The sequence below is a fragment of the Oryctolagus cuniculus genome, chromosome 7 (assembly GCF_051225735.1).
Source record: "Oryctolagus cuniculus isolate XC-2025 breed Fujian yellow rabbit chromosome 7, ASM5122573v1, whole genome shotgun sequence".
Lineage (NCBI taxonomy): Eukaryota > Metazoa > Chordata > Mammalia > Lagomorpha > Leporidae > Oryctolagus > Oryctolagus cuniculus.
The window spans coordinates 41055465-41127553 of NC_142873.1; the positions used below are offsets into that span (position 1 = coordinate 41055465).

Consider the following 72089-nt stretch of genomic DNA (forward strand, 5'->3'; position numbering starts at 1 on the left):
TGGAATCTGTTCTCTTAATATTAATATCACATTAACATGAGAATGACGTTTGTGCTGTAGTAATTCGAATGCATTTGCTGTGACCTAGAGAAGCTAACGTATTAGTAAATTCTTTTAAAAATAATCCTGAAGAGTTTGATGATAAATCTATGCTGATCAAAGATTCCTGACTTCAACTTGGGTAGTGGTAGTGTTTTTTCACATGGATCATCTTATATACATAAAATGTTTATAGAGAAATATAGAAATGATTCTCCACAGGAAGGTTCTAATCTCAAATAAAAGGAGAACAAAAAAAATCCCTTATAAAGGCAAAGATATTTCAACATGCAAGTTGAGAAACTGAATCAGAACCAGAAAATGACCATTAACATTTCTCACAGATGGAGTCTGACAGTGGCTGCCTCTTGTCTTCAGGAAGGGGGTTGCACAGAAGGGTAAATTTTCTGACTCTTTTGCATGGACTCAGAGAGCTAGGACACTTCTTTGACCATCTCAGTCACTTTCACCTCATTGAATACATGTTGTCCACATATGGATATTTAAATTGCCAGCAATTAGAGCAATGGAATGGCATTTCATTTATTCTGGAACCGAGTGATCTTTTCTTTCTTTTTCTTTTTTTAGATTTATTTATTTATTTGATGGTCCAGGTACAGAGAAGCAGAGGGTAGAGGCAGAGAAAGTGAGAGAGGTCTTCCATCCAACTGGTTCACTGCACAAATGGATGCAACGACTGGAACTGGGGCAATCTGTAGCCAGGAGCCCAGAGCTCCTTCTGGGTCTCCCACGCGGTGGCAGGGGCCCAAGTATTTGGGCCATATTCTGCTTTCCCAGGCCATAGCAGAGAGCTGGATCGGAAGTAGATCAGACAGGACTTGAACTTGTACCCATATGGGATGCCAGCATTGCAGGCGACAGCTTTACCCAATACAACACTGTGCCAGCCCTGAGTCATTTCTTCTAAGATCTATTTAACCTTGTTAGATACTCTCAGAAAAGATGTCTTACATCTTTGAACCTCTACATTTTTTAAAAGATTTATTTATTTTATTTGAAAGAGTTACACAGAGAGAGGAGAGGAGAGAGAGAGAGAGAGAGAGAGAGAAAGAGAGTTCTTCCATCTGTTGGTTCACTCCCCAATTGGCTGCAACAGCTGGAGCTGCGACGATCCTAAGCCAGGGGCCAGGAGCTTCTTCTGGGTCTCCCACACAGGTACAGGGGCCTGAGCACTTGGGCCATCTTCCACTGCCTTCCTAGGCCACAGCAGAAAGCTGTATTGGAACTGGAACAGCTGGGGCTCAAACTGGAGCCCATATAGGATGCCAGCACTGCAGGCAGTGGCTTTACCCACTAAGCCACAGCCCCAGCCCCTGAACCTCTACACTTTGTGTGTAAAATGTTCTTATGTTACAGTACAGTTGGACAACTACATGAGGAAATACATGAAAACACATACAATTTGCCTGCCACGTAGTAGTTCAAAATTGACTCTAATTAAAAGGATTTGAAATCCAGCTCATTGCTCTTCGAATGGCTGATTTGAATTCTGCATTTCTCAGAGTATAAATCATTGGGTTGAATAGTGGCGTGAGAATGGTGTAAGACACAGATATTAGAGTGTCTTGGCTTGAAGAGTAATTGGACTTGGGTCTCAAGTATATAAAAGAGGCACAACCGTAGTGAACAGTTACCACAATGAGATGGGAGGCACAGGTGGAGAAGGCCTTGTATCGTCCAACAGAGGAAGGGATCTTCAGGATGGCAGAGATGATGCGGACATAGGAGATCAGGATTAGTAACAGTGGAATAACCAAGACAAACACACCAAGCATGAATATGACCAACTGGCTGAGGTGGGAATGGTGAGATGCCAGCTTGAGGACAGGGGAGATGTCACAGAAGAAGTGATGTAATTTATTGGAAGAGTGGAAGGGCAAGTGAAATACCAAAGAGGTGGTGACCACGGAGACAGTGAAGCCACAGGCACAGGCAGCAGCCACTAGGCCCACACACACCCCGGGCCCCATGAGCACTGTGTAGCGCAGTGGATTGCAAATGGCCACATAGCGATCATAACCCATGGCCGCCAGCAGGAAGGAGTGAGAGCAGCCGAGGAAGAGGAAGGTAAACATCTGGATGGCACAGCCCAGGAAGGAGATGGTCTTCTTCTGGGCCAGCAGGTCGACCAGCATCTTGGGTACAATGACGAAGGTGTAGCAAGTCTCAGAGCAGGAGAGGACAGCAAGGAAGAAGTACATGGGGGTATGGAGGGCTCTGTCCAGCACGATGGTGGAAATGATGATGGCGTTAGTGCCCAGAGTGAACAGGTAGACGACCAGGAAGACAAGAAAGAGCAGCTGCTGCAGCCCAGCCAGAGAGGAGAAGCCGAGGAAGACAAACTCTCTCACCACAGTCTCATTGACCCATTCCATGGAGAGCACTTCTATACAGGAGAGTCATGGACAGAGGTGGAGGCCAATATCCAGTAAGGCAAACAGCATGGAGGGAAACATATGGGAAACAGCATGGAGTTGGTCAATGTTCAGACACTTGGATAGATTCCTTCATTCCCTCTTTGGAAAGTCTGCCAAAATAAGAATTAATGTTAAACATGCAATAGATAACTGAAAAGTGGTTGGGAGCCTTTTTCTAATGTAAAGAACATATTATCCTCTAATCAATGATTCAGGAATTGTCTAATAATTTTTCCTCTTATTTCTCATATACCTGGTTGTTTTTCTTGCCAGCAAAATTCCAAAAGAACTAGCTCTTCAAAACTGGAATATATTTTGAAAATCAGTTATCTGAACTTGACTAGAATGTGTAATCAAAGAGTGAATACTGGGGGTGGCACTGTGGCATGGTGGTTAGGGCCACTGCCTGCAGTGCCGGCATCCCATATGGGCTCCAGTTTGAGTCCCGGTTGATCCACTTCCAATCCAGCTCTCTGCTGTGGCCTGGGAAAATGGTACAAGATGCCCCACGTCCTTGGGCCCCTGCACCGATGTCGGATCCGGGAGGAAGTTCCTGGCTCCTGGCTTTGTATGGGCACAGTTCCAGCTGTTCTTGCCATCTGGGGGAGTAAACCAGCAGATGTAAGAGTCCCCCTTCTCACTTTCTCTGCCTCTCTGTAGCTCTTTCAAATAAATAAATAATAAATCTTTAAAAAAAGAATGAATACTATTCAGTTTCAAACAGGTACACTATCATTTATACAACCATAAAATGTAAGGGAAGAGGAAGGATTAGATAGAGTGAATATGAAGAGGATCTTGTGTTTACCAAGGACTTACAATATGTTGAGATATATAGTAAGGGCATCATATACAATTTACGTCATTTACTCATTACAACAATTTTATGTCAGTACTCAAAATAATTATAAAATCACCTTTAGACATGATTTATGATAGACTGAGAAGATACCAATTTATACTACCAGAGACTCTAACAGCTACAACATTGACCCAAGCATGAAACAGAAATAATGCTACTTATTTTTCTGGTAGAGAATTGTCTTCCCTGTAGTAGACTGAGAATTGTTAAGTTCTTGCAACATACATTACTTTTCTTTTTGTGAGGTGCTTCAGAGAAACTGGAGGAATTAGAATTTTGCAGAAATGGCTCCAATTTTGCCAAGAGAGTGAGAGAGGAGGGACCAGCTGGGCAGTTTGACAGGTTCTGATCCCGCTAGAAACCACAGACTTTTTCTTTTATACAATGATAGGTTAGTAAGATTACTTTTAGACATTCTGCTACTAAAAATACTTGAAAGCTACAAGAAAATATTATTTTTAAAATCATATATAGGTCTTAGATAATTTTTTCATGTGTGCATTTTTCCACTGCCCATTTTAGTAAAGAAAGTGTTATCTGGACACAAAATCAAGCAGTGGCATCAACTGCCTGTATCCAGTCTTTACTTGTTTACCTCTGAAAGTTGAATACTTAGTGTTGAGGAGTTATTCAGAACTGTGCCCAAATACTTTTTTTTCTACAATTGTCTAGTCAATATCAATATTTTCTTTCCTAGACCCTAAGTAAAATTACTGAACATTTCTGGTATCCCAATAAATGGGACATAAAACTAAAAAGGAAAACGGTTCTAAAATTAATAAATAAACTGCATCTAAGAATATATCCCTGTAATTTATTATTATTGCTGCCAACTATTATGATTACCTATTATTACTGATATTTATATTGAAAACATAAATATATGTGAATATATAGAAATAAAAGCATTCTTATGTGTCTTGGAAAATATGTCATAAAAATTATGCATAGATTTCAAAACTTTATTGCAATAAAATTAGCTTAAAATTTAAATAAAGGTTTCTACAAATATTTAAGTACTCTGGCATATTTCCATTATTTGTATATCTGTATTTAGATAGTTATGTTACCTTTATTACAAAAAGCTAGTTTCCTACATTATAACAGTTCCTAGACCACTGAATTTCTATTTCAAATCACCAAGGAAAATCTGAATTTATTGTTAGTGCTCAGCATCTTCTCATTGTATCCTCCCAAGAATTCTAACTGAATATTCGTATCACTCATCTATATCTAACCTCAATGTGCCCTCATTCCACAGAAAATGGCATAAAAAGTAGGCCCCCAAAGCCAGAATTTCTGACTCTGAAAAAACACTTATGTCCCCTAATAACAAAGAAAACTGAATATGCGGCCGGCGCCGTGGCTCAATAGGCTAATCCTCCACCTTGCGGCGCCGGCACACCGGGTTCTAGTCCCGGTCAGGGCGCCGGATTCTGTCCCGGTTGCCCCTCTTCCAGGCCAGCTCTCTGCTATGGCCAGGGAGTGCAGTGGAGGATGGCCCAGGTGCTTGGGCCCTGCACCCCATGGGAGACCAGGAAAAGCACCTGGCTCCTGGCTCCTGCCATCGGATCAGCGCGGTGCGCCGGCTGCAGCGGCGGCCATTGGAGGGTGAACCAACGGCAAAGGAAGACCTTTCTCTCTCTGTCTCTCTCTCTCACTGTCCACTCTGCCTGTCAAAAAAAAAAAAAAAAAAAAAAAAAGAAAACTGAATATGATTATTTGTCATTTAGAACCATGTAGGTAACTGATTTTAGTCAGTGGGTTTTAACAACGAATAATGTAACCTGAAAGTCCAGTTTAGGTGTGTGATCAGTGTATCTGCCGTTTCTGTGATATACAGAGAACAGCTTCACAGTCACTGTAAGGGGGGAGCCCTCAGCTCCTCAAGACGGTATCAGGGACTGTTGTGGTGTTTTACCATCACTGTATGACAAAAATCGATAAGAACAGAAAAATTAAAGCTATTTTCCCGGGGCTGGCGCTGTGGCAGAGCGGGTAAAGCCACAGCCTGCAGTGCTGGCATCCCATATGGGTGCCAGTTTGATTCCCAGCTGCTCCACTTCAGATCTCTGTTATGGTTTGGGAAAACAGTAGAAGATGGCCCAAGTCCTTGGGCCCCTGCACCTAAGTGGGAGACCTGGAAGAAGCTCCTGGCTCCTGGCTTCGGTCAGCCCAGATCCGGCCATTGTGGCCATTTCGGGAGTGAACCAGTGGATAGAAGACTTCTCTCTCTCTCTCTCTCTCTCTCTCTCTCTCTCTCTCTCCCTTCCTGCCTCTGCCTCTCTGTAACTCTGACTTTCAAGTAAAATGAATAAATGTTTGGGAAAAAAAACTGTCTTCCAACATCCATGGAGTATTAAATGAGAGTGAAAGATCCCTCATTATGAAATTTTTTTAAAATCTAGCATTTTTTTTAGATCTAATTTGGGAGAGGTACTTAAGGGGATAGGCTAAGAAATAATTGAAATTAAGTGTTGGGATCCATGAAAGCAAAGACTCCTTCAACAATACCTTACAGAAGAAATTTGGATCTGGGGTGTTGGTTGAGTACTCTGGCCTCTAAGAGCCTGACTAGGAGTCAAAGATTCCCTAGATGTTATCTAAACTGCCCTTCTTATGATATTCTAGATTCTATGTGTCGAATTCATATTATGAATACTGGAGATGATACTTCTGTGTCCTGCACATCTAACTCCTCAGTGGATTCACGGCAACTGTGATTTTTATACAAGGTGATCTAAATAGCAACTCAATCCTTGACTTTACTGATTGCTCAAAAAGGGGAAATATCCAAGTTTACCTATTTCAAACTTTTGAGAACTTCTAATGTTTCTCTCACAGAAATTATCAACAAATTAGTTGAGAGAGAGCATGGAGAGACTCTCAGCTAGTAAAGAAGTAGAAGTTTTACTTTCTAGATGCACATAAAAATCATGAATTTCTCCAAATTGCCTTATCATAATGGAGTTGTAATACCAGTTGTGAATAATAATGAAAACATACATCTAAGAGTACACAGCAGAGATAAATGGAGGGTTCATTTAATCTATGAGGTAATGAATCTTACAGAAAACAGAATCCAGCTGAGAGCAAGAGGGCTTGCTATGACCAAGAAAATTTTCTCTGAGAACTATGCAGATCATTCCCGATCACTCCTAGTAGGTGGAGTGAAAAGTAGCCCCTTCGTTCTCCTTCTAAAACTTACCATAAATGCTACTAATGGTCCCCATGGTGGTGGTGGGGGTGTGTGATGAAGTAAGATGACCTTATGTACCACCCCTGAGGCAGACCCGTGCAATAAAGACTAATCCAATGCTCCCACCTTCAGAAAGTACCTACATTGTACCTCCCTTCCACTTCAGAAAGAGGCAGTCATTTGGGCTCAGGAATGTCTTCACAAGTAGAATCTAAGCCATAGGACAAAGTCTGGGAACATAACAGCAGAAGAGAGGGAACATGCCTTGAGGCAAAAAAAAAAAAAAATCTCTCATCTGCGTTATGAGAACTCATTTCTATCCATCAAGCCTCTTGGCTCCAGTATAGGTCATTATCTTTAGAGATTCTAGTGGCCGACAATAGGATGTGGTTATTAGAAGCTTGTGGTGTGTTCTCTGGTCTCCTGAGACTAAATACACTGCCCTGGAGAGATTGTCTTAAGGTTAATTAGAAGTCAAGTTTATTTTGGAAAAATAAAGTCAACAATTTCTCCACGGTGAACTTAGTTGAGAAGCCAGGGGACTAGAAGCCATGAACATAATTAGCCCACTTATGCATTGGAACTAGAGTCTACTGTTGCGAATCTGAAGGAGAATCCAGAGGCCTATTCCAGTCCAAGTAGGAGAGTAATTCCACAGACCAAGAGGAAAACTGTCACTGAATTTTGTCCACTGACTTTAATGTTTGAAAGAATCATACGAGAACTTAATTGCAATTTTATCTTCCCAGGTTCCTGGTCCCAGAAATTACAATTAAAAATATTTAAATGTTCCACATATACCTAATATTTAACAGTATTCCAAGTCAGGTTGAAAACGATCATTACCTTACCTGTTATAGAGGCCGGTGTTGTGGTACAGTGGGAACCAATTTGAATCCTGCCTCTCCACTTTCCATCTAACTCCCTGCCGATGTGACTTCGAAAGCAGTGGAAGATGGCCCGAGTACTTGGCCCCTTGCTCTTCTGGGAGACCCAGAAGAAGCTCCTGGCTCCTGGCTTTGGATCAGCCCAGGTCCAGCCCTTGCAGCCAACTGGAGAGTGAATCAGAGGATGGAATATTTCTCTCTGTCTCTCCCTCTCTCTGTAACTCTGCCATTGAAATAAATAAATCTTTAAAATGGTACTTGTTACATATGCCTTTTACTTGAATAACTAAATAGTACATAGTTATATATTTCTTCTAATCTATAAGGTCTGATCTATAAAGTCAGTATAATTCCATTCAAAGCTCTGCATTAATTATGCAGTTCATCTGACAAATGGATTTTTTAAATGAGCATAGATGAAGTACATAATTTTGAAAAAGGAAAAGTCATATATGGCTTCACTTTTCCCAGTAATAAAATGCATTAGTAATAAAAGATTGCATGTTTGTGTAACAGGAAGAAATACAGTAAGAAGAAGTAAAAATGAAAACTTATGGATTGTTCTCTGTGTATTTGAGAACTTTAACTTCCACAGAAGTAACCTCACAAGTCATTGAGAAAATATCGCTTATTTCTTAATTAAGACTAGGAAACCTGACATCTTCTGTGTATCACATCACTCAAAGGAGGAGGCCTAGCAGAGTAATTGCATGCATTACTAAGCAATTCTTTATAGCAAACCTCTGTGACAATACCTGAAGGAATCCCATATGTCTCTCCAAAGCAGTATATGCTTTGAACCATCAATCAATGCATTGTTTCCATTTTCTAATAACACCAATATTTACATTTGGTAGTCAATGTTGGAAAACTAAAAATGGTACTTTCTTTTATTTTCCCTAGTAACATGAACATGTACTTAAACTTTGTTTCTTTGAGGAGTTATTTTTAAAGGAATGTTGCTTCTACCAAAAAAAAAAAAAAAAAAAAAACACAGAAATGAACATTTTAACTGGCACCTGGCCACGTCATTGTGCTTTGTTTCCTTAGTTCAGTAATCAACGGACAAAAATGAATTTATTGTACTAGCTAGAATGATTGGTCTTATTTTTAAGGAAAAATAGGTTGCTGCTATACTACCAATGCAGAGAGAAGTATGTCTGAAATCAAGTTTGTGCTAGGGCATGTTTTATTACTTTGTATTCAAAGTCATAATTTAATAGAAGTTTAAAACAACTCAATATAGGCAATGACATTAGTGGCTCAAACTCTTTGGAAGTGTTGAGGTGTTAGCTGAATTCAAAGGAATATTGAATGGCTGGAAAAAATCTTCATAAATATCAGCAACAGTTGTGTGATTAAGGACAGAAATAATTGCAGTAGCTGTGTTTTATTTTCTTGCTAAATTTTTTTTGTGTTTGTATATATTACCTACACCCCTGCCTTCTCTTAACCTACTATCTAATAGAAGGTGTGATGTTGCAGCAACCAACAATATCTCATATTAGTAGAGCCAAGTTTTCTATTTTGATGTCATTCAATTTAGAACTTGACCTGGGTGTTCTGTCTCCTTTCTAATAAACTTCTTTACTTCAAATTGCAAATATTTTCTCCTAGGTTTTCTTATAAAATTGTATTGTTTTGTTACTTTTGATTTAAATATTGTATAAGAGATATAGCTGGGTAATTTGTGAATGAAGAATCAAAGTAAATATTTTACACATATATTTAATATCTCCAGCATGGTATGATTAATACACATTCTTATTGAAAAATGCCTTGACAATTTTGTTGAAAATCAATTGTCCATTTATGCATTGGCCTACTTTAATTTTACATTGTATTCATTGATTCATGTGTCTAACTTTACAACCGGTATATGTTCAGTATAATTCTGTATGTTTTGAAGTCTGTTTTCCTCTGTCCAAATTGTGTTAGTCTATTTTAAATGTCATGAATTTATTTTTTTTCAATGAAAAGATAAGTTTATTTTGGAGTAAAAACATTTGAGATCCATGCAATTTTTATTATATGCATTTTGAACTTTTTTCCCCAAAGAAAGTTTTTATTTAATGAATACAAATTTTATGCATTTCATAAGTATAACTTTAGGAATATAAAGATTCTTCCCACCATACCCACCTTCCCACCAAACTCCCACTCCTTCTCCCCTCTCTTCCATTTCCAGTCCCATTCTCCATTAAGATCCATTTTCAATCAACTTTATACACAGAAGACCAACTCTATGTTAAGTAAAGAGTTCAACAATTTGCACACACACAAAAAGCCTGTTTTCTGAGCAGTCGCAATAAGGGCTGTACAAAGTCATTGCATCTTGAAGTTAATTTCACTTTTTTTTTTACAAACTTAATCAATTTTAAAGAAGCATCCAAGAATGGTAGATATTTTGAGAGCACTTAGAACTATAACTTGTGAGGCAGAATACATTAATACACTTAATACATTAAAAGAAAGTCCTTGAGAACGAGTTTTATCAGTAATTAAGGAAGCACCTAAGAAAACAAGCATTGAACGCTTAGGCATAACTAAAACTTAAGAGAAATAAGAATATCTTCCACTTAATACATTAAAATGAAAATAAATCTTGGAGAATTAGTTTTACAGTTAACTCTCATAATAAAACTCATTGAAGACAGAGGCCCTGCATCTTCCACTTAATACATTAAAATGAAAATAAATCTTGGAGAATTAGTTTTACAGTTAACTCTCATAATAAAACCCATTGAAGACAGAGAGAGGTCCTGCATGGGAAGTTGGTGCACAGTGACACAGTGACTCCTATTGTTAATTTAACAATTAACACTCTTATGTAAGATGTCAGTGATCATCTGAGGCTCTTGACATGAGCTGCCTAGGCTATGGAAGACTTTTGAATCCATAAACTCCTTCAGTATTTAGATAAGGCCATAATAATGTGGAAGTTCTCTCCTCCCTTAAGAGAAAACTACATCTTTCTTTGATGACCATTTCTTTCCACTAGGGTCTCACCCACCAAGGTCCCTCATGTAGCACATTTTTTGCCACATTGTCTTGACCTTCTATGCCCAAAATGCTCTCGTGGGCTTTTCAGCCAGACTAAAATGCCTTAAGAACTGATTCTGAGGTCAGAGATGTCACTAGTTTCTAAGTGTTTTTTCTCTATTCTCTGTGCTTTAAATTTCCATATGAATTTTATATCAGCTTCTCAATTTCTGCAATTAGTTATGTTTAACTGTAGATCAAAGTGGGCATAATTGTCATGTTAACAATTTGGGTCTTTCAATTAACAAATATGATATTCTTCAATATTTTTAGTCTCCTTGGTTTACTGATCTTTTTCAGTTTTTATTGTACCTCATCAGAAACTATTCTAATATTTTTCAACTTTTTCTCCTGAATATCTGCATAGAGATAGCTTTAATACTTATTGTTCCACCAATTACTAGTACTCTATTTTTAAAGACCCTCATCATTTTGTGCTTTGTTTTGGAAAATTTTTTTGCTTTATTCAAGTTCATTTGCCATTTTTTTCCAATGTGTCATCTAAATTTATCAATAATATAAATCCCTACATTTTATTTCTAGAAATTTCATTTTGTTTTCTTTTGATTATTCTTTTTATATGTATATAACACTATATTATTTTAGCTGACAATTTTCCTTCTTGATAGAAAAGTGTTATCCTTTCAATACTTTTTAATAATTTTTAATGTATTTAATTTATTTCAATGGCAGAACAATAGAGAGAGGAAGAGAGAGAGAAAACTTCCATCTAATAGATAGCCAGGTCAGCCAAGCTGAAGCCAGGAGCCCATTGCATGGCAGGGACCTGCATACATCAGACATTTATCATTACCTAACAGGCTATACAAAAACAGGAAATTGTACATAACTCAGACCTGAAACTGGATGCCAGGCACTCTGACATGGGATTCCAGCATCCCAAGTTGTAAGCTAACCTGCTGTGCCACAACACCCATCCCCTTTTTAGGCTTAATATGCATTTTACTTACAATATACTGTACATGCTTAAAATGCACAATGCATGTGATACATGTGAAACTATTGCTACAATGAAAACATTGACATATTCCTTTTCACTCATAGAACCTGTGCAAGTTACTCCTATTTCTATCCCAGCTCACAGGCAACTTGCTTTTTGCCATTATAGTTCAATATGAAATCTTCTAAAATTGTATATAAGTGTAATAATACAGTATCATTTATTTTTGTCTGATATTGTTCCCCCAATAAAATAATTTTAAATTGTAACTAAATATTTTGTGCATTAATTTTTATTGCTCAATAATCTCAACATATGGAAAACAAATTTTGTTTCCTTTTACTATTTAAGAAATTTGAGCTGTTACACACAACATTGCCATAAACGTTGATGTATAGTGATTTCTGTGGACATGTTTTTCCTTACTCTGGGATAAACAAATAGGTATGAAAAGATTTTGTCACTTGCTTGGTGCATGCTTAGCTTATTGGAAACTATCAAAATGTTTTCCAAAGTGGTTACATTCCTGCCAGTATTTTCTACAGATTCCAACCTTTTTTTGCTTTGATTTCAATCAATTTTTGCTTTGATTGCCTGTACCTCTGGGATCTTTTCCAAGAACTCTTTGCCTATGCCAATGTCTTGCAGCATTTTCCTAATGTACTCTAGTAATCTGAAAGTATTGGGTTGTAGAATTAGGTCTTTGATACGTTTTGAGTGGAATGTTGTATAAGGTGTTAAGTATGGCTCTTGTTTCATACTTCTGCATGTGAAGATACAATTTTCCCAGCCCAATTTGTTGGAGAGATTGTCTTTGCTCCAGGGATTGATTTTAGCTCCTTTGTCAAAGATAAGGTAGTTGTAGATGCATGGATTGATTTCTAGAATTTCTATTCTGATCCATTGGTCTATATATGTGTTTTTGTGCCAGTATCATGCTTTTTTGATTACAATTGCTCTGTAGTATGTCTTGAGATCTAGTAGTATGTCTTGAGATCTGGTACTGTGACACCTCCAGCTTTGTTTTTATTGTTTAAGAAAGCTTAAGCTATTCAGGGTCTCTTGTGTTTCCATATGAATTTTAGCATCATTTTTTCTAGACCTGAGAACAATGTTGTTGGTATTTTAATTGGAATCACATTGAAGCTATAAATTGCTTTTGGTAGAATAGATATTTTGATGATATTGATTCTTCCAATCCATGAACATGAAAGATTTTTCCACTTTTTCATGTCTTCTATTTCTTTCTTTAATATTTTGTAATTTTCATCATAGAAATCTTTGATGTCCTTGGTTTAATTTATTCCAAGATATTATTTTTGTAGCTATTGTGAATGGGATTTATCTTATAAGTTCTTTCTGAACTATTGCATTTTCTGTATGCAAAGGCTATTGATTTTTATGTGTTGATTTTATATCCTGCTATTTTACCAAACTCTTTTATGAGTTCCAATAGTCACTTAGTAGAGTATTTTGGATCCCCTATATGTAGAATTATGTCATTAGCAAATAGGGATAGTTTGACTACCTCCTTCCCAATTTCTATCCATCTGATTTCTTTATCTTGTGTAATGGCTTTGGCTAAAACTTCCAGGACTGTATTTAATAGCAATGGTGAGCATGGGCATATTTATCTGGTTCCAGTTCTTAGAGGGAATTCTACCAAATTTTCTCCATTCAATACAATGGTGCCTTGGTTGTACTGAGGAATGTACCTTCTGTACCCAATTTGCTTAAGGCTTTCATCATGAAAGGATATTATAGCTTATCTATTGAGATAATCATATGGGTTTTGTTCTTCAGTTTGTTAATGTGATGTATCACATTTATTGATTTGCAGATGATGAACCATCCTTGCATAAAAGGGATAAATCCCATTTGGTCTAGGTAGGTGATCTTTATTAACTGCTGTTGGATTCAACTGGCTAGTATTTATTGAGGATCTTTACACCTCTGTTCATCAGGGAAATTGGTCTATATTTCTCTTTCTCTGTGGTTTCTTTTCTGGTTTAGGAACTAAGACAATGCTGGCTTCATAAAAGGAGTTTGGGTTGATACCCTCCCTTTAAATTGTTTTGAATAGCTTACAAAGAAATGGAATTATTTCTTTAAATGTCTGGTAGAATTCAGCAGTGAAGCCATCAGGACCTGCACTTTTCTTTTTTGGGGGGAGACATTATTACTGATTAAACCCATTGTGATTATTGATTTCTTTATTTGTTCTATGTCTTCATGAATCAATTTTGGCAGATTATACATGCCCAGGAATCTATCCATTTCTTCTAGGTTTCCTGATTTGTTGGCATACAGCTCTTTGAAGTAATTTCTAATGATTCTTTCTTATTTCTGTGGTATCTGTTGTTACATTTCCTTTTAAATCTCTTATTTTATTGATTTAGGTCTTTTCCATCTTTTGTTTTTGGTTAGTTGGGTCAATGATATATCAATTTATTTTTTCAAAAAAATAGCTCTGCATTTCACTGATCATTTATATTATGTTTTAGGTTTCAATTTTTTTATTCCCTAATTTTAATTATTTTTATCTTCCTACGAATTTTGGGTTAGATTTGTTATTGTTCTTCTAGATCCTTGAGGTACTTTGATAGCTCCTTTATTTGATGCCTTTCTAAGTTCTTTATGTAGGCACCAATTGCTATAAACTTCCCTCTTAACACTGCTTTTGCTGCATCCCTATATTTTGATATGTTGTATTGTCATCTTTATTCATTTCCAGAATTTTTTTAATTTCTCTTTTGATTGCTTCAGTGACCTACTGTTCATTCAGCAGTATATTGTTCAGTCTCCATGTGTTTGCATATGTTCTAGAGATTATTAAGTTGTTGATTTCCAACTTCAATTCATTGTGATCAGAGAAAATTCATGGTATGGTTTTGATTATTTTATTTGCTGAGATTTATATTGCAGCCTAGTGTATGGTATATCCTAAAGAAAATTCCATGTGTATTCTGCAATTGTGGATGAAATGTTCTATAGATATTGGTTAGGTCCCTTTGGTGTATAGTTTTGCTTAGCTCTGTTGTTCCTTTGCTGAAATTTTTGTATGATTCATCTATCTATTGATGAAATTGGGATGTTGAAGTCCCCTGTTATTATTTTATTAGAATCTATGTCTTGGGGCCAGCTCTGTAGCACAGTGGGTTAAAGCCCTGGCCTGAAGTGCCAGCATTCCATATGGGCACTGGTTCGAGACCCAGCTGCTCCACTTCCTGTCCAGCTCTCTGCTATGGCCTAGGAAAGCAGTAGAAGATGGCCCGAGTCCTTGGGCCCTTGCACCCACTTGGGAGACCTAGAAGAAGCTCCTGGCTCCTGGCTCCTGGCTTCGGATTGGTACAGCTCCGACCGTTGTGGCCACCTGGGGAGTGAACCAGTGGATGGAAGACCTCTCTCTCTCTTTCTCTCTCTCTCTCTCTTTGTGTAACTCTGACTTTCAAGTAAATGAATAAATCTTTTTTTAAAAAAGAGTCTATGTCTTCCTTGAGATCAGTTAACTTTTTTTAAATATCCAAGTGCCCTGTAATTGGGTGCATATACATTTATATAGTCTCATCTTCCTGTTGAATTGATCCTTTATTTATTATATTGTGTCCTGATTCATCCTTTAACAGTTTTTGTATTAAAGTTTATTTTGGCAGATATTAGGATGGCTACATCTGCTCTTTTTGGTTTTCCATTAACATGGATTATCTTTTTCCATCCTTTTACTTTCTGTGTAAAGTAAAAGGTGTGTTTCTTGTAGGCAGTAAATAGATGACTCTTGTTTTTAATCAATTTTTCCAGTCTGTATCTTTTAACTGGAAAGTTGAGGCCATTTACATTCAAGGCTACTTTTTATAAGTTGAGACTTGGCCCTGCTATTTTTCCTTAAATATTCCTATTGTTTACTCTACATTTCCTTTGTACTTTTACTGGGAGATTTTCTGCCTTCACATTCTCTCATAATAATGACCATATTTTTGTGTTTCTCTGTGTAGTACATCCTTAAGCACCTCCAGTACGGCTGGATGAGTGGTGATAAATTCTTTCAATTTCTGTCCATTATTGAAGGACTTTATTTCACCTTTATTCATAAATGATAGCTTTGCAGAGTACTGTTCCGTGTTTATTGGCTGTGTGTGTGTGTGTGTGTGTGTGAGATTGTGCTTCTGAGAGAGATAAAATGAACTAATATATAAATTTTGGGTGATTATTCTTCTTATAATTGACTTGTGAGAGCTCTTTATATTCTCAATAAAATAAGTCAGGCCTTTTATATGTATTGCAAATATTTTCTCTCAATGTGTGATCTGTCTGATATTTTCTTAATGATTTATTTGTAAAAGTGAAGTTTTTAAATTTTGATAATATCTAATTTATTGGCTTTATTTCTTTTTTCTCTTCTGTGTATCTTATGTATTCTTCTAAGAAATCAAACTCTAATGTCACAATATTTTCTCATAAAAGTTTCATTGCTTTAATTTTTATACTTTGATATATGATCCATTGTGAGTTAATTTCTTACACATTATATTACAGAAGAGTTATTCTTTATTTACTTACATAGGACAAATACTTAGTCTGGCATGATTCATTGGAGAGATTTTTCTTGTTTCATGATATTGCTTTGCACCTTTGTTAAAATTCAGTGGGCCATGTACAAGTTTGTATATATAGTTTAAAATTTGCCTTCAAGTCCTTTAAAATAAGAGTGTCATTTAATGAGAGTTATTACTAACAAATTTTTGGAATCTTATCTGACTCTCCTATATATTCTATTTTTTTAAAGATTAATTTATTCATTTGAAAGGCAGAGTTACAGAGAGGCAGAGGCAGAGAGAGAGAGAGAGAGAAGTCTTCCATGCACTGGTTCACTCCCCAGATGGCCACAACGGCTGAAGCTGTGCCAATCTGAAGCCAGGAGACAGAATCCAGGAGCTTCTTCTAGGTCTCCCAAGTAGGTGCAGGGGCCCAAGGATTTGGTCCATCATCTATTGCTTTCCCAGGCCACAGCAGGGAGCTGTATCAGAATTGGAGCATCCAGATCTTAAACCGGTGCCAATATGGATGCTGGCACTGTAGACAGCAGCTTAACCCACTACACCACAGTGCCAGCCCCGATTGTCCTATATTTTCTATGATGTTTTTCAACCCTAGTAAGCAGGGACTTAAACCATTTCATGATCATGTGTGAGTTCTACGAAGTATATAAGTGAGAGTTTTCCAACAGATTCTTCTGTAGTCCTTTAAAAATTTCAACTTATGTATAAGTATTTTTTTAAAAAAAAGATTTATGTGTTTATTCAAAATTCTGAGTTACAGAAAGAGAAAGGGGTGGGGGACAAACAGAGAGAGACAGATCTTCCCCCTGCTGCTTCACTCCCCAAATGGACATAATGGCCAGGGCTGGGTAAGGCTGAAGCTGAGACCCAAGAGTTTCTTCTAGGTCTCCCAAGTGAGTGCAGAAGCCCAAGCACTTGAGCCATCTTCTGTTGTTTTTCCAGACATATTAGTCAGGAGCTGGATCAGAAATGGTGTAGCAGGGACACAAACAGGTGCCCATACGGCATGCTGGTATCACAAGCTGAGGATTTACATGCTACACCACAACTCCAGCAGCCCATCAATATTTTTTTAAATGTATCATAGAATTGTGTCACAGATGAAGTGTTAACCCTCTGTGCAACAATGCCAGCCTCATGTCTAAGCATCATAACTTTCAGTTCCGCATGTAAATATACTCATATGCGTGTATTTGAAACTCTTTATTTAACTGGACCCTCCTCTCTGGCATGTGGTTCCACAAATTATAGTGTTTTCAGTCTCTTTGCATTCCAGTTTAACTTTCCTCAGCTCAGAAAAACCACTGTGCTCTCCTTAAGGTCCTTCAGTAAAATGGAGATAATATTGTCTGAGCTGATAAGGTTATCAGAAACAATATATGAACTAATAAATGGATAGTGATGGCTGCCTAACATGTGTTCAGAAGCTGCAATACTGGAGTCAATAGGTAATATTCAAATTATAGTATAAAAGATAGATAGGAAGGTTTCCATCATAGTTGTTACATTGTCTGCCCTATAAAATGGCCAATCAATTTAAATGATTATTACTTTAAATATCTTTCCTGTCTTCTCAGAAATTAAACTATCACTGGAATGAAGATACCATGATATGCTATGAGACTTTATTTGTACCAATGTATACCACATATTTATTAGTTGATAAACATAATTCTTGGAATTAAAATTTAAAACACAAGAATTATTGGTTTTCATCTTTTTCTAATAGAACACAAATCCTGAATGTTTCAGGAAAGGAAAGGTTGTTAGATGGCAGAGGCACAAAGAGAATTTGAGAAGGAGACCCATCAATTGATACTAGATTTGAGAACTATGCCCCCTCTAACTAATGTTCTAGTGCTCTGTGCTTGTCCCTTTCTTAGTCTTCTTTCTCTCTCATAAGCCTCCATTTGTTTCCCCATCCCCCTTTACAAATACTAAGCTCTTTTTTGAAAGAAGTCAGCAATTTTAAACCTGCTGACCTGAAAGTAAATCATATAAACTGATTGTAAATGATTCCAGACCTCACATCAAATGCTTATTCAGAGGATACTGGTAGAATTCAACACCGTATATCTTCACTTGCACCTCAGGATAATCAAGTGCATGTATGCCATAAACCATCACTGGCTGGGACTGTTCCATTCTCATCTTTGGGTCACGTTTCCACCAACAAATTCACAAGAGCACATAGAACACTTTAGATATTCAAAACATATTGACTAAGTTAATGAGTTGATGAATGTGTAAAAGAAATTCTGCACAGATGATTGTATTTGAAGAGATTAATCCAGCACACAAAGAAAGTAGAAAAAGAATTTGTGCTTTCTTAGCAGGTGTGCTTAAGTTAAATGCTTAAAATGGGAGAGTCATGGAAAAGAAATGCTTGGCTAATTCAACTAATGAACTTTAAGAAAGAAGAAGAAACTATGAAATTTGTCAAGGATGCCCTTTATTTAATTGCCTAAATCAGTCAATCTATATGTAGAATATATAGTCATTGGTTGAGACTAGTGATTCATTACTTCATTCAGAAAATGAAAGCTTGATCCAAAATGAAAGACCCCTGCAAAAAAGTTAATGTGTTCAATGATTAACTCAGATCAAGCAAACAAAGAGTTTTATTCAATTCCTTTTTTTTTCCTGGTGGCGGGGGAGGGGCATGGAACACACATGTTTTCATTTCTAGACTCCAATGCCCCAATCCTCTGTAGTGCTCTGACTATATAAGCTCAGAGATTTTGCTGCTGTATCCATCATCAGCGACCAAGAGCTGCTAACATCCAGGATGTTCATTTAGTAAGGCAGAGCTGTTCATTTATAAAGGCTTATGGCCCTTGGACTTTCTCTAACAATAACTGGGAGAAAAATGCTGTCTGGCATTTTTCAAAAAGTTGCCTACTGCTCTCTCCTTTTTAGACTTTGATTATATACTGCTGAAAGGATCTGAGATTGTGCAAATCTCTGCTTATGAATGTAAGTATCTCCTTTGTACTAAATTGTAGGACCACTCTTTATCAGTAATAACATCACCAATAATCCTCCCCTAAAACACTTTGAGTACCTAAAAAGGATTAAGAGGCATAAGAAATGGTGGGACCCGTACACAGGTAAAGGACCTCAGGTGAAAGACAGGGACAGAGACCAAATGGAGAGTGCACAGATCCTGCTGAACGAAGCCCTGCTTTGTGAGCGTGGGAGAGAGAGTAGAGTTAGGAAAGGATCAGAAAAGTGCAAATCCACAAAATATTTCTAACATAGACCTAAACTAAGAGCTGGAAAGAAACTGCCTGAATAGAAGTATAGACATGTATCTTAGCGAAAGGAAAAGCATATGAAAGATTAAATGTAGAAGAACAGAAGAGAAGTGTGGTTGGAAGGAGGGAGTAGAAATCCTGCATGAGCATCATACTACAGAACATTAATATATTTTCTAAATCACTGGAGCACAAACACGCAAGGAAAAGAAAATATTAAAAAATAGGACCCAAGCCAGCGCCGCAGCTCAATAGGCTAATCCTCCGCCTTGCGGCACTGGCACACCGGGTTCTAGTCCCAGTTGGGGTGCCGGATTCTGTCCCAGTTGCCCCTCTTCCAGGCCAGCTCTCTGCTGTGGCCAGGGAGTACAGTGAAGGATGGCCCAAGTGCTTGGGCCCTGCACCCCATGGGAGACCAGGATAAGTACCTGGCTCCTGCCATCGGATCAGCGCAGTGCGCTGGCCGCAGCGTGCCCGCCACGGTGGCCATTAGAGGGTGAACCAATGGCAAAGGAAGATCTTTCTCTCTGTCTCTCTCTCTCTCACTGTCCATTCTGCCTGTCAAAAAAAAAAAAAAATAGGACCCAAGCAATTCAGAAGACAAAGCCCTGGATGGGGGAGTTAGATAGGTTTGGTATACAGTCTTGCCTTTCCTGTTAAATAACCGTGCAAACTAGGTCTTCACATGTTACTTCTCAGAGCCTCAGTTTCTTTCTTGAAATTAGATGCTAATAGTTAACATTTATTGAAAGCTCACCATGAATCTAGAGCTTTTCTATAACACTTGATGCTGATTCTTTTTGATTGGTTAACTATTGCCATTGTAATTTCAGAGAAGAAATATGAGAAACAAAGTAATTTCCCCAAGATCATAAAGTACCACCACTGTGGTCTTTACCAGAGCGTGCATCCTTTCCAATATCCCTCTGCACCATTCTAATACAGAATCAACTGATAGAGAGGACAATGTGAAGATAATCAGCTACAGAGGGAAGTCTCTCAAGAGATAAATGTAAGTTGTGGTTTTGTAGATAAATTTAATTGTGAAGGATTAATAGCAAAGAGGAAGGAAATGCACTGATGTATGTAGCAGCAGAAAGAGAAGTTGGTCAGGTGTGACGGTTGCAGACCAGTCAGCTTGTCTGCAATGAAGGGGCATATTTAACATCTAATACTCAGGAATAAAATATCTAAAATAATAATCAGCACAGACACAATTACAGAAATAATGCAATGAGAAATCATGGAAATAACTACAAATGTTAGTCAGGAGGAAAATAAAAAAGAGCGCAATTGTTTTACTACCACTTATAAGAGAAATTAATCTTTTTGTGAGTATTTCAGGAGGACAAATCAAGAACATTAATTGGATAATTCAAGGATGCATGGCTTCTCTCAGAATAAAAAGGTTCTAGCCAAATAAACTGTCTAGCAACAGGACAGACAGTTTTGCAAGACAATGGGCTCTTTATAACTTGTCCTTGACTATGAAGATTGGATGGTACTTTTCAGATATCTGTAAAGTAGTTTACTGATTTGGGTATGAATTGAGCTAGAAGATTCTTGATATTTTGCTCAATGTAAAGATTGCTTGACTAAGACTAAGACTGGTATAAAGGTTCTAGCATTACCTGATGTATGAGTCAAGCTAAAGCCATTCTCACAGAGAAAGGTGACAGCTGTTCTGAGAACATAATGTAGGCAGCAGAGATCGAAGAGGGAGTTTGATGCTGGAGATCTCAGTGCCAGCCTCATGATGCTGTGAGAATAATTTAAGCTTTGATTAGGAACTTCATCCCAGATTATCACATATTCATGCGAAGTGAAATCCCAAAATGCGAGCCATCTCAAAGGCTTCATAGTTTATCACCTCTAAACAGAATTTGAACACTTTTAAGCAGATGAAAATAATTACAACTGAGTATGAATATGCAGTATTTTGGTGAGGTATACAGGGAAATTATAGATCTCATTTTCATTTGTTTTCAGTTATGTTAATAAAAAATTTCATAAGGTGACTTTGAAGGTAAACAATTTCTTCTTTAAAAGATTTATTTATTTATTTTAAAGGCAGAGTTAGAGAAACAAAGGGAGAGACAGAGATCTTCCATCCACTGATTCACTCCCCAAACAGCCGCAAAGATTGAGGCGGGGTGAGGCTGAATCCAGGGGCCAGGAACTCTGGATTTTCCATATAGGTAGCAGTGGCCCACTTATTTGGGACATCTTCGTTAGCAGGAAACTGGATTGGAATTGGAGCAGCAGAGACTTAAACTGGTGTTCATAATGGATGCTCATTAAGCATTGCAGGCAGCAGCTTAACCTACCGTGCCAGAATCCCAGCCCTGAAGATCCTCCACTTCTAAAGACTGTCACGTTTGGGCATTAAGCAATGGTTTAGTCTTTTTAAGCCTTGAGTTCATCTTCCATACAGTGGCAGGATCAGATCAGTTCTTTTTTTGAAGATTATTTATTTATTTGAAAATACAAGTTACACAGAGATAGAGAGATGGAAAGAGAAAAGAGAAAGAGGAAAGGAGAGAGAGAGAGAGAGAGAGAGAATCTTCTACCCACTGGTTCACGACCCTGATGGCCGCAATGGCCAGGGCTGGCCAGGCTGAAGCCAGGAACCAAGAGATTCTTCTGGGTCTTCTATGTGGTTACCAGGGACCCACGTACTTGGGCCATTTTCCACTGCTTTCTAAGGCCATTGTTGGATTATAAGTGGAGCAGCAGGACTCAAAACAGCATTCATACAAAATGCTGGTGTCACAGGCGGCAGCTTTAATTTCAAAGCCACAAAGCCAGCCTCAAGGAATAGATGAGTTCTAAATCACTTTATTGTTTAAAGCAGTATGACCCTTCTATGTACATAAGAATGCAAAGAACAGAAACAAGTTATCACAATGGATATTAATCTCCACACCTATTTTGAACAGTGTTTTATTTCTGTCACTGCTTATGTCTTCTGGTTTTCTCCCATTCCCTATGTGCTTCTCTTGTTGGTTACTCATTGTAACACAATAATCTTATCAGATTTATACAAAATCATAAATTTGGTTTCTTTTGGAAATTTCAATAGTGTGAAATTCTTTTTGTTACCGTTTCAGGTCGTCTGAGTCTGATCTCCTTTGACCCATGAAGAGACAGAACCACAGTGTGATCACTGAGTTCATATTGATAGGCTTCTCAAACTTGGGGGATCTACAGATCTTTCTCTTCTTTATCTTCCTGCTAGTCTACCTGACCACTCTGACGGCCAATGCCACCATCATGTCTGTCATTCGTTTGGACAGGGCTTTGCACACCCCTATGTACTTCTTCCTGTTTATCCTCTCTTGCTCAGAAACCTGCTACACTTTGGTTATTGTGCCCAAAATGCTAACCAACCTGCTTTCCACAATTCCAAGTATTTCTTTCTCTGGATGTGTGGCCCAGCTGTATTTCTTTGTAGGTTTAGCTTGTACCAACTGCTTTCTCATTGCTGTGATGGGTTACGACCGCTATGTTGCCATCTGCAACCCTCTCAACTACACGATCATTGTCAGCAAAGCCACCTGCATACAGTTGGTTTTAGCCTCCGGTTTGTGTGGTTTCCTGATCTCTGTGGTTGTCAACATTCTAGTGTTCAGTGTGCCCTTCTGTGCCTCCAATCGGATTAACCACTTTTTCTGTGATATTTCCCCTGTCATAAAACTGGGATGCACTGATACCAACCTGAAGGAGATGGCAATCTTCTTCCTCAGCATTCTGGTGTTGCTGGTTCCCTTTGTCTTGATCTTCATCTCCTATGTCTTCATTGTTTCCACCATCCTCAAGATCTCCTCAGTGGAGGGACAGCGCAAAGCCTTCGCCACCTGTGCCTCCCACCTCACGGTGGTCATTGTTCACTATGGCTGTGCTTCCTTCATCTACTTGAGGCCCACATCCCTGTACTCCTCTGACAATGACCTGCTTGTGGCAGTGACCTACACTGTGATCACCCCACTGCTTAACCCACTTGTCTACACACTGAGAAATAAGGAAGTGAAGACAGCGCTGAGAAAGGTTCTGAGCAGATACTCATTTCCCAAAATGGTATAATGAGCTGATACAGTAGAAAATGCAAAAATATGCTGGAACGAACCAATTCCATGAACATATCCGCCATTTTTTCTAGGACTCTCTGATGAAAAAAGAAATGATAATTCAGGTAAACATGATTCTCTTTATAGAAAATTTCTTCTTGATGTTGAACCTATATCCAGTGTAGAAATCATACCAGCTGATACCACACACTATCAGGAGAACATGGAAAATTTTAAGGACTCAAGCCATGTGATTTTCAAGCATTGCAAATGTCTGTTTTCTCAGTTCAACACTGTAAGTGCTACATTATCATTTTGAGAATATGCAGATCATCAATATCTTCCTTAAAGAGTGGAGAATGTTGTTTAGGTCTCTAAATGCTTACATATGCATTTGAAAGTTCAAAAATATTAGTATAAGTTATTTCTAATATAAAAGAACATGAATTCTCTTATTGAAAAACATTGTTGCTAGACTAAAATTGTAAGAGGTTGATGACAGAGTAAAAAACACAGATTTTGAAGTCACAAAGAGCTGGTTGGAAACCTGAATAGGTCACTTTTCAGTTAAGTGTCTTGGGTCATTTTTAGCTTCTCTTAATGCCAGTGATTCCTACATAGCATGGGACTTTTGATAACTTCCTCTGGGGGTTGCGGGCCACTGTAAAAATTAATTGTAAATTAATACATGTAAAGCACATACGTAATTGTCTAATAGAAGGCAGTGAATAAAATAGTTCATTCCCACCTTTCCTTCATTTTCCTGTCTTCATTACATAATATAGAATTGGACTTAAAGTCAGATTGAGTATGAAAGTAAATTGACCATACAAGAGCCCTGAATTATTTATACATTTGCTACCAACTGAAGATCATTAAACAAAGTACTTTAAAGAGTCTAATGATAGTGAAGCATATTTCTTTCTTTTCTTCCTGTCTCAGAATAAGAACTGGCTGAATTTTAGTTAACTTGCATAAGTCCTGATTGTACATACTTCGACTTATGTTAAAATGTGTTTCAATAAAACAAATGAATTGTATGATGCTAGTATAATAAATTTTCACATATTAGTCTTTCACTTGAGCAATAGTCAGTTAAATAACCCTATTAGAAAGAAGCATAGCCTGGATTTAAAAATAAGTTTCCTAACATACTTGTGTAAGCATGAACCAATAACTTAACTCTATTTATTGAGAATGACTAGAATAGGTTTGTTTTAAGAATTAAATTCAGAAATGCCTTATAGTATTCAGGAAAATTATTTTGAATCATGATATGCAGTTGATAAATTTTAAGAATTAATATATTGTCATATATACAAGTTGAGGTATTAAAGAGGAGACTAGAAAGTAGATTATAAAGGAAGGAAACCAGAAAAAAACAACTAAATTGTGAGCATACACGAAACCCCAAAAATGAGAAGAGTAAAAGAGTGATTCTTAGTCAAATGTAATTTATGCCAACAATGAATTTTTTCAAATATCTAGAGTTTCTGTTTCTTACATATTGCTCTCATTGGCTCGACAATGACTGTGCCCAAAATACTTTGGTTGTGAAGTTCAACAGAATACAATGTTAAAAGTACTGTCAAAACATCTCTTTGCTAGATGACTGAGAGCACGCAAGTTTATTTTATATATATTTTTTTCTAATCCAGGTGTTAAGATAGAGTTGACACCAGCCACTGATGAGAGGAATTTGGGAGTTCCTGGGATTCTCTTGCACTGTATAAAAAACTGAGCTGAAAAGAGTGAGAGGTAACTTCCAGCTTTACTCTGTGCAAACTTGAAATTCCCAGGACAGCACTTCTCCCTGACTCTACTTCATACACACACATACATACACACACATGCACACACATTTGTTGTAAAACGTACTGCTCTCTGGTCTACATGACACACATACTTCTCTGGCTGTTGCAGAGTGAATAGTGTGTATATATTTAGCTTAGATCCAGAATCTCTAGATAAGTTGCCAATCTTTCCAGAGACTTCCAGAGACTGGCACAGAATGTACACTTTGGGTTGGCAGTGATGGTGATGGTGATATCAATGAAAAGCTCTACCTGGCATATCTTCTAATTTATCTGTAGATGCACATATCATAATTATCAAGGTCTTCAGTGGTGCCTTTAAAATTTATTTAACTAAATATTGATTAGAACACACTGTATCTATCAATTCAGAATGTGTTTTCTACTTGCATGCACTTTTCTAACAGATAATTATCTGACATCTATCACTCCCCAGGCATATGACAGGAAATAATGCAGAGACGGGAAATGCACTACAGATAAATGAAGAAAAATATCAATGCAGGGTGATGAGTAATTAATTGGGATACATTGACTTTACATAGCAAAAGTGCCCAATGAAGTATTAGAGAAATCAAGACTTCCTCAATAAGTAATATTTAAATTCAAATCTGAAATATAAGTGACAATTAAAAAAGTAAAGAGGAGAAAAGTGTTTTGAGAATGTGCACAAGCTCAGGGAAAGAGTACATAGCTTAGATGTGTAAATTTAAGTGTCTCATGTGCCTGAACTATACCTTGAGAGTAACAAACAGAAGTTGCTGTAGATTAGAAAAATGTAATCATACTGGGAAGAGTCTCGTAGGTTAAAGCAGACAAATTGAATCTAATGGCATGAACAAGCAGGGTTTATACAACTAATACTTGATTTAACATTATCTACATTTCAAAATTCCTATGTTTATAACAATAAATCTGAGAGAAAGAGAGGACAGACAGTATGTATTGTAGTTTATCAATTCTATATATGCACATATAGAATATAATCATCTTGACACATGCAGGAAAAATTCTGCGATGTTTAACACAGAAATATAATTTAAGAATACATAAAAACCAAACTAGTGGGATCTTTCTAATTTGAATCAGTAAATTTTAAAACTTATGAAAAAGTTATACTTAATAATGAAATAGAAGGAATTTCGCATGGATACCAGAAATGAAAAAATTCTCACTACTTCTACTTCTTGGATGTGCTAGAATTCTTGGCAAACATACAAAATAGTAGTTTAAAGTTTAAATTTAGTTTAAACTAAATTGTAGTCATTGAAAATATTATTTAAACCACAGAAATTATAATAATATTATTGTTAATTTTTTCCTTTACTGTGAAAAACCTTTCAGTTTGATGTCGACCCATTCATTTTTGTTTTCTTGCCTGTGCTTTTGTTGCCATATCCAAAAAATGATTAACAAGACCAATGCTTTTTCCCAGTGTTTTCTTCTAGAAATTTTGTGTTTTCAGACCTTATGTTTAAGTCTACAGTGCATTTTAGTTGATTTTTAGGTATAATGTAAGATGAAGATCTAGGTTGTTTTATTTTTTGCATGCAGAGATCCAGTTTTCCCAGCACCATTCAAGGAATTCACACTTTTCATTTTGTATTCTTGCAATATTGTCAAAGATCACTTAACCATATGTGGATATATTTTTGTGGTTTCTACTCCATTCCATTGGGCTATACATGTGTTTTTATGACAGTACCACATGATTTTGAGTCTTACAGTTTTGTAATATAATTTGAGATCAGGAATTGTCATTTTTCTACCTTTGCTCTCTTAATCAAGACAGCTTTAGCAGTTTTCAGTCTTTTGCAGATTCATACAAAATTTGGTATTTTATGTTCTGTTTTTGAGGAAAATATCACTGGAGTTTTGATGGAATTTTATTGAACCTTTAGAACAATTTGAGTAGTATGGGCATCTTGACAATATTGATTCTTTCAACTCATGAGCACAGAATATGTTTCTAGGTAATTTTTGTCTTCCATCTCTTTCATTAAAGTGTTAGTTTCCTGTGCTCAGTTCTTCAATAAAATTAGTTAATTTTTCCCCAAAATTTTATTTTTTTGATGGGATTACAAATGGGATTATTTTCTGAATGTTTGAAGATAATTTTGTTCTTAGTGTATAGTAACTTATCCATTTTTTATTTTGATGTTTTATGTAAATTTATTTATTAGTTATGATTTTTTTGTAGGAATCTTTAGGATTTTCTATAATGTCTTGTCATTTTCAAACAGGGAAAATTCCATTTCTTCATTTAAAACTTGGATACCTTTTAAAAACTTTTTTATTTCAGAATAGTTTTCAATTTAGAAAATAAAACTTGAGCTGGCATTGTGCGTTAGCTGGTAAAGCTGCCACCTGCAATACTGGCATCCCGTATGGGCACCAGTTTGAGTTCTGGTTGTTTTGCTTCCCATCCAGCTCCCTGCTAATGGCCTAGAAAAAGCAGTGGAAGATGGACAAAATTCTTTGGGCCCTGAGTTTCGATGTGGAAGACCTGGATGAAGCTCCTGGCCATTGCTTTTGGCCTAGCCTAGCCTTAACTGTTGTGGCCATCTGGAGAGTGAACCAGTGGCTGGAAAATCTCTCTCTCTCTCTCTCTCTCTCTCTGTCTCTCTAACTCTATCAAATAAATGAATAAATCTTAAAAAAATTGGTAAGTAGTACAAAGAGTTACCAAATACCATACAGATTCCCCTATAATTAACATCTTATATTCATATTTTGTCACAACCAATAACCTACACCCAGCTTCCCTTATTATTACCGTTTCATATGAGTATGATATATTTGTCACAATTAAAGAACCAGCTAATCCTACTATTTTTTACCTAAACTCTCTTTATCCCTTCACGCCTCTCAGCCTTTGGTATCAAACTTATGTGTTCAGATTGAAATTTGTTTGGATAACTTTCACTTTCTTTTCTTGCTTTATTGTTCTGGCTAGAAGTTCTCAAATTATGTTAAGTAGAAGTCTTGAAAGTGTACATACTTGCATGTTCTTAAGCTAAGAGGAAACACTTTTAGCTTTTCACTAGATAATATAATAGTTGTGGACTCGCCATGTATGGTTTTATTATAATGAGATATATTTCTTATACATCTAATTTGTTGAAGACAAAAAAATTTGAAAAATGAAAAGACAATAGGAGATAACATTTGTAAACCATATATCTAATAAAGGGTTCAAATTGCAAATGTATAAGGAACTAAAATATTTCAATGGGAAAAAATCAAATAACCTAATGCTAAAATGGTGAAAGTACAGGGATAGACATTTTTCCAGATAATACATATAAATGGCCAATGAACATATGAAAATGTGCTTAAGATCACTTATCATAAGATATGCACATGAAAATCACTATGAAATGTCACTTCACCCCTTTAGATGGGTGTTATCAAAAAGTGAAAAGATAACAAGTGTAACAAGATAGAGGAAAAGCGAACCCTTGTATAGCATTGGTTAGAATGCCACTATAGAAATAATATGAAGGTGCCTCAAATATTAAAAATTGCACTGACTTAGTACGTACACATCAGGTATATATCCAAAGGAAATAGATTCACTATCTATATGAGATACCTAAAATCTCATGTTCTTTCAGCATAATTTGTATTAGCCAAAACATGAAAAAATCAAAATGTCAATAAATAGAATAATGACTGTGCTAGTGTTTTGGTATAGTAGATTAAGCTTCCAGCTGCAGCACCAGTATCCCATATGGGCATCAGTTCATGTCCCAGCTGCTCCCCTTCCAATCCAGCTCTCTTGGCTTATGGCCTGATAAAGTAGTGAAGATGAAGTGCTTGGACTGCTGCATCTACATGGGAGACCCAGAAAAAGTCCTGGCTTCTGGCTTTAGATCATCTAAGCTCTGGCAGTGGCAGCCATTTGGAGTGAACCAACAGATGGAAGAGCACTCTCTCTATCCCACTCTCTGTAAATCTGCCTCTCAAATAAATAAATAAATCTTTAAAAAATAAATAAATAAATCTTTTTTAAAGAAGGAAATCTTTTAGTTTTAACTGAGTGCATTTGATAGATATGCCTGAGATGGTGGGGAAAGCAGAAGTTGTTAATTATAATAATGTATATTGATAGTGATGTTTCTAATTGTTTTAAACACCATTGAGAGATTAGGTAAGATGATGAGAGAAAAAAAACTGTCATTCTAGTTGGTCTTGTTAGTTTGAAAAAGACCAAAATGTAAATTAATGCTATAACTAGTACTGAAACAGTATTTGACACTTTGTGTTTCTGTGTGGGTGCAAACTGTTGAAATCTTTACTTAATATATACTAAATCAATCTTCTATATATAAAGATAATTGAAAATGTATCTTGATGTGAATGGAATGGGAGAGGGAGCGGGAGATGGGAGGGTTGTGGGTGGGAGGGAAGTTATGGGGGGGGGAAATGCCATTGTAATCCATAAGCTGTACTTTGGAAATTTATATTTATTAAAGAAAAGTTTAAAAAAGAAAGTTAAAAAAAGAAAAAAAAAAGAAGGAAATCTTGCCACTTTCAACAATATAGAGAATCTTGGAGAGCATTACGCAAAGTGAAATAAGCCAGGCACATTAAGACAAATTCAGCATGATCTCATGTATGTGTGGGATCTAAAAACACTTGAACTCATTGAAACAGAGAGCAGAAAGATGGTTGTCAGATATTAGTGGGTGGGGGAAGATGGGGACAGTTGGTTGAAGGATTTGGATGTTCGGTTAACTGTGGATACAAAGATAAACTCTGGATACCTATTGTATAGGATTATGCCCATAGTCGATGAAGTATTATACACTTGAGAGTTACTAAGAGGATGAGTATTTTCACTCCACATACATGCAAAAACATGACTAAGTGAAAAGATAAATATGTTAATTAGATTGATGGCAGCAACAATTTCTGGTATGTGTATATATATATATATCTCAATATCACATTATATATCATGTATATAAAAGTTTTATTTATCAAACCTCAAAAAAGCTGGAAAAACAAATAAATAATAGAGAGACAAAAATAGAAATTGCATAAAATATATGAGTAAACATAAAAATCACAAAATGAAATGTATTTACAAAATTTCCTTATATAAAACAATAATATAAAATAAATTATTTCATCAGAGAAAACAAGGAAGTAAATATGTCCATTTATATATTTATATGTTTATTTGTTTAATAACATGTAAATTAGATATTCACTATTTTTAGAGGATAAAATATTTGAAAGACTTGTAAGAAAGAAGAAATTCAACTGATGGATAAACTCAAAGTGCTCAGCCTCATTAGTGTTGCCTGAGGCAGATATATTTACACATGCATACCAGACTGTCTCAAATGGAAATGGTTACAGTATCAAATATTACTGTATATGTCAAGTATTGTAAGTCTCCCATTCAGTGCTTACAAGAGTATAAAATGGCACAACCACTTCAAAAGACTATTTGACAGGGTATACTGTAGTAGAACATGAATATACTTTTATTGGCCTTTTGTGGTAAAACAGGCCACTTCTAAGTGTGATGAGTTAAAATCCTTGCTTATGAAAACAAAGCTATATCAAATTAAGAAGCTTCTGCTAAGAAAATGAAATAATTTATAGAAAATGGAACAGTTAATAGAAAGAAGAGACCACCAGTTGAGTGGAAGTAGTATTTATGCACTATTTACATGAAAAGAGATTAACATACCAAATATACACTGAGCTCAACAGTGAAAGAAAGAAACTCAATTAAATATGGACAAGTGATCAGAATAAATTTCTCAAAAGAAGACACACAAAAGGACAAGTAATTTAAAAATTAATATCATTAATCCTCAACAAAATGATGTACAAAACTATCATGAATATCACCTTACCCCAGTTACAGTGATTAATATGAAAAAGACAAAAAATAATATGCTGGTAAGAATGTGGAGGAAGGGAAACTCTTACATGCCATCAGTGGGAATGTAAATTAGCACAGCCACTACAGGAAACAATGTGTAGATTCCTTGATAAAGTAAAAATAGATATACCGTGTGATCTAAGAACTCACTACTCTGTATATTCAAAGGAAATTTAATAATTATCCCATGTTTATTACAGCAAAATAATTCATACTAGCCAAGATATGGCATCAATGAAATTGTCTATCAGCAAATGAATGGCTAAAGAGTATGTGGTATGGAACATTATTCAGTCATAAAAAAGAATGAAATCCTTTTATTTATAGAAAAATAGATAAATTGAAGACAGTAGGTTGATAGAACTAAATGAAAGGCAGAAAGATAAAGATCACATCATCTTGCTCATATGTGGAAGGTAAAGTGTTGATATGAATGTAGAATAGTGACTATTAAAGTCTGAGAAGGGTACGGAGGAAGAGGAAAAAAGAGGTTTGGATACTGGGTACAAAAACACAGTGAGACAGAGAAATAGGTTCCAGTGTTCCACAGTATGGTGGAGTGACTGTGCTTTATACTAACACATTATATACTTTATAAGGAATTAAAAGACAGGAGCTAGAAAACTGAAAACATTTTATGTTTGATAAACTAAAATGCTAATTATTCTGATAGGTCAGCTCATGCAACATGTATGTGTTGAAATATAACACTGTAGGCCGGTGCCGTGGCTCACTAGGCTAATCCTCCCTCTGCCTGCAGCGCCAGCACCCCGGGTTCTAGTCCCGGTCGGGGCGCCGGATTCTGTCCCTGTGGCTCCTCTTCCAGTCCAGCTCTCTGCTGTGGCCCAGGAGTGCAGTGGAGGATGGTCCATGTCCTTGGGCCCTGCACCTGCATGGGAGTCCAGGAGGAACCACCTGGCTCCTGGCTTTGGATCGGTGCAGCACGCCGGCCACAACGCACCGGCAGTAGCGGCCACTTAGGGGGTAAACCAATGGAAAAAGGAAGACCTTTATGTCTGTCTGTCTGTCTGTCTGTCTCTCTCTCTCTCTCTCACTGTCTGACTCTGCCTGTAAAAAAATAAATAAAAAAAAAAGAAATGTAACACTGTATCCCATAATATTTTATTTTTACATTAACCAAAATTTAAATTTAAAAATTCACATTGAAAGCCTATTTTCATAGCAGACTACTATGATATAAATAAATAAATGGAGAGAAGAGACAAACTCCAAGCAGGAGAATTCCAAACAATTCATACAGATACTTCACTCTGAAGGAAAAGCAAACTATATCTCAACTTTTAAATGTGGACTGTGTATAGTTACTTCTTATTAATGAGTGTAATATGGAAGGGAATAAAAAGATTAAGATGAAACAGTTTCTTTTTTTCAAAGAAAATATTTTTAGACTTTTGTTTACTTGAAATGCAAAGTTACACAGAAAGAGAGAGAAGCTTCCATCCTCTGGTTCAACTCACCCAAATGGCCACAAATGCTGGGGATGGCCCAGGATGAAGCCAGGAACTAAGAGCTTCATCTGGGTTTCCCACATGGATGCAGTGGCCCAAGCACTTGGTGCATCCTCCTCTGTTTTCCCATGCACATTAGCAGGGATCTGGATTGGAAGTGGAGCAGCTGGGGCTCGAATCCGTTCCATATAGAATGCCAGCATCACAGGTGGCAGCTTTACCTGCTACACCATGGCACCAACCCCGCAAAAAAAATTTTTATTGCTATATTTTTTGTTTGTCCAAACTTCTTTGTAGAACTCCAATTCTGCATACATAATTCCAAATTCTTCATTGTTTCCAAAAGACTAACAAAGCAAACATATCTAATATTAGTATAACATGTATGAGTGAAAAAGATTTTGAACTAATGTTTATCTAGCACTCATGGGAAATGAGTTATACATATGATAATTTTCCAAGTCATTGAAACCTTCCTTTTGAGCATCAAATACTCTAAAATATTTTTTAGGTTGTCAATATTCTAGCTTGATTCATATATATAGTAATTGAGTACCATTTTAAAAACATTTATAAACAGACATTTCATAGGTACAGTTCTAAGAACATAACAATACTTCCGACCTTCCTCTTTCATTTATTTATCTATTTATTTATCTATTTATTTTACTCTTTGTGGTAACATACCTTCAATTTACTATGCAATGTCCATCAATTGATGACTAGATAAGAAAATATGGTACATATATACAATGGAATACTACTCAGCCATAAAAACAATGAAATCCCATCTTTTGCAACTGTAACGGAAGACCATTATGCTTAGTAAAAATAATCCAAACCCAATAAGACAAATATTATGATTTATGGCAGCCAAAATATAGAGTATCCAGAAATCCTTGAATGTGTAAGTGTGAAATTAATTATTGTTTATAACCCATGTCTATATTCTTGTGGAACAGTGGTCTTTCTATTCTTCGCTTATTCAACACTTTATTTAGTGAACATTAAGCCTGTAATAGCACTTCTGATAACTTCATTCTTGGCCAAGTGATCCAGGTCAACTAGTTACTTTGGAAAACTCCAGTCATAATGATGACAGAAAATCTGCAATTGTTCTTTTGGCTAGAGCTTGGAACTAGCTATTAGTTCTACTCACATTTATAGCTCATGTAAATCTCAATACCAACTCCAAAGTGTAGGTAGGGGTAGGGACACATAACACAAGGCGCATAAAGGGAAAAAGAGGTGAGGCTAAAAATCCAATGTAGGGCATTACGTTGTGATCCAGAAAATATGCTTCTAATATAGAACATGCAATAATAGTCATATGTTATTGAAAGAGATGTACAAGTATGTTCTTACCTTACTTTTCACTAAAGTCCAAATCCAGGAATAACACAAATGTCCTTCACTGAACAGAAAAATAAGTTGAATTATATTAATATAATTTTAGAGATAAACTAAAATATCACCATGAGTAAATATAATAAAATACCTTGAGTAAAGGAGTCAAAACTAAAACTATATGTATTCCGCTATTTTAATGTAAATTTTGATAACTGGAAATATCAATATATTATCAGTCAGAATACTTGCTCTTCAGGCACACATCCTGGAAGCAGCAGGTGATGGCTCAAGTAGTTTGGTATCTGTCATTCTTGTAGGAGACCCAGACTGAGTTCTACCACTATGTGTATTTGAACACTGAACCAGTATATGGAATCTCACTTTATCGCTCCCTTTCAAATAAAGAAAAAAATTTTAGATGTTTTAATTTTCTGTTTATGACAAGATTCTCTCTACAATAAATGCAGTGAATGAATAAATTATTACAATGATTCTGATGCAATGTTATAATCTTTTCCATGTATCATTTATTTCTTATTTTGGGACGTTAACCTACTGATGTCCACTGGTATCCTATTACTAGGAATTTCTCCATGTTATTTATCATGACACACCCTTCACTGAAAATCATACTACAGTCTGGCTGTTGGCAATGTGGGTCTCAGCCATGATACCACACAGAATCTATCAGATCTGATACTTCTAATAAAGTATTCCTTCATTCCCATTTTAGGTCAGTTTATTCTTCTGATTGAACAGAATGAAGAAGCTAGAGTTCTTGGAAAGAGAATAATAGAGCAAAATTGTTCATATTTTACTCTCATTCTTTCAATTCCTTGAAATATGCACCTGGAATTCAGACCACAAGGCAGTGGTCAATACCCATTGGCAAAGGGATGGAAAGTGATGTGGAAGTCACAATCATTGGTAACTTAACCATGAGGAAAGTAGAAACCAGAAAAATTGGGGATTAGTTGAGAGGTGGCATTTCTTATTTTTTTTTGAAAAAAATGAAGGTCTTTTTTTATAAACACTTTTATTTAGTAAATATAATTTTCCAAAGTACAGTTTATGGATTACAATGGCTTTTTCCCCCCATAACTTCCCTCCCACCCAAAACCCTCCCATCTCCCGCTCCCTCTCCCATTCCATTCACATCAAGATTCACTTTCAATTATCTTTATATACAGAAGATCGATTTAGTATATATTAAGTAAAGATTTCATCAGTTTGCCCCACACAGAAATACAAAGTGTCAAATACTGTTTCAGTACTAGTTATAGCATTACTTCACATTGGACAACACATTAAGGACAGATCCCACATGAGGAGTAAGTACACAATGACTCCTGTTGTTGACTTAGCCATTTGACACTCTTGTTTATGGCATCAGAAATCTCCCTAGGCTCTAGTCATGAGTTTAAAAGGCTATGGAAGCCTCTTGAGTTCGCTGACTTTGATCTTATTTAGACAAGGTCATAGTCAAATTGGAAGTTCTCTCCTCCCTTCTGAGAAAGGTACCACCTTCTCCTTTGATGGCCCATTCTTTCTACCGGGATCTTACTCGCAGAGATTTTTTTTTTTCCCAGAGTGTCTTGCCTTCCATGCCTAAAATACTCTCATGGGCTTTTTAGCCAGATCCGAATGCCTAAAGGGCTAATTCTGAGGCCAGAGTGCTGTTTAGGACATCTGCCATTCTATGGGTCTGCTGTGTATCTCACTTCCCATGTTGGATTATTCTCTCCCTTTTTTGTTCTATCAGTTAGTATTTGCAGACACTAGTCTTGTTTGTGCAATCCCTTTGACTCTTAGACCTAAGATATGTGCATTACTAGGTTAATACTACAGCGATTTATTCTCTCAACGTTCAGCACATACTTGCTTAGCGTCTCCTACACGCAGTGACACACTACTGCATTAGTGTCTGGATGACAGAGAGGAGACATGGTTCTCCTTTCAGGTTACTCTGACTGGGACTTATACTGTAACAAAGTGACAAAGCCACTGCTCATTTCACCCTCCCAGCTTAACAGAAAGAGTACAAAAACAAGTTTTAAGCTTAGCAAACATTTTTAACAATGTACCTGTTATCATCAATTATCTACACTTATATTGTTTTACAAATTAAATTATCTGCATTAATATTGTTTGAGAAATTAAAATAATTCAAATTTTCTAATATTGTTGCCTCTTGACAGTGGCTTAGAGGCTTCTGTTCCCTAAGCCCTAAAGCTTAGACCCAATTTTGAGTAATTTGGTGTTTGGTACCTTGCCTCCATTTTCCACAATCAAAGGAGTTGCTAATTAAACCCAGTGCAACGTCTCCATGGTGATGTCTTTGGCATCAGGAGACTTAGAAGAACCGCCCGCTACCAATAAATACAATGGAAATGTCAACTGCTTTATGGTCACTATTAACAGTAACGTGGTCTTAGAGCAATTGGCACAAAATGACAGAGGGAACTGTATACATTTAACTTTGGTCTGGGTCTACAGCCCCAGACCATCATCACTTCTCTACAACCCAGTAGAGATGAACAGCATTTTACCCATTTTGACTTTTTGTGACTCTGACTCCTCTTAGGAGAGGAAAATGGGAGCTCACCTACGAACATCAGACATGCAACTTGGACTGAGCACCTACAGCACTGAGAAACTGGGTGATGCAGAGAAAATGAGAGTACACAGCTATATCCAGAAGAACTGAGGTTTTCAAAAAATTCAGGTAAGGAAGGTAGAGGAGGAACCCAGGCCGGTTCAGTACCAGCAATGAAAAGAGAACCACAATTAAGTATGTGGCCTCCAAACAACATTAACCAGGATTATTTAATTTTTAAAGTAAACCTGTAAAGATCTATATGTGAAGTTTGTTATTTTAAAAGCTTTATTAATTAATTAATTTATTTATTTATTCATTCATTCATTCAAAAGCATAGTGACAGAGAGAAAGTAAGACAGAGAGATGGCTTCCATCTGCTTGTTCACTCATCAAATAACCACAACATCCTGGGCTCAGTCAGGCTGGTGTCAGGAGCCAGAACTCCATTCTGGGTTCCCACAAGGGGGGCAGGAAGAAGTAGAATCAGAGCGCAGCCAGGACTTGAATCAGACTCTCATATGGGATGCCAGTATCGAAGCTGTGGCTTAACCTGCTGTGCCACAATGCAGACCCAAACATTAGCTGAGTCACGGCTCTTCCTAAATTTATGTAAGTATTCTTAATATGATTTAATTAAATAAGGCACTGAAAGTTTAAATGTATGTTCTTAAAAAAGTCTTATTAAATATAACATATAAATTATTAAATATAAATATAATTATGTGGGATCCAGACAAAGTTGCGATGCCTCACGCAAGGCTGAGAACTTAGTGGTCTCCAAATAATTATAGGTGATGGATAGAGAGCATTGCTCTCTGGGGCCACAAAATAAGAAGCAGGCAGATGATTAGCACAGGAACGTAAAGCAGACATGAGTCACTGCTACCTAAAAAAGAGAAAGTTATTACCTGCATAACTCACATCTTCAGGAGGCCGTCTAACACTGGGAGACACTTTCATCAGAGAAGCAGAAGACTTCTGTTCTGTTTCCATCGCATCGCCACTCATTTTCTGGCCTTGGGATTCCCAGAACACTCTCTGAAACTTAATTTCTTCATCTGCCCAATGAGACTTCTGGGAGAGCTGTTTAGCAGACCTATAGTTATAAAATCAATGACTATGGCATTCCGAAGATTCTCCTGGGTAAGTAATCAGGACTACTTTTGCATTCCTTTCCCAGTCTTGTGACACAAAACCATCTTTACTCTCTTAAATCCTTTCTGAAAGCTGTGGAGATGCAGGAATCCATATGAAAATTATACTCCCCAAATTGTCAACACACTCTGGTCCTATTCAGTTCTAAGATATAACCAGCAGATTAATATCTATGTGACTCTTAACCATTGAAAAATCATCATCTCATTCATTTGATTTGCTGATATCAGTAAATTTGGCTAATTTAAGAGTGAAGCTCATTATAAGGATGAATAAATGGATTCAGACATATAAAAATTACCTACATATGTTGGGGTTGGGATTTGAGCCTATAACAAGATTTTATCAGTGGTCTTTTTTCTTTAAATGCCTTCATATAGAAGGAGTGTGACAGAAAACTAATTTCTCTTTCAAAACACATACACACACACACACACACACACATACACAGATTTTCCCCCATTCTATGTTGGTTCCACTAGCTTTGCAGACTTAAGAATATCCAACCTTTTTGTCTTTCAAATTTCTCATCTGTATTAATGGAGACATTAACAGTAATAACTAATAAGGTCACTGTGAGCATCAATTGAAAGAATATATACAGTAATATTTTCACCCTTTGTATAATATAGACAGTATGTAGTAAATACTAACCTGCATTATGTTTCTAGAAGATAGATCTGAATTTTAGTTGATAAACTGGTATCACATTTGTCTCTTGCTTTTTTTCTTTCTGGAAATATCAAAAGTAATATTAGTATACCAGTAGGCTGGAATGTAGCTATCCAAAAATTAAGTTTATCTTTTGCTTTTTTCTTGAATTTGTTTCCTATATATTTTCTTATTTTAAAATTGACATAAAATTATATATATTTGTCATCTACAATATGTTTTAAAGTATGTAAACACTGTGGAATAATTAAGTCTAGCTATTTACCATATGCATTACCTCACATAGTTACCATTTCTGTGGTGTAAACCCTTAATAGGCACTCTCTTGGCATTTTCTGGGAATCGATATATCATCCTTAGCTGTGAGTCTGTGGTCATAATGTGAATTTTTTGCTAAGAAACCTGAAGGACTTTGTAAATTTGATTTTCCTTTGGAAAAAGCATTACAGCAAAACAGAAGGTTATTTTTGCAATAATAAAGGTTCAATAAGCATTAAGTAAATGAATAATCAATCTAATCCAATTTTCTACACAAGTAATTCCATTCATATCTAGCCTGTACTTATCATCCAAATGCTTTTAGGTGATATTAAAATGCTACTTGTCCTTCAAAGTCTTCTCTAAAATTTTTTGGCTTTTCCTAAAAATTTTCAAGAACTTTTGCTTGTTTTGAAATTTCTTTTATGATGTTTATGATAGTTTCTGAGATATCTGTTTGATTCTCTTTTCTTCGAGAAGGAAACAATAATTCTTTTTTATTTATACCTGTAGAATTTAGAACATAACAGAAATCGTGAAATCATAAAAATATGAGAATCAATAGATGACCTACTTCAATCTTTTGTAGTTCAATTGGTGATTAGGATGATACCTAAATATATAAATATAACATCTTACACAATTTACTTCCTTAGTAATTATAAAGCATCCATAATGAGAACCTCTCTAAATTAATATAAGTGTGTGACTAAGATAATTTACAATTTGAACTTCAAGGGTTATCTCTTGCACCCCACCCCCAAAACAGAAAGTTCAGAGAAATCTCCTTTGCTTCTACAAGGGGTAGATAATCTGCACGTATGACTGTGGAGAACAATCAGGCGCCAGCCGATTTCCATGACACTTCAAGGTCTATAAATTTGCCTTCTTCCCTGCTCAGAGCAAAACTCCTTGGAAAACCACATCACCTTTAGTTAGGCTTGAGAGACTGAAAGAAATGATGACAGCTCTTATGTTTTCCTTCCTGGTAAAGTACAGAGAGTACAAGAATAAAGTAATGAAATAAAGTAATGTATTAAGCAGTCTCTAGCTACTGAAAAAAGACCCTTAGATAATTTAATATCTTACCACTAGAATACATCTGAGTAAGGATTAAAGCCTATTTCTGTAAGCTCAAAACCCATTTTATTCTAATATTACAAAACATTACTTGTGCCTCCAAGGATATGTAGAATTCATTTGTACTGCTGAGAATTAGGGAATATAGAGTTAGAAAGATAGAAGCAATAAATCTACCAACTAATCAGGCAACAGAAAACCTTACATTAGGCTTCAAACAAACAGCATGTAGAAAAAGATAGGAAAAGAAAGGATATAGGCCCTCTCCACAGGGATGAGGGGTGTAGTGTTAAGCGTAACTATACCAGAAAAAAACACCATGAACCAGGTCATGCTCTTCCAGAAGCAACTGGGCTTATCTGAACTGTTCGCACATTTGAATTACATGTCATAGAAACTAACTAGTGCCCAGTGTCATATTTTTCTAAGCATTCTATAGTTCATCTTTCCATAATAGACATAAAAAATTAGAAATAAATTCAATAAAAATTGTTTTCTAAGGATATATAGAAGATGTCTCTCTTGAACACTCCATAATTTGAAATTCACATTTATCATTCCAACCACTAGTTTTTAACCATAATCTCTGTTTCTCTACACCCCTCACCTTTGAATCAGGAGCAGCCTTAGACTTTGCAATGAAACCTACTTGTATGTCCACCTTTATCACATACCTAGTACCTTGCACGTGATTATAATCATACTGCTTAACAGTTAGTGTGCACCATCTGTTATTCTTGACTCAGCAGTTCTCTGCAGGAATATGACACATTGTCAAATTTTTTGCGATTAACATTCATTTAGTGACAAAATTTTTAAATGAGATAAATTTAAAGTCACCTTTATTATTTCCCTCATATTCATTTGCATTCCAATATACGCTAAGAGTTAATGCATTAAGAAATGGCAGTAATCTCAAGTACATAGAACTCCAATGGACATATTCTCTCCTCTGAGACATTTTCTATTGTAAACTGAGGTTTACATTTGAATGGATAACATCTACCTTATGTGGTAAAGAAACTCTTATATATTCTATGTACTTGTGTCCATGATAAGCTAACACGCCAGACTCTTTCACACTTTGACTCCTAAGAAGCCTGCGATGCACTGAATGAGATTGAAACCAACAAAACAAATAATCTCTTTACTTCAATTATTGACTGAAAATTTATTAGCTACAATATGATTCTAGGTACAAGGAGAATTCAGGTGAAGTTACGTATAATGGTACATCAAGAAATTCATGAAAAACTTTTTGAAACCCTGAAAAACTGATGGCCTTCAAAAAGTTCATGGAAAAATCTGTATTATGAAAGAATTATACATGGATTTAAAAATGTTTGCAGCAAAATAACTATTTAATTCCATTTCCTATAAACTTGTCAATAAACTTGTATAACTCACATATTTATTTCAAGGACACTAAACCTAATGAAGACAAACAAAAGAAAAATTTGAAACAATATTTCCAAATTAGGTAAATGTCATATCAAATGAGTAATCAATGTCCTACATGAGTTCTGAGGAAGAAACAAATCCTTTTATGAGTATGTATCAAGGAAGCTTCCAAAAAGTGTGAATTTGACTAAGGTTTCAGATTAACCATAAAATGTCTGTAAATACAATATCTGTAACTAGCACATGAGTAAGGAATAGAGGCAAAGAGAGTTAAGGAAAGTAATGAAAGTTGAGGAGAATCCTGATAGAAGACTCCTTGCAGGGGGAATGCATCTCAGGAAAGCACTGGGGATGTACAGACTATTGCATCTTGGAATAGAGACTTGGAAAAAACGACAGAACCTTTTAGAGCCTTTTGGAACACCCCATTTCAGAGCACTAGTTTCAGGCCCAGCTGCTCCGCATTGATCTAGCTCCCTGCTCACCCCCCCTGGAGAAGAAGTAGAAGATGGCCCAACTCCTTTGGCCCTTGTCACCATGTGGGAGATATTGATGGCATTCCTGACTCCTGGATTTGACCAGACCCAGCATCAGCCATTGTGACCTTTTGGAAAGTGAACCAGAGGATGAAAGATCTCTTTATTTCTCTCTCTCCATATGTATCTGTCACTCTACTTTTCAAATAAATAATTAAAAAAAAGTTAAGATATCAAACTAAGATTACATTCCTGCCAGGAAGTATGCAGATAGGACCAGAGAATGTGGGTCAAGGTTAGGGTAGGACTAAAACTAAATATAGGATTTTAAGAATCAAGAAAATGATAACAGAAAGCTGTGGAAGAGTATGTGAATTACATGCAAGAGTACGTGAATTATATACAAATGATTTATTTTGCAACTTTCAGGAAGTATTTCTTTGAGTGAATGTGGATGGAAGAGACCCAAATGGATAACTGTTACAAAGGAATCTAGGAGTTACAGGTGAATAATGTGAAAAAAAAGACATGCCATGGGAATATAGATGAAAGGAAACTTGATCTGAGAAATATAAAAACTTTTTAGCTTAAGTATTAGAATCATTTGGAGATGCAAAGTCTGAAGTACATGTGCTTGACCTTTGATACTTCATATGCTTTGAAAAAACAAGAGAGATGAATGATCAATTTTTAATTTAAAATTTGAGGTCTTGTGCTCCATGATGATCGATTTCCTATTATTGTACTGATTTTCATATTTCTCTGGCACTGTCTCCTCTTCTCTCCCAGATGTCTTCTTTTGATGTGCTCTCCATGGAATGGGTCAATGAGACTGTGGTGAGAGAGTTTGTCTTCCTCGGCTTCTCCTCTCTGGCTGGGCTGCAGCAGCTGCTCTTTCTTGTCTTCCTGGTCGTCTACCTGTTCACTCTGGGCACCAACGCCATCATCATTTCCACCATCGTGCTGGACAGAGCCCTCCATACCCCCATGTACTTCTTCCTTGCTGTCCTCTCCTGCTCTGAGACTTGCTACACCTTCGTCATTGTACCCAAGATGCTGGTCGACCTGCTGGCCCAGAAGAAGACCATCTCCTTCCTGGGCTGTGCCATCCAGATGTTTACCTTCCTCTTTCTCGGCTGCTCTCACTCCTTCCTGCTGGCGGCCATGGGTTATGATCGCTATGTGGCCATTTGCAATCCACTGCGCTACACAATGCTCATGGGGCCCGGGGTGTGTGTGGGCCTAGTGGCTGCTGCCTGTGCCTGTGGCTTCACTGTTGCACAGATCATCACCACCTTGATATTTCACTTGCCCTTCTACTCCTCCAACCAGCTCCACCACTTCTTCTGTGACATCTCCCCTGTCCTCAAGCTGGCATCTAACCATAATCATTTTAGTCAGATAGTTATCTTCATGCTCTGTGCATTGGTCCTGATTATTCCTCTGTTGTTGATCTTGGTATCCTACATTCACATTATCTCTGCCATTCTCCAATTCCCTTCCACATTGGGCAGGTGCAAAGCTTTCTCCACCTGTGCTTCTCACCTCATTGTCGTCACTGTCCATTATGGTTGTGCTTCCTTTATCTACTTAAGGCCTAAGTCCAACTACTCCGTGAACCAGGATGCTCTAATATCAGTATCCTACACCATCTTAACTCCGTTGTTCAACCCAATGATTTATAGCCTGAGAAACAAAGAATTCAAATCTGCTCTTCATAGGGTTGTAGGAAGAACAATTTCCCTGCCATGTTAATCAGGGCTGTGCTTTTCCAAACAATGAAACACTAGGTTTGTAGGGGAAAATTCCCAGAACAAAAATGATCAAGCATCAAACATTGTGTTCAGGAACAGAGATTGTTTTTTATTCATCTACATGTATAAAATGCAGAAAAACATAATTTCTTGCCATAATCACATGAATTGCTGCTTGTTGAGGTTTTTAGTTTTTGTGTTTTGTTTTGTTTTTCTGTTGCATGAAAAATAATGGATGGCAAAATTATAGGAAAGCATACATGTGTTAAGAATTCTAGACTCTGGAAAATACTATCACCTAATCTCAGCCAGATTAGAAACTAACCCTGAGAAATATGGTGCAACTGTAACTCTGACTTACAGGAACCCAGCAAGTTCCCATTTCTAGACTGCTATGTTTGTTTTTCCCCCAAATCTCCATCTTTCAATATAGTCAGACCACAATTTTTAAATGAGATAATGTTTATAAAGTACTTATTACATTGTTTGGTACATAAGATACTTCCAATTAATAGTCAAGCAAGAAAATCGCAGAAACGTTATACATTTCTGTATTTATACTGTATTAAAGAAAGATTTTTTTTTATTTTTAATGCTTTCATTGGTATGTTTCAGAGACAGAGAGATAGATAGACCTGCTGGTTCATTCTCCAAATGCTCACAAGGGGTGGGCTGAGTCAGGTTGAATCTGGCAACTGGAAGCTCAACACAGGTCTGGAAGTGTGAACAGAGCTGGTGCTTTAATCCAGGCACTCAGATATCCCCTTTTGGTAACCTGATGTCTTAACCATTAGGTCAAATTTCTGTCCCTGTTTCTTTCACTTTCTATGCACTGACAGGAATCTAAATTTGATTGGCATGCATTGAAGATGTTCAAAGCAACATATGTTTTAAAAAAAGACCTAAAACAGACCAAGTTGCCAACAAAGTCAAGCCAAGTTCATTTCATCAAACCTTCACCAAATGTTAAGAGTAACCAGTCTTTGTTTCTGTTCATGCGAGTCTAGGGTCTGCACATGCATTGGTGGCCAGAACTTGAGTTACCTATTTTAATGATCTCTTTCATCAGTAGGAATGAGAGCAAACAAGGAACTCTACAATAGAGATGTTGCTTTATATATTATAGTTCATTTTGAGGTGCACTTTCAATCAAAGGTCTCCTGATAGATTTTTTTGTTTCAAAGACATTTCCCTACCTCTACCAAGCATAATATCACTTATATATGCATTCCAGGGGTGGAAGTAACAGGTAATAATGTACCATGTTTCATTCAGAAATCCTGTGTCTTAGAAGATGCTGTACTTGTTGTCCAAGAGTATAAGTGAATACTATCCCTTCCATGTCTTTGAAGAACGAGACTTTCTGAGTATAGGCCCTGCATATGACAATGACTAAAGAAAAATTCATTTCTGGCCGGCGCCGTGGCTCACTAGGCTAATCCTCCACCTGTGGCGCTGGCACCCCGGGTCCTAATCTGCTCAGGGCGCCGGTTCTGTCCCGGTTGCTCTTCCTCCAGTCCAGCTCTCTGCTGTGGCCCAGGAAGGCAGTGGAGAATGGCCCAAGTGCTTGGGCCCTGCACCCACATGGGAGACCAGGAGGAGGCACTTGGCTCCTGGCTTCAGATCCGATCAGCGCAGTGTGCGGGCCTTAGCGGCCATTTGGGGAGTGAACCAGCGGAAGGAAGACCTTTCTCTCTGTCTTGCTGTCTAACTCTGCCTGTGAAAAAATAAATAAATAAATAAACAATTAAAAAAAAGCTTTAAAAAAAAAGAAAAATTGATTTCTGTGGCCACCAAGTTCCATTCTTCTTGACCCTATTCTTCTTCATCACCCTAGGTCCTCCAACCTATCAAGTTGACCCATGAAAATAAAATGAAATAATAATCTGAATCCATTCAATGTGTTCATTGTTCACACCTGCATTGTATGCTAGTGTTTACACATATTAACTTCATTTATACTTTGTTGCAGCACTGGGAAGTATAGATTATGATCCACACATTTTGCAGATGAGAAAAATTAACATTCAGGGAATTTAAACTACTTATCTACTAATAAATAAAATGTGAAATACTGATACTGTGGCCACACAAGTTAGTTAGTTCCACAGTTAATTCTCCAGTGCTCTCACATGACTCTGCAAAGACTATGGCATTTTAGTTAATATAGGGTAATGTGCATAAGTTTGCATCTTTAGCAACTGAAGATTAAACCATGTAATATTTGTAGAAAAGATACACTTTTTTTTTTTTTTGACAGGCAGAGTGGATAGTGAGAGAGAGAGAGAGAGAGAGGTCTTCCTTTTGCCATTGGTTCACCCTCCAATGGCCGCCACGGCTGGCGCGCTGCGGCCGGTGCACCACGCTGATCCAAAGGCAGGAGCCAGGTGCTTCTCCTGGTCTCCCATGGGGTGCAGGGCCCAAGCACTTGGGCCATCCTCCACTGCCTTCCCTGGCCACAGCAGAGAGCTGGCCTGGAAGAGGGGCAAACGGGAAAGAATCCGGCGCCCCGACCGGGACTAGAACCTGGTGTGCCGGCGCCGCTAGGTGGAGGATTAGCCTATTGAGCCGCAGCGCCAGCTAAGATACACTCTTAGCATTAGGTAAATGGCTTTCAAATCTTATTGCTTTCTAAGACTTGTAGATACTATTATCTGAAGTCAGATATGGGAATACAGACTAACAAGTATGCAGGATCATTTTGTGTTAGGTCATGAATTATTGGAGTGACTCTCCAGACATTTTAAACTTCCTCTTATTTTTTTGTGATGTGACTGAAGAACTAAATTGACTTTGGGCCTACTCCACCCACATAGATTAAAACTGAACATCTTAGTCTCACTGTTCTTCTTTTCACAAACACCCCTTCTCCACACCACACTCTCTCTCTCTTTTTCTCTCTCTCTCTCTCTCCGTCTCTCTCTCTCACACACACACATACATGCACACACAAACACCCTTGGTTAATTTTCTCTCTACTCTCCAACCATATATAACTTACAGGAAAATTGCAAGACCTTTAGACTTGGAGTTGGCTTAGGAATAGAGACAAGTGCCTTAGGTCTCATAATTAGGACATGTGGTTCAACAGAGCTTACAGAGAAATTTGTACTTGAATTTTAGTGATACTCTCAGCCAAGAACAATAAATTTGCATTTTTATTTCCCAGTCAATATTGTATATTATCCATCTATCTTCTTTGATAGTATCATAGGAAAGAGAAAAGGCAAAAACTCAAAATTAGAGCTATGAAATTTCTGTTACTTTGACCACAGAAAACAAAATAGTACTAAAATTGCACTGAGCTTATCAGTTTAGCTTTGTGTGTTAGGACTGATCTGGTAAAACAGCCTTTAATTTTAAGAAGAACAGTTATAAATAAAGTCATAAGACATTCACAATGACAAATGGTTGATTAGGTTGATTGGGTAGCTGCATCAAAAAATATAAGTACTCATTTTTAATTAGTATCTTTAATTAGTATGTTAATAGTGTCACACATTTTCAGAAAACTCTCCATTGTAAAATAAAATATTATTTCTACTGGGCAAACTTAGTTCTAGATACCTCTCCAAGACAGCAAGCATCTTTCACTTGAGAAGGCAATTCCTCAGAAAAGTGCCCACGCCCATTAAAATTGTGTGCGGCCATCCTTTTTTTATAATCCCTTGTAATTAACATGTGTCACTGGCATAAGTGTACCTGTCTTTAATAGGAACTTAAGTCCAATAACCAGAAAATACAATGCAGCTTTGTCTAATGGAAATGCAGTGATAAATTCATGACAAAATAGGATTTTAGAAATCTCTCTTCTCTAGCAAATTACCCCAATCCTCTATGCCTTAACAGCTTTCATGTGTTGATTCAACCTCATTCAATGCTTAATGAGATTATTTCCTATTTTTTCCTCTCTAACTTTTGTACTTCTTCAATTTTCCTAATCATTCCACTTTACTTTGAACTTTCCTTTCCTTTAGAACTCATTCCACTTTGTGATTCTTCACTCATTGTGCCTTAGTCAGGCAAAATGCCCATTTCCTTTGCTAAATCAATATTAACAAGATGGAAAGAACTTGTATTAAAACATTATTCAGTAATAACCCCCAAAGGGATATGAAAGCACAGCTACAGAGCAGATGCTGTGTTTGTGGTTGGCTGGAGACCAAATGAGATATCATTGGTGATGATCCTCAATGCAAAAGCTCCGAATGAATTGGTTGGAGAGGTAAACTCTGTGCAGTACTACTGATCCTGGAAAGTAGGATAATGTGCTAGATGCCATGTTTATGCCCTAAGGACTCTGAATTTTAACAGTTAATTCCAGAACATCCTACAAAAAAGGATATCAACATACAGGCTTAGACGTGGGATATATGAGTTCTTTTAGGAATCCAGCCTACCTGTATGAAAATATCAGTGGAGGGGGCCAGCACCATGGCTCACTTGGTTAATCCTCCACCTGTGGTTCCAGAATCCCACATGGGCACTGGGTTCTAGTCCCAGTTGCTCCTCTTCCAGTCCAGCTCTCTGCTGTGGCCCAGGAGGGCAGTGGAAGATGGACCAAGTGCTTGGGTCCCTGCACTTGCATGGGAGACCAGGAGGAGGCACCTGCTCCTGGCTTTGGACTGGCGCAGTGCCAACCGTAGGGGACACTGGGGAGTGAACCAATGTAAGAAGACCTTTCCCTCTGTCTCTCTCTCTCACTGTCTATAACTCTGTCAAATAAATTTTAAAAAAGAAAAAGAAAATATCAGTGGAAAGTGGTTGCCATATGAGGACTTTTAAGTATTCACCTCAAAATAGTTCCAGAAACATGCTTTCACTGTCTACTCTAGACTTTTAAAATAAAGCTGTAAAAACTCTTAAAGGGATACAGAATGAAAGGAGTTACACAACAATTCACTGTATCAATTTTGTGGAGAGACAAATGAATTCTCAATTTAAAATTTGAATGATTTCCAGTCAAATGCCAGTTTTTCAGTAATGTGATGATTATCCCCGAATTTCAAGTGAGAGACTGATAATGAATAAGTATCCAAGGATCTTCTGAAGAATAGTAGTAAAACTTGCCCTCTCTGAAAGTGAAATACACTATAAAATGAAAACTATTAAAACAGTATGATACTTCAGCAAGCTAGAATCATAGATCAAAGCATAGAGTGAGAAATCCAAGTGTAAAATTCAAATGAGCTAATCCGTGGCTCACTAGGTTAATCCTCTGCCTGTGGCGCCGGCATCCCGGGTTCTAGTCCTGTTTGGGGCTCCGGATTCTGTCCCAGTTGCTCCTCTTTCCAGTCCAGCTCTATGCTGTGGCCTAGGAAGGCAGTGGGCCCTGCACCCGCATGGGAGACCAGGAGGAGGCACCTGGCTCCTGGCTTCCTATCAATCAGTGCAGTGTGCAGGCCTTAGTGGCCATTTGGGGGATGAACCAACAGAAGGAAGACCTTTCTTTCTGTCTCTCTCTCTCACTGTCTAACTCTGCCTGTCAAAAAAGAAATTCAAATGAGCTAGAAAATATTATTTCTAAAAGAAGTAGATTTATAATTATGATATTCTTATAAAGTCTTAGATTAATTTTCACAACTTATTCTAAAATAAAATAGATAAGATAGTACCATATTCAAAAAGTATTAATTTAAAAAATTAAGAAAATACATCTAATTTGGGAGAGCTCACTATGCATGGAAGAGCCCTATACATGAAAATACAAGTGATGATCATAATTAAAAATTATTTGAATACATAAATTATTTATATGAAAAATGAATTAGCAACTAATTAAAATAAAGGACAAAATATACAAAAATACTTCAAACACAATTGAGATGCAGAATTACTTCTTTAACAGAAAGAAATTTAAATGTGATAATAAGGAAAGACAAATAATTTACAAAATGAAAAATATGGATGAACAAGCACTTCAATAAAGATAATTACAGTCAATTTATAGAAAAGCTTAGAAAAAAATGTCCATTGTATAAATAGTTGAACTAATGCAATTTAAGACAAAGAATTTGTGTTATACCAGATGTTTTAATGTTAGTGATTTAATTGTTCTGAAAATGGAAAAATTAGATTTCTTTTACACATCTTCTCAATGTGGACATTGATACGTACTTTCCTATCTTCAGTTTGTGGTATGCATCAAAAACCATAAAAATGTGAGAAGACTAAAAACTATCGCTTCTAAAATTTTCCCAGAAATAATGAGCAAGGATCAAGAGCCGTATCACAAGGTATTTTTAAAACTTAGTCTGCACATTTTTTAAGGCAGTAAGTCTATTGCTTTGGTATTGACAAATCCCTTCAACCCCGGTTTTGATTACCTTAAGTCAGTTACACATCATCTCTTTACCATAATGGATGGAATCATGGGCACACTTAGCAACTACCATGCTTATGTTTCTTGATACCACTTTTGCTTTTTTATCTACCATCCCATTACCCCAAGACAGCAATCCTATGCAAACCCATTCATTGGACTTCCAGACAGGCTGCCTGAGAGTGCTCAGATGCAAAGTCATGAAGAGACAGGAAGGGATCAGAGGTTAGTAGAGGGTCTGCTGGGTCAGGGCTGCTCAGCTGGAAGGAGAATCTAGGTTTTTTCCTCTTCTTACTTCAGACTCTCCGTTTTGGTGTCTTCTGCAGTGTGCAACAGCTATTTCGTTTAGTTTTTCTGCAGTCTACAGCAGCCTGAGAGTTTCTTTGTCACCTTTAATTTTATTGTTAACATTTAGGAGCCCTCTTTGTAGATCACTTTATGAGGATGGCCCATTGAGAAGGCGTAACTGGAATCAATATCAGCTGTTGAAGTATGTCCTATTATCAGTTCTAGTGCCCTATTTAGGGCTATTATATTTGCCTTTGTGCAAATGCCCCTGAAGAGAGATTCTTACCTTTAGCAGTTCCTTGTGAAGACACATTGCAAATCTGCCCTCTGTTGACCATTTACAATAAAACTATTTTCACTTACCAATCACATTGCTCTTGCAATTGGCAGAGGTTCACTTGTGAGATCTCTTTTACTTGAGTCTCTGGATCCATGACTTCTGAGAAACCAGGTGTTAGGGGCCCCTGAGACACTGGCAGCATTGTAGTAGTTTCCAGGGTCTGATAGGGTTTCATGGTGATGTTCAGAGTACTCAGGCATAAGGCATGATATTGCCACTTTTGGCCCCCAGTCAACCAGTTTGCTACCTGATATGGGGTCCAGAAAGTTAGGGAGTTTTCCATAGTTTTTCTACATACCTGACCAGTGAATTGGTGGTTGCAATTGCCCACAGGAAGTGCAGCTATCCCTGGGACACTGTATCCAACTATTTAGAAAAATAATCCGCCATCTGTATTAATGGCCTCAACATTTGTGTTAGGATTATGCTGAGTTTCTCTGTCTTGCATATGCATACAGATCAAAGATTATTCTAGATCAGGCAGTCCTACAGTGAGGGCACCCAGGAAAAGATGCATTAGCTTGTTCAGAGATTATAGAAATCTTAATTCTATTCAAAGGAGTCAGTTTCCGATCTTTTTAACATGTCGTAGAGGTAATTTGTCATTAGCCCATAGTTGGGTATTGAAATCTGGCAGAAGATAAATAATGGCTTCCTAATCTTGGATGGAGCTGAGTTATACATTCCCATTGTGTGGGATTTTTTTTAAAGCCTAGATACTCACAGTTTCTTTAAAAATATGTGCATTTTCTCATAACATTTTTATTGCCTTTCTGCTAGAAAACTAAAGTTTTAATGGTGTTGTTGTAAAAAGCTTCATTTGAGGGACTAGTTTTTTTTTTTTTTTTTTTTTTTTTTTGACAGGCAGAGTGGACAGTGAGAGAGAGAGACAGAGAGAAAGGTCTTCCTTTGCCGTTGGTTCACCTTCCAATGGCCGCCGCGGCCAGCGCGCTGCGGCCGGCGCACCGCGCTGATCCGATGGCAGGAGCCAGGAGCCAGGTGCTTTTCCTGGTCTCCCATGGGGTGCAGGGCCCAAGCACCTGGGCCATCCTCCACTGCACTCCCTGGCCACAGCAGAGGGCTGGCCTGGAAGAGGGGCAACCGGGACAGAATCCGGCGCCCCGACCAGGACTAGAACCCGGTGTGCCGGCGCCGCTAGGCGGAGGATTAGCCTAGTGAGCCCATTTGAGGGACTAGTTTTAAGAATATTATCCACATATTGCAACGTACTTCATTTTTTAAATTGTTGCCTGTCAGATCTCTACTCAAAATTTTCCCAAAAAGTGTAAGAAAGTTTTGACATCTTTGTAGTATAGAACAGCCTAATAATATTGAAATTTCTGATGAGTTTTTATTCTGTCCACTCAAAGACAAACAGCTCTTGAGACTCAGATCCAAGGACATGCAAAAGAACACAAATACCTTTAAGTCTAAAACAATATAATAGTTACTATCCCCTGGCAATCCCACCAACCAAGCTTAGGGGCTCCCTACCTTGGGATAAAAGCCCTAACGTGCTTCATTCTTGGCCCTCGAGTCCAGTATAAACTTATATTCATCAATCTTGATTTCTTAATAGATAATATATAGGGGTGTCAGGAGGACATGTAGTAGACTTGACTGAGGAATGTGTTTACAACTAGTAAGATTCTAGCTGTTGTTTTGGCTCTCAGAAGAGATTGCTTGGCCCTGGGCCACTGCTGTGTCCTTTTTACATCTTACAGGTTGCACACTGACAAACCACCTTACCTGATTCTGGGCTGATAATTTTTGGTTAACCTAGGCCAAAATGCCTTCTGAAATGATTTTGGGATTCTTGGGTGTCTCATGTAGGACTTTCATCAAGGATTGTGTACCTTGGCTCCTTGAGACTTCTAGCTCTGCCTACTCTTGACTTAAATACACAGCAGTACCCAATTTAGTTAACAGATGTCTTCCAAATAATAGGTTGGGACACCCAAGTACATTTGTCTTACCACTGTGGGAAAGAGTATGGAAATTTCTTTTAAAAAGAAAACACCTAGAAATAGATAACCAGCAATCCACTTCTGGATATATACCCAAAAGACAGGAACACATTATACCACATTATACCTGCACCACCATGTTTATAGCAGCACTGTTCACAATAGTCAAACTATGGACTCAACCAAGGTGTCTATCATCAGATGAATGCATAAAAAAAAGTGCAGTATACATACACAATATAATATTATTCAGCTGTGAAAAAGAATGAAATTCTACCATTTGCAGCAAAATGGATGCAAATGAAGGACATCATGTTGAATGAAGTAAGTTGGACCCAGAAAGGCAAATACAACCTGTTCTCCCTTATATGTGGGAGCTAAAATTTTTTAAAAAGGAAAATAAAAATAGATAAGAAAAGGCTTTGTGTTTCAGCATTGCTGCACATATAGTAGTATAAAACTTTGTTTCATACCTTTGTCAACTTAATGGTTAAGAATGTTAGGCCGGCGCCGCGGCTCACTAGGCTAATCCTCCACCTTGCGGCGCCAGCACACTGGGTTCTAGTCCCAGTCGGGGAGCCAGAGTCTGTCCCGGTTGCCCCTCTTCCAGGCCAGCTCTCTGCTGTGGCCAGGGAAGGCAGTGGAGGATGGCCCAAGTCCTTGGGCCCTGCACCCCATGGGAGACCAGGAGAAGCACCTGGCTCCTGGCTTCGGATCAGCGCGGTGCACCGGCCGCAGTGCGCTGGCCACAGCGGCCATTGGAGGGTGAACCAATGGCAAAAGGAAGACCTTTCTCTCTGTCTCTCTCTCTCTCTCACTGTCCACTCTGCCTGTCAAAAAAAAAAAAAGAATATTATATTATCATAGTTTTAATGATCTGTGAATACTTTGAAATTTACTAAATATGAGTGAGATAGTCAGTTTTCCATTTCATTATTGTTTGTAGCCTTTGACCATTTTTCTGCCAAACTAGAGTCTTTGTTTCTTGGACTCTTTATTTACTCAAGCATTAAGCTTGACTATAGTGGAAATTAAAAATATATTATCTCAAAAGTGAAGGAAAGAAGGGGCAAGGGAGAGGGATGGAGGATGGGAGAGAGAAAGAGAATTTCATTATAATCTTAGATTTTATCTATGAAGTAAACTGAACCTGTTAAAAACTAAAAAATAAAATAAAAATTTTTAAAAAGAAAAAAAGAATATATAGAAATGAGCAAGTCAGAGCTTTAGAACTTACTCACAGTGAGGTCAGAAGTAGTTTTCTAGGGCTTTCATTGCAAAGGTTTTGGAAGATGTCAAGGATGTAGAAGACAGAGAGCTTCAACAGGGACATTCCTGTAGATCTACATTTCCCTGCATTGTGTTTAAAACTGACTTGGATTCGTTTCTTGCAGCTTTCTTTGGTGGGCTGATGGTCTGGTCCCCAGAAAGTACAATGTTGCAAGATCAGCTGTCCTAGAACATGTTCTGAAAAACTAGCCCAATAAAGTAAACCTAGTTCTCCACCCCTGTTCTCATGACTCCCTTTTGCCTAAATCCTACATACCTGGATACACTGAAAGGGCCTGGATCCAGGCAGAGAACACCAGAGCCGGGTTGTTTTGGTGCTACTCATGACTGGTTTCACTTCCCTAGCTAGACAAGCCTTCTGTCTTTCCCCTCCAGACATTCCTTAGATTCCTCTCTTTTCTGCCTAGGTGGCTTTCCCCCTTAGGTGGTTTACTCCAGAATGTTTTAGAATCTCAAAGGTCCTTATGTCACCTCTGTTTCCCCAGGAGGAATCCAAGCAATAGCTTTCCCAATGTCTCACACAACTGCCCAATGATAGACTCATTATTACTTGGGTCACTTGGTTCTGTGCCCGAACAAAACTTACAAACACCCCTAAAATCTTACTCAACTCATGGTATGGACTGGTATTTGGAACTTCTAGCTAAGGAAAAGTCTAATTGTCCTCATTTGAGGGATATCTAGGTTAAGAATTTCCACTGCTCCCGGTAACAGTGTGGTGGGGAAGCCCAGAATTTGTATCATGATCCCAACACATACCATTTGTTACCTCATGTTACCTCTCTATGACTGATACAATGTCTTTCCTTCATTTCCTGGTCATAATGATTAAATAAGGCAACATATGCAAAGTTGTAAGCATTTTCCGGCACATAGTAACTCAACAAGTGATAGACAAAGTATTATTCACAAATGTCTCCTCAAAGCATACAAGGAATCCACTTGAATAGTAAAAGTGGAAGAGCGAAAAAAGAGTTAGAGAAAATGGTGAAATTAAAAGAACTCTACAAAGAAAAAAATCTTTGTGCATGTATACAGAGGTGTATACTTATATCCTCATTGAGTTTGAGATAAGCTAAGCGATTATTTTTAGCACATTTCATAACATTGACGACAACAGAGGTTATATGAATTGTCTGTCATACTGCAAGCACATGGCAGAGAACAGTCTTCTGACTCATTTCCTAGGATTCATTCAAATTCTCACGCCATGGATGTATCCTGACCTTTTGCTCTTGCTGTGACTTTCCCACATACTAACACTGCCCTCCCCCCAGCCAAATCACAATGGGATTCCACAGCACTTATTCACTGAGCTCCCCTGTCCCAATAACATAGTGGTCAATGCTAAGAAAAATCTCAACAGGCAACCACCACTACCATCTCTTCCCTGTTTCACACAAGCCTGGGGCCAACAAATGGGAGCAAGGACGTGTTTTCATTCATAAAGTAACTTTGGATCCTAGATCTTTATCAGATATATTATTTACAAATATTTTCTTCCATTCGGTGGAGTGCTTTGATTTCTTAATTTTGTTGTTTGAAGCACTGTTTTTTTTTTCCTGTTTTAACAATTATTTTTTTAACATTTATTTAATGAACATACATTTCCAAAGTACAGCATATGGATTGCAATGGCTTCCCCCCCCATAACTTCCCTCCCACCCACAACCCTCCCCTTTCCCATTCCCTCTCCCCTTCCATTCACATCAAGATTCATTTTCGATTCTCTTTATATACAGAAGATCAGTTTAGCATACATTAAGTAAAAATTTCAACAGTTTGCTCCCACACAGAAACATAAAGTGAAAAATACTGTTTGAGTATTAGTTATAGCATTAAATCACAATGTACAGCACACTAAGGACAGAGATCCTACATGAGGAGTAAGTGCACAGTGACTCCTGTTGTTGACTTAACAAATTGACACTCTCGTTTATGGCATCAGTAATCAGCCTAGGCTCTTGTCATGAGTTTCCAAGGCTATGGAAGCCTTTCGAGTTCACCGACTCTGATCATATTTAGGCAAGGTCGTAGTCAGAATGGAAGTTCTCTCCTCCCTTCAGAGAAAGGTACCTCCCATACTCCCTCCTGCTTTTCTTATTTTTCTTTCAATTTTTACAATGGCATGTTTTCATTTTTCTTTATAATCACAAGCTTAACTCTACTAAAAAAAGAATTCAACAAGTGGTAATTAGAATAACCACTGATCATTGAGAGTGTAGACAAGGGCTATAAACAATAATCAAATCTCAAAGTGTCAATTTTGCTCATATGCATTTTTGTATTCTGTATTTTAGTTCACACAAATCAGGGAAGATATAGATTTGCCTTTTGGGGACTGGATTTGTGTTTTTGTGAATCTTACTTTTTGTAACATTTATGAAACAGCTCTAAAGATAATAATAAAAGTAGCTAATTTATAGTGAGTACTTTCATGAGGTGCATATATATTTTATTGTAATGAGCCTTGACTTGGTTATTATAATTTTTTTAAATGTGTCTATTTATTTGCTTGAAATAAAGAGAAAGAGATAGACAGATCTTCTGTGTGCTGGTTTACTCCCCAGAGCCCACCACTTGCAGGGGTCTGCCAGTCTGCCAGACTGAAGCAACGAATTGACACTGCAGAGGTCTGGCATACAATTTTTAAAAATGTATTTTTAGTTGTCACCAATCAAAGAGATTCTTTCATAAAATCTTTTGAATACCTACAAATGCAATAACTCACATGCAAATAACCACAATTTGATTCTTCTTCCCCAATCTTTATTTGCTTTTTTATTGTCTGGGACTGCAGGTAAATTGCTGAAGATATAGCATTAATGGGTTTTTGAATCTCAAATGGAAAATATCCAACATTTTACTACTAGGTTTGACACTTGCTCAAGCTTCTTTGTAGATAAGCCTTATCAGATTAGGAAAATACGTTTTTATTTCTAGTGAGGAAATTACAATACATTTTTTTTCCAATTCCAAGAAAAGAATTATGTGTCATGAGGATTAAACTCAATGTAGATCATTTTGTTATCAATCTAAAACATATGCCGATATTTATGTGTATATGCATATATTTTTCATTTAAAAATTTAATCATGCAGATTTTTAGGAGGTTGAGTGTGATAACGCATGCATTCCATATGTAAAGAACAAACCAGATTGGCAAGCAGTTACATCTCCTTAAACACTGAAAAAAAATTACATATTAGGTGTTAATGTGACATTTCAATAAATGCATGCAATGTGCACTTGTTAAGCCAGGGTGATCAGTTAATGTTTTCCTCCTTGTCATTGATTCATGATTGGAGTTTTTAAGCTCCTTTCTTCTATTTGCTCAGAAAAATATAAAATTAGATTTGGGGAACAAGTCACCCAGAATGCTTGTTTCTTTTATCTACCTGTGTTTTGGCACCTTTTATCAAATCTAACAATTTCCAACAATAAAGTTTTGCTAAGGATAACTTGGGGATGTTTCTCTGTTTACGTTCTCTGAAGAGTTTGAAAACCATTGGAATTATGGTTGCTATTGAGGCCCTCAGGTCCTGAATACCTCTTCATTGATGAATTTATAAATTGTTCATTGTTTAATATTTATAGACATGCTCAATTTAATCCAGAATGAACTGTGTTATGATACTTTTTTGTAAGAATTCATTGCTTTTCATCAGGTTTTACATACCCATATATAGTGACCTTCACACGATGCCCCTTATTCACTTGTTATTCTCTGTAGCAATTGTGCTTACATCATTTCTGATAATGTTTAAATGGATGTCTCTCTTTATTCTTGCTAGGTATTTGTTGATTTTAGCTGTTTTTTTTTTTTTTTTTTTTTTTTTTGGACAGGCAGAGTGGACAGTGAGAAAGAGAGACAGAGAGAAAGGTCTTCCTTTGCCGTGGGTTCACCCTCCAATTGGCCGCTGCAGCCGGCACACCTCACTGATTGGAAGCCAGGAGCCAGGTGCCTCTCCTGGTCTCCCATGCGGGCGCAGGACCCAAGGACTTGGGCCATCCTCCACTGCAATCCCTGGCCACAGCAGAGAGCTGGCCTGGAAGAGGAGCAACCAGGACAGAATCCGGCGCCCCAACCAGGACTAGAACCTGGGGTGGCGGGACAGCAGGCGGAGGATTAGCCTATTGAGCCGTGGTGCCGGCCGAGCTGTTTTTTTTTTTAAATGACTAATTTTTGGTTTGTTGCTATCTTTATTATAAGTTTCTTTTCTATTTTATTTTATTCCTTCATGATAATTTTTTTTAGTTCTTTATTCTAATATAAAGCTTAAGTCCTTACATGTAACTTCCAGGCCTTCCTTCCTATGTTATTCAATAATACATGAAAGGTAATAGTCATAAGCTGGCACCGTGGCTCAATAGGCTAATCCTCTGCCTGCAGCGCCGGCACCGGGTTCCAGTCCCGGTCGGGGCACAGGATTCTTTCCCGGTTGCCCCTCTTCCAGGCCAGCTCTCTGCTGTGGCCCGGGAGTGCAGTGGAGGATGGCCCAAGTGCTTGGGCCCTGCACCCCATGGGAGACCAGGAGAAGTACCTGGCTCCTGGCTTCGGATCAGCGTGGTGTGCCGGCCGCGGTGGCCATTGGAGGGTGAACCAACTGGCAAAGGAAGACTTTTCTCTCTGTCTCTCTCTCTCACTGTCCACCCTGCCTGTCAAAAAATATATATATAGTCATAAACATGTGTTTCTTCCAGCACTATTTTAGCTGAGTCTTTTTTTTCTTTTCTTTCTTTTTTTTTTTTTTTTTTTTTTTTTTTTTTTTTTTTTTGACAGGCAGAGTGGACAGTGAGAGAGAGAGAGAGACAGAAAGGTCTTCCTTTGCCGTTGGTTCACTCTCCAATGGCCGCCGCGGCCGGCACACTGCGCTGGTCCAATGGCAGGAGCCAGGTACTTCTCCTGGTCTCCCATGGGGTGCAGGGCCCAAGCACTTGGGCCATCCTCCACTGCACTCCTTGGCCACAGCAGAGAGCTGGCCTGGAAGAGGGGCAACCGGGACAGAATCCGGTGCCCCGACCGGGACTAGAACCCAGTGTGCCGATGCTGCAAGGTGGAGGATTAGCCTAGTGAGCCACGGCGCTGGCCTTAGCTGAGTCTTACAAGCTTTTGTGTACAATATATATTTTTAATTTGTCACAAAAACACAATTTATCCCCCTGGTCCTAGTTATTTAGAAGTATGCTTTCTAAGTTTCACACATTCAGGGATTTGGGGTTATATATTCTGTTCATTTATTTTTCATCCAAAAAGTACTTGCTGTTTGTTAAGTACCATTACCCTCCTAGCATTTGATATTCACCAATGAGCAAAATAAGTAATTACCTGACCACTGTGGAGTTGTTATTCTTTGTGTTATTTGTATATGCACTGTAGGTTAAAAACATGCTCTGTGTGATTTTAATCCTTTGAATGTTAGTTGAAATTGATGTTATTATCTGATGTGCAATAAATGTTCCATGCACCTTTTGTTGGGATATATATACTGAAGCTGTGAAATGAAGCATTTGCCCTTTTTATTTAAAAGGCTCAATTCTCCCAAGTTCTTACTAATTTGTGACCTTTTTTTTAAATCAAATACCAAGTCAGGCATGTTAAAACTTACAATATGATTGCAGATTTTTCCATTTCTTTAGCTCCGTGTGTGTACTAATCATACATTTATATAATGGTGGCTTCTTAATAAATTAAAATTTATGCATTAGAAGCCAAACTTCCTTTTCATGCTTTTTTAAAATTTATTTATATAAAGAGAACAGAATTCATGCACTTTGTATATTCGATTTTCAGCACATAATCACACTTCCCACCCTCTCTCCAAACATTCCTCCTTTTCCTTTCTTTTTTCCCCTTTTTAATTTTTATGATAATATAATTTTAATTTACTTTATCGTCACAGGGAGTCAGTCTATCCACAGTCATGGACTACTTCTCCATTTATTTAGATCTTCAGTTTGTTTCATCAATATTTCACAGCTTCAAACTTGTCCATTGCTGGTTCACAAGAAATCATTTAACTTTTGTATGTTAACCTTGCTCTCTTCACCTTAATTTAATTGTTTGTTTACTCTAGGTGTGCTGTTGTTGTTTTGATTATGTTTTTTATCTTGTTGCTTTATTTTTCAAAAATAATTTATTTATTTGGAAGGGGGAGAGAGAGAGAGAGAGAGAGAGAGAGAGAGAGAGAGAGAAAGAGAAAGAATGAATACAGAGACAGAGAACTCCCATCTGTTGGTTCACTCCCAAATGCCTGCAGTAAATGGGGCTGGGTCAAGTCAGAATTGGGAGCTAGGAATGCAATTTGAAACTCTCACGTGGGGAGAAGGTCCAGCTATATGAAGCATCACCTGCTACCTTCCAGAGTAAATTCTAGCAGGAAGCTGGAATTGACAGCAGAGTCAGGCCTCAGACCCAGGGAGTGACAGGAGAACGCAGGCCTTCTAAGCAGTGTCTTAATTGTGCTAAATGCCTGCCCTTATTTCTGTGAGTTCTTTGGGATTTTCTACATAGGCAATCATGTTATCTGTGAAGAGAGGCAGTTCCTTCCTTTGTTGTTTTTCTTCCTGTCTGTCTTTTTTTAATTTCTGTTTTCTTTTCTGGAATCTTAACAAAGCTGTCTTTCAATAGAACGAAACTGTGTGTGTGTGAGATCCTCAGTGGCCCTGCCAGATGGGATCCATGATAAAGCAGAGCTTGAGTTTTCTCAGGACGACTGGTGATGAATTTTGAGCTGAAAATCAGAACGAAGGGCTGAAGTTTATACTCTCACAACAGATTTTTCTTCCCTACCCCCCACACGTCTTTGTTCAGCTTTGAGGAAACTTTATCACAATGCCTGCCATCAGTGGGCTAAGGAATGCATTTAGTTCTGCTTCACTTTTATCTTGAGATGTCAGCACTGAGTTGCAATTTAATGCAGAAGATCTGATTTTTGACTCCTGCCTGGAAATTTGGTTTTTAGTTTCTGTCAGCTGCACTCTGTTATTCTGTGGAGTTGTTTTCAGAAAGAAGGTTTGATTCAATAACGAAAAGAGCCACTGTTGAAAATGAGTTCTCAACCTTCCTCCTCGCTAGAGTTGCATTGGAGTGTCTTGGGCATAAAATGCTTAGTAATGACTTTTTGTTCCTAGCATATATTTCAAGGTAGCCTTCTTACTCCATAACATCTGTATACGTGCAGCCCTGAGCTGAATTCAGCCTTGGCACTGTGCAAGGGGGTCTGTGCTAGCGGTGTTCATCCTTCTAGCTGCCCTGTTTATGACCACATGGTTCACTGCACATCTTATCACACGGCTGGGCTTACATCTATCACTCCTACAGGGTCAGATCAACTCATATAATGTATTTATCTCTGTATCACTGTAATGCTTAACAAAGTGATTTTCAAATCACGGTACACTCAATGAATTGCTGCTAAATGAAAGTCATTCCCTTACACTAACTCTCTGGAGGAAATGAAGAAATCCAGTTGTCTGACTTTGTATTCGGGCTTTGCATATAGAAGCAAGGCAGACTACTCACGTAAATCCCCAAAGTGCCTCATACACCTCCATCCACCAATCCAATTATCTTCTGCTTTATCAAACCAATTCTTACGTAAATCTCATAGCTGGAGAAATTGGTTTCTGCAGTTACTGCAGCGTTTGTAGCATTTTTATGAGAAAGTAACTAAATCCACCCATACAGAAAGAATACTTCTCTACGTTCTGAGTGGTTTATAGAGATAGAAAGCTCTTGGCTTATTCATTTTGTTTCCACAGTCTGAATTATTTTCTTGTGATATTTAATAAGAAGGCCTTGTTCAAATTTTTTTTCATTTATTTTCGCTCTTGCTTTAGTTATCCTTAAATCTCAGAGGTCATTAGTCCTTAGAATCCCAGAGGGCTATAAATATTCTCCAATCCAATTATAGAATATGAATTAATGCACAAATATAGATTGGGCTGTTTTCTGCCTGTCGTTGAAGACTTAGATTCAGATATCTAAGCATCTTGGTGAACCCTCTATAATGTTTCAGTGTATTTTTTTCCAGTCACTTAATCTCTCACTACAGATGTTATTGTGCTTACAACTGACCTTTTGCGGCCTGCTTCAATATTTTAAAGACTTTCAATACTGATTCATCGAATTTAAAGTCACGTGCAAACTTCCTCGATCTTTTGGACTTTAGTGGGTAAGTATATTTTCTTTGCCAGTTTCTATCTAAAGAAGAATATATATTTTCACAAAGCTTTCAACTTGGAGTCCACTTGCATAAATCGTTTTTTACTGTTATGAAAAACTTTCCACCCATTTTTTGAAAGAGGCTTCTATTCTAAGTGCACACACACACACACACTCTCAAACTCCCTTCATATATCAAATTGAAATACTAGGGAGTCAATTAATTGACATAATGGGGAGGAGAGGAAGGAAAGCTCATCAGTGCAGGTTTATTTAATTAAAAAATGATTTTGAGACAAAATTAGAAAATTATATGAATTATAGATGACCAGAGAGCATATTCCAGAAAAAAGTATTCCTATATGAGAAAATACAGCAACGAAAGGAAAATTAAGCTATGCCATCATTTATCACTTAGTTGGATTCTGTTGTGTATCCAGTACTGTTATGCAGACTTCAGACAGTTCAGAATATAGTGCTATAGCCCTTGCCTCAAAGAAACAGTTTCAGTAGGAATATGAAACATGAACATAGGCAGTTTAATTATATAGAAATGCAAGATAGTGTCTGAATGACTTTCCTTACATAGGTAACTTTAAGAGCTCTGAGTATTTTAAATAGAAAGAACACCTGTATGGACTCTAGCAATCACTGACACTTTATTGGAGAACATGGAGCATGAGGGAATTTGAATGTGGAAATCAATGGGGGAAACACATATGTAGAACATTATGAAAATAGTACTATGATGGTTGAAGTGATATTGAAATGAGTATCTGGCATTGCAGTTGGAATGCAACTTGGAACAAGCCCATCCCATATTGGAATGCCCCAATAAGAGTCCCAGCTCTGTTTCTGAGCCCCACCCATGTTTCTGATTTCAGCTTTTTGCTGATGCACAGTTTTGGCGGCAGCAGCAACTGACAGCGTAAGCATTTGGGCCCCCTTTTCTCATGTGGGACTGGGCGCCTGGCTTCAGCCTGGCCCAGGCTCAGCTGTTGCAGGCATTTCAGGAGTGACCCAGGGTGTGGAAGTTCTGTCTCTGTCTCCGTCTCCATTTTTCAAAGCATTTGTTTTAATAATGGATATCTAGCATATGATCAAGAATTACAATAAAGAAGCTGAAGACTTAGGGGGAGATAAAGTTGTTTGATTGACAATGAAATAAAGCTCATCCTCTTGAACTTCCTTAAGTGTGTTCAATAACCATGTCATGGACTTGCTTAATTTCCTAGCCCTTTGTCCTTTTTGTTTATCTCCCTAATCTTAGAGTCAGAATAATACTCCATATTATAAAGTTCTATAGTCCTAGAAAACTGAGTAATCAAAATTGTATTATTCCTGGAAAGTCAAAAATGACAATACAAGTTTAACTTCAACAAACATCATGGAACTATACTTTGGTCCCTTGGAAAAAGTATATAGACTGGTAATCTTCTGGCAAGGTAAAGAAAGTGTAGGGTTGGAAATTAGAAGACTTAAATCCTACTATGGAATCTAACACTTGAGTATGTTTTAAAAAAAAAAATTACACTCCAGGTAAAAAACTTGCAACCCTTATTAATTGAATCACAAATTCTATTATATGCTAGGTTTTTAACTGTTAATAAAAATTTTGTTTCTGCTCATAAAAAACTTATAATCTATTGAGGGAGCTAAACATCCTGGGAGGTGAGTTCAATCCAGTATATTAAATTCAGCAGAGAAGACGCTCAGTGGCTATTCTGCTCAGGAAAGAGCGTTTAGTGCATTTGCCTTGCCTGACTGAAGACAAAGACCCCTGCACTATTGACAAGGTTGTTGAGGTCAAAATGAAGTAGCTTATATAAAAAGATCTTACTTCTGTGAAGACTGAATCAATGGAAGAGGATATTGTAGCAGGTGTAAGGAATTACCTGTGCAAATGAATGAGCAGGTCAGTGAACATAGACGTATGTGTCTTGTCAAGTAGCTCCTTACATTTTATAGCCTTAAACGTGGCCAACAAAGCGGGAGATATTGAGTGACATACATATTATACCTGGTTTCTCCTGGATCTCTGAACCTGATTCTGAATGTAAAAGGGCTCTGGAGGGAGGCATTGCCTAGAATGTAAGACAGTGTAGGTTTTTGAGATAGCCTCTTCCCTTTCTCTTGTTGATAACACTTTATAGCTTTTAAATTGCAAGAGATTCAAGGTGCATTCTTGTTCTTTCCCCTTTCAGACATCACCCTTGACAAGGTGCTCCTGCTCCACCTCTATCCCAAGGGATCACCCATCTCTTTCCCCATATGCAAGAATATCACAGCTTTGTAGCCCAGATATTTTGCTGTGCCTTTCTCCCTTTTCCATAACCATCCAGATTAATTGTAGTTGAATCATGAACCTGAAGGCTGAAGAGTCCTTAGATGATAAATGAAGGTAGATGAATTAAGCCTCTCTGACTTGATCATTCCACAATGTATGCATTTATCAAAACATTTTATTCTCCATAAATATAGCCAATTATTTTTTTAATGCTTTTGGGATTTTAATAGGTATTACATTAATCCATTTATCATTTTGAGTATTATTGACTCTTAACAATATTAAAGCTGCCAATCCTTGAATATAAGGTATATTTCCATTATTTGTGTCACCTTTAATTTCTTTTTTTTAAACTTTTATTTAATGAATATAAATTTCCAAAGTACAATTTATGGATTACAATGGCTTCCCCCCCATACCATCCCTCCCACCCACAACCCTCCCCTTTCCCACTCCCTCTCCCCTTCCATTCACATCAAGACTCATTTTCGATTATCTTAATATACAGAAGATCAGCTTAGTATACATTAAGTAAGGATTTCAACAGTTTGCTCCCACACAGAAACATAAAGTGAAAAATAATAGATGATTTTTTTTAAATGATGATGAAATCAGATCAGACCTATTGTCATGTTTAATCCCAGTGAGAGTCAAGTTGGGAGTTGATAATCTCTTTTTTTTTTTTTTTAACAGAGGAACAGTTTAGTATGCATTAAGTAAAGATTTCAACAGTTTGCACCCCCATAGAAACACAAAGTGAAATATATTGTTTGAGTACTCGTTATAGCATTAAATCTCAATGCACGGCACATTAAGGACAGAGATCCTACATGAGGAGTAAGTGCACAGTGACTCCTGTTGTTGACTTTACCAATTGACACTCCTGTCTATGGCATCAGTAATCTCCCTATGCTCCAGTCATGAGTTTCCAAGGCTATGGAAGCCCTCTGAGTTCTCCGACTCTTATCTTGTTTAGACAAGGTCATAGTCAAAGTGGAGGTTCTCTCCTCCCTTCAGAGAAAGGTACCTCCTTCTTTGAAGACCTGTTCTTTCCACTGGGATCTCACTCACAGAGATCTTTTGCCAGAGTGTCTTGGCTTTCCATGCCTGAAATACTCTCATGAGCTTTTCAGCCAGATCCGAATGCCTTTAGGGCTGATTCTGAGGCCAGAGTGCTATTTAGGACATCTGCCATTCTATGAGTCTGCTGAGTATCTCACTTCCCATGTTGGATCACTCTCCCCTTTATTTATTCTATCGGTTAGTGTTAGCAGGTACTAGACTTGTTTATGTGCTCCCTTTGACTCTTAGTCCTTTCATTATGATCAATTGTGAACTGAAATTGATCACTTGGAATAGTGAGATGGCATTGGTACATGCCACCTTGATGGGATTGAATTGGAATCCCCTGGTATGTTTCTAACTCTACCATTTGGGGCAAGTCAGCTTGAGCATGTCCCAAATTATACATCTCTTCCCTCTCTTATTCCCACTCTTATGTTTAACAGGTATCACATTTCAGTTAATTTTCAACACTTAAGAATAACTGTGTATTAATTACAGAATTATTATTTGTCAATTTAAATGAACTAATTAAAAATGTAAAAATGCCAATGCCTTATTTAACTATGCATGTTTAAATTGCTTCACTTATTAAAACAGAAAATTCAACGGATACAGCCATATGAGTTAAATTCAGCAACACTCCATTCTGATTCAAGAGTTTAGATTCTTCCAGTGCTCACTTATCAAAGATGGGACATTTGATTCTCAGCTCCTGTGACCCTGAGTATATGTGACTAAAGCAAACTGAATGAACACATGGAAGGTAGTTACTATATGTTAAGTGATATACAAACACATTACTTACATTATTTAAGCTAATTAGATATAACATACTACACAAGGATATTTCAAAAAGATTATGAAAATTGAATTAAAAGATAAGTTCAGTTTAGTACAAAAATTTTGAAACTCGTTTACAGATTTTTCATTATATACATTTTCCCATAAGCTGCTTGAAGACCACATCATTTTTAATATGCTCTATTATTATTTGCATTTCACAAATGAAAAAAAAATTGTGAGTCACACTGAAGTTCATAGCTATAAATGGCAAAGGCAAAATTAAAACTCCAGCATTTTGGCCCCTGTGTCTAAGCTGTGAGACATTGTGTTTTAATGCTATTATAATAATGTTAAGTGAATGTATTCTGATAATGGAGAAAGAAACCAACATTTTATGACACCTTATACACGCATGAGTACAAGGAAATACATATGGTTCAAGGACAATAATTCAAATTTTTCTTTCCTCATAAAAAGTAATGTTCTTAAACAGAATTTTTCTCATTTAATTACTTTTTAAAAATAGTAAATAATTTCTTTTCACCTCTGGTCTTCCTGTAATATAGATAATTGCCTTCCTATTGTTACAGATTAATATTTCCTGCTAAAAATTATCAAATGGGTTACATATGTCTAAGATTGAGAGAGAAGTGGATGTTAATATTCTAAGCCTGACAATATACACAAAGTGAAAGCATTAGGAAAATGCTTTTATTACAATAATATTTATCATTTTATCTTTCCTAAATTCATGCACAGAAATTATCCAGATGCAAGGTTTCAACAGGACCACGACGGTGACACAGTTCATCCTGGTGGGCTTCTCCAGCCTGGGGGAGCTCCAGCTACTACTTTTTGTCTTCTTCCTGCTGCTGTACTTGATGATTCTGTTGGCCAATGCAACCATCATGGCTGTTATCCACTTCAGCCATACTCTACACACTCCTATGTATGGTTTTCTATTCATCCTTTCATTTTCTGAATCCTGTTATACTTTCGTCATTATCCCTCAGCTGCTGATCCACCTGCTGTCAGCCACCAAGACCATCTCCTTCGTGGCCTGTGCCACACAGCTCTTTTTCTTCCTTGGCTTTGCCTGCACCAACTGCTTCCTCATTGCTGTGATGGGATACGACCGTTTTGTAGCAATTTGTCACCCCCTGAGGTACACTCTCATCATGAGCAAAAGGCTAGGGTTGGGCTTGATTTCTCTATCAGGGGCCACAGGTTTCTTCATTGCTTTGGTGGCCACCAACCTCATCTGTGACATGCCTTTTTGTGGCCCCAACAGGGTCAACCACTACTTCTGTGACATGGCACCTGTTATCAAATTAGCCTGCACTGACACACATGTGAAAGAGCTGGCTCTGTTCAGCCTCAGCATTCTGGTAATTATGGTGCCATTTCTCTTAATCCTCATCTCTTATGGGTTCATAGTTAACACCATCCTGAAGATTCCCTCAGCTGAGGGAAAGAGGAAGGCCTTTGCTACCTGTGCCTCACACCTCACTGTGGTCTTTGTCCACTACGGCTGTGCATCCATCATCTACCTTCGACCCAAGTCCAAGTCTGCCTCAGACAAAGATCAGTTGGTGGCAGTGACCTACACAGTGGTTACTCCCCTACTCAATCCTCTTGTCTACAGTCTGAGGAACCAGGAGGTGAAAACTGCACTGAAAAGAGTAATGGGAATATCTATAGCTATCAAATGGAGATAACAAAAAGTCAGATCAACAAGAAAAATCATAAAGGAAATCAAGGGCATGACATTTTCTTTGATCTTTTAGATGTGACTTGAATTTGTTCCACAGACTAAGACAGCTGTTTTCTTTTTTTTTTAACCTCTTATTGTGGAAAACAAGAAGTCACTTTGTATACTATATTTCCAATGCTTAAACAACGGCAAAAAAATGGAGCTGGCGTAACGGCTTAATGGGTTAAGCTGCTGCCTACAAATCCAGCATTCCATATCAGCAGGAATTTTAATTCCTGCTGTTCTACTTCTGATGCGGCTCCCTGCTAATGTGCTTTGGAAAGCAGTATAAGATGGCCCAAGTGCTTGGAGCCCTGCAACCTAGTGACATGGGTGACCTGAATGGAATTCCAGGCTCCTGGCTTTAGCTTGTATCAGCTCTGGCTGTTGTAGTCATTTGGGGAGTAAATCAGAAGATAGGAGATCCCTCTTTCTCTGTCTCTCTATTTAAAAAAAGAAGGGGGGTGGGCTGGTGCTATAGCACAGCAGGTAAAGCCACCGCCTGAAGTGCCAGCATCCCAAATGGGTGCCTGTTTGAGCCCCGGCTGCTCCACTTCTGATCCAGCTCTGTTATGGCCTGGGAAAGCAGTGGAAGCTGGCCCAAGCGTTTGGGCCTCTGCACCTGCTTGGGAGATCATGAAGAAACTCCTGGCTCTTGGCTTCAGATCGGCCCAGCTCCAGCTATTGTGGCCATTTGGGAAGTGAACCAGCAGATGGAAGACCTCTCTCTCTCTCTACCTCTACCTCTCTGTAACCCTACCTTTCAAATAAACAAATAAACCTTAAAAAATAGAAAAATAAAACCTCAAATGTGGTGAGAAGTGAGAAGTGAGAAGTGAAAAGCATGAGAGATTTCCAAGGGAAGACATAATCCAAAATAAAAATCAGGGCAAGGAGTACTTTCTGGTTGGGTAGAGAATAAATTCTGTAGTGGCTGGAGGTATCTTATGCAGGACACAGACACTCACCTCATAAACTCACTGTGTAACAGTCTCCATGCAAAGAGGATAAATTAAAATGAATACACGTATAGCTTATGAACACAGGGAGTGAGAAGATAGAAATACAAAAAACGAAGAAAGAGTACCATAGATAATGCAAGATAAACAGGTCTGTCAAAAATACATAAACAAATGGTTAAGAAAAAAAATGGAAAAGAAAAAGTATTTATTCCTTGAAGTAGGAAAATGAGCTGAGAAGAGAGAAGGGAAAATTTGAACTGAACATTAAAGGAAGAACAAGATTTCAATATTAAGGAACTGGGTTTTCCAGTGTGACAAAAACTTTACTTAGTATTATATGAATTGTGGCTGGTGCCGCGGCTCACTAGGCTAATCCTCTGCCTAGCGGCGCCAGCACACCGGGTTCTAGTCCCAGTTGGGGAGCCAGATTCTGTCCCGGTTGCCCCTCTTCCAGGCCAGCTCTCTGCTGTGGCCAGGGAGTGCAGTGGAGGATGGCCCAAGTGCTTGGGCCCTGCACCCCATGGGAGACCAGGATAATTACCTGGCTCCTGCCATCGGATCAGCAGCGCCGGCCACAGCGGCCATTGGAGGGTTAACCAACGGCAAAGAAAGACCTTTCTCTCTGTCTCTCTCTCTCACTGTCCACTCTGCCTGTCATATATATATATATATACATATATAGTATGAATTGTTGGCCAGTGCCGTGGCTCAATAGGCTAATCCTCTGCCTGCGGCGCCAGCACACCGGGTTCTAGTCCTGGTTGGGGCACCAGATTCTGTCCCGGTTGCTCCTCTTCCAGGCCAGCTCTCTACTGTGGCCCGGGAGTGCAGTGGAGGATGGCCCAAGTGCTTGGGCCCCGCACCCGCATGGGAGACCAGGAGGAAGCACCTGGCTCCTGGCTTTGGATCAGCACAGTGCACCAGCCTCAATGCGCCAACCATAGCGGCCACTTGGGGGTGAACCAATGGAAAAAGGAAGACCTTTCTCTCTCTCTCTCTCTCTCTCTCTCACTGACTAACTCTGCCTGTCAAAAAAAATTATATGAATTATTAATTTTTTAAAAAATGTTAATACCGGATTTTTATTGTGTTAATTGTAAATTAGACATTTAAATCCTGTTGCAATGTTAATTTTGCTTTTATACTGAGAGAGTTATATTTGTCTTTTTCATAGAATATAATTAGATTTAACAGAGTATAGAAACAATCAAAAATAGCGTCCTCATGATTGCTGCTCAGGAACATAGTGCTCAGAAAAGCAGAGGATTTCCTCTTTCAGTTCACCACCTCAGTGACGGGCATCACATAAATCTAGGTCAATTTATAGTTTATAACAGTTTGTGTTATAAGCACTGAAGAAAAATGCTTTTCAAATCCTGACTACCATTTTCAAGTTCTGTACTTTGAGACACATAGTTTAACACGACTGAAACTGGGGAGCCTTGAGTTGTCATCTGGACAATGAATTGTGTTTTGAACAAATACGTAAATTTTCTAGTTAGCACAATACGTATCTTTTAATTGGGAGGATTAATTATACCCTTTTGCTGTCCACTGAGTCAATGTATGGTACAATAAAAGCTTTTAATTTATTAAAATCATATTAACTCACATAAGTGAAAAATTATGTTGTATGACTGAGAAACTTACCTATAAGCAAAGAAATATTTTTATGTAATAGATAAGCCAGCATGCCTATTCCTTCCATAAAGCACCCTGATTCCTGTGGCGCAATGAACACTCTTGTCTAGCAGATTATTTTCCAATGTACCTTTACAAGTGAAGTCATGTGTGTCTGTTCTCAAAACATTTTAAAACAGTCATATTTATTAATCTATTTATTCTACCAGAGATATGTAATTTTGTGCTAAAAAATCCAGTGAAATATGATTGCAAAAAATACTTGTTTCTAGTTGAACCAAGATGAGTGTTTTGAAATACTACATATGAATAATAAAATAAAATAATGTAAAAGTGTTATTTAAAAGGACTATTTTGCATTTCCTGGTCATCTTTAAATTCACCAACATTTATATAATGAGTTTTGGATGGGCTTAGGCCAAAGGTACTATGAGGATTCCAATCAAGTACTATAATTCTCAAAGTAAAAACCTTGTCTCTAAATGAAAATACACATCAATATGCATATAGGGTTTGGCCTGGGATGAAGTGGATAGGACAGTGCTTGGAACACATGTGTCCTACACTGCAGTGCCTAAATCCAAGTCTTGACTGTGCTTCTGATTCCAGCACTCTGCTAACTGGTACTCTGAGAGGCAATAGTGTTAGCTTAAGTACTTGGGTCCCTGCCACTCATGTGGGAGGCCCAGATTGAGTTTGAGGTCCCTTGCTTCAGCCTGCTCCAGCCCTGGCTGTTGCAGGTGTTTGGAGAGTGAAACAGCAGATACAAAATTTTTTTGTTTCTCCTTGTCTTTGAAATAAATGTTATATATATTTATTTAAACATTTTTGTTAAAATAAATAAATTTATTTGTAAAGACATTCCATATCCAGTTCTGGTTGACTCCTGGCTACTCCACTTGCAATTCAGCTCCCTGCTAATGTGCTTGGGAAGCACTAGATGATGGCTCAAATACTTAAGTTCCTGCCACCCATGCGGGAGACGAGGATGGAGTTCCTGTTACTCACATTCAGCTTGTCCCACCTCCAGCAATTGAGGATACTTGGGGAGTGAACCAGCAGATTTCATTCTCTCTCTCTCTCTCTCTTGCTCTCTCTCTCTCTCTGTCTGTCTCTCTCTCTGCTCCTTGTATCTCTAACACTCTGCCTTTCAAATAAATAAATATTTTTAAATACAAGTATAATAATCACATCACTATAATCAGTGACAGAATTGGCTATTATAGCCTTTAATGGTATTTCACAATTTAAAATTTTCCCTTTCAATATCTTCTGCATTCCACATTGTTTTATTTAAAATTGTGACAACAGTGCTTGAGTTTAACAGAATGCAAAAACTGTAAGATGTTGACAAGTGTAAAGAAGGATGCACATAACCCAGAGGCCCCTACCATGGCTCATCTGTGACTCTGGGTAGTCTCCTTTCAGGAGCACTAACTCCCAATCTGTCCCTCGGCTTTTTCCTTTATCCCCAAAGATAATAGCTCTTTGCGTTCATCTGTGACACTCTCTCCCTCTCTCTGTCTCCAGTACTGCCACATGGTCTCCTTGGACTTCCTACAGTGCCCAGGGCATGCTCTAGGCTCCAAGCCTTTGGACAGATTACTCTTTCTACCGAAATTTTCTTCTCTTAGATATTTGTGCAACTGCAAACAACTCAGTTACTTTATGTCTTTGCTTTAGTGATGCCTCCTTGAATATCATATTTGAAATCATCAATACCTCAACTCTATTGCTTCTCTCTACTTTTTTCTATATTCCATATTCCATATGACTCATTGCACTCTAACATATTAGAAGATATACTGATTTTACTGTTTACTATTTGTTTTTTGTTTCTTTCTCTGAACTAGAATGTATATTCAATTAAAGCAAGTTTCCTTATTTTTTTCACTAATGTATCCTTTGATCACAAAAGTACCTAAGAGTGGGTGCTATGTAAATGTTACTTTATTAAAGTAAGCATGAGATTTTTAGAACCAT

General features: G+C 37.6%; 4 protein-coding genes across 4 annotated transcripts; 3 read left to right on the forward strand and 1 right to left on the reverse strand.

Annotated features, from left to right (window-relative positions):
• Nucleotides 1–1493: 1493 nt before the first annotated feature.
• Nucleotides 1494–2435, reverse strand: OR10K1 (olfactory receptor family 10 subfamily K member 1). Its single transcript, XM_002715294.5, has one exon. It carries the CDS (start codon nucleotides 2433–2435, stop codon nucleotides 1494–1496), a length of 942 nt encoding a protein of 313 aa, XP_002715340.2.
• Nucleotides 2436–22379: 19944 nt separating this feature from the next.
• LOC100354618 (olfactory receptor 10T2-like) lies at nucleotides 22380–23324 on the forward strand. Its single transcript, XM_002715295.4, has one exon. It carries the CDS (start codon nucleotides 22380–22382, stop codon nucleotides 23322–23324), a length of 945 nt encoding a protein of 314 aa, XP_002715341.2.
• An 18976-nt stretch (nucleotides 23325–42300) lies between these two features.
• LOC100354875 (olfactory receptor 10K2) lies at nucleotides 42301–43242 on the forward strand. The gene has a single exon (XM_002715296.5). It carries the CDS (start codon nucleotides 42301–42303, stop codon nucleotides 43240–43242), a length of 942 nt encoding a protein of 313 aa, XP_002715342.4.
• Nucleotides 43243–66520: 23278 nt separating this feature from the next.
• OR10T2 (olfactory receptor family 10 subfamily T member 2) lies at nucleotides 66521–67468 on the forward strand. Its single transcript, XM_002715297.2, has one exon. The coding sequence runs from the start codon at nucleotides 66521–66523 to the stop codon at nucleotides 67466–67468; it is 948 nt and encodes a 315-aa protein (XP_002715343.1).
• Nucleotides 67469–72089: the final 4621 nt, after the last annotated feature.

Bases quoted from the DNA above. Each gene is read 5' to 3' on its own strand.
- OR10K1 (XM_002715294.5), bottom strand. From the start codon at position 2,435: ATGGAATGGGTCAATGAGACTGTGGTGAGAGAGTTTGTCTTCCTCGGC.
- LOC100354618 (XM_002715295.4), top strand. From the start codon at position 22,380: ATGAAGAGACAGAACCACAGTGTGATCACTGAGTTCATATTGATAGGC.
- LOC100354875 (XM_002715296.5), top strand. From the start codon at position 42,301: ATGGAATGGGTCAATGAGACTGTGGTGAGAGAGTTTGTCTTCCTCGGC.
- OR10T2 (XM_002715297.2), top strand. From the start codon at position 66,521: ATGCAAGGTTTCAACAGGACCACGACGGTGACACAGTTCATCCTGGTG.